The following is a 72,089-nucleotide window of genomic DNA, read 5'->3' as shown; positions in this document are numbered from 1 at the left end:
TTGTGTGTGTTGCTCTGTCCATAGCCACTGTCTGACCTGCTGAGCTCCTCCGGCATTTAGTGTGTGTTACTCTGACCATAGACACTGTCTGACCTGCTGAGTTCCTCCAGCATTTTGTGTGTGTTACTCTGACCATAGACGCTGTCTGACCTGCTGAGTTCCTGCAGCATTTTGTACGTGTTACTCTGTCCATAGACACTGTCTGACCTGCTGAGTTCATCCAGCATTTTGTGTGTGTTACTCTGATCATAGACACTGTCTGACCTGCTGAGTTCCTCCAGCACTGTGTGTGTTTTTCTCTGACCATAGACACTGTCTGCCCTGCTGAGTTCCTTCAGCATTTTGTGTGTGTTACTCTGACCATAGACTCTGTCTGACCTGCTGAGTTCCTGCAGCATTTTGTGCGTGTTGCTCTGACTATAGACACTGTCTGACCTGCTGAGTTCATCCAGCATTTTGTGTGTGTTACTCTGATCATAGACACTGTCTGACCTGCTGAGTTCCTGTAGCATTTTGTGCCTGTTACTCTTACTATAGACACTGTCTGACCTGCTGAGTTCATCCAGCATTTTGTGTGTGTTACTCTGTCCATAGACACTGTCTGACCTGCTGAGTTCCTCCTGTATTTTGTGTGTGTTACTCTGTCCACAGACACTGTCTGACCTGCTGAGTTCCTGCAGCATTTTGTGTGTGTTGCTCTGTCCATAGACACTGTCTGACCTGCTGAGTTCCTGCAGCATTTTGTCTGTGTTGCTCTGTCCATAGACACTGTCTGACCTGCTGAGTTCCTCCAGCATTGTGTGTGTTACTCTGTCCATAGACACTATCTGTCCTGCTGAGTTCCTCCAGCATTGTGTGTGTTACTCTGTCCATAGACACTGTCTGACCTGCTGAGTTCCTGCAGAATTTTGTGTGTGTTGCTCTGTCCATAGACACTGTCTGACCTGCTGAGTTCCTCCAGCATTGTGTGTGTTACTCTGTCCATAGACACTGTCCGATCTGCTGAGTTCCTTCAGCATTTTGTGTGTGTTACTCTGACCATAGACACTGTCTGACCTGCTGAGTTCCTGCAGCATTTTGTGCCTGTTACTCTGACTATAGACACTGTCTGACCTGCTGAGTTCATCCAGCATTTTGTGTGTGTTATTCTGATCATAGACACTGTCTGACCTGCTGAGTTCCTCCAGAATTTTGTGTGTTTTACTCTGTCCATAGACACTGTCTGACCTGCTGAGTTCCTCCAGCATTTTGTGTGTGTTGCCCTGTCCATAGCCACTGTCTGACCTGCTGAGCTCCTCCGGCATTTAGTGTGTGTTACTCTGACCATAGACACTGTCTGACCTGCTGAGTTCCTCCAGCATTTTGTGTGTGTTACTCTGACCATAGACACTGTCTGACCTGCTGAGTTCCTGCAGCATTTTGTACGTGTTACTCTGTCCATAGACACTGTCTGACCTGCTGAGTTCATCCAGCATTTTGTGTGTGTTACTCTGATCATAGACACTGTCTGACCTGCTGAGTTCCTCCAGCACTGTGTGTGTTTTTCTCTGACCATAGACACTGTCTGACCTGCTGAGTTCCTTCAGCATTTTGTGTGTGTTACTCTGACTATAGACTCTGTCTGACCTGCTGAGTTCCTGCAGCATTTTGTGCGTGTTACTCTGACTATAGACACTCTCTGACCTGCTGAGTTCATCCAGCATTTTGTGTGTGTTACTCTGATCATAGACACTGTCTGACCTGCTGAGTTCCTGTAGCATTTTGTGCCTGTTACTCTTACTATAGACACTGTCTGACCTGCTGAGTTCATCCAGCATTTTGTGTGTGTTACTCTGTCCATAGACTCTGTCTGACCTGCTGATTTCCTCCAGCATTTTGTGTGTGTTGCTCTGTCCATAGCCACTGTCTGACCTGCTGAGCTCCTCCGGCATTTAGTGTGTGTTACTCTGACCATAGACACTGTCTGACCTGCTGAGTTCCTCCAGCATTTTGTGTGTGTTACTCTGACCATAGACACTGTCTGACCTGCTGAGTTCCTGCAGCATTTTGTACGTGTTACTCTGTCCATAGACACTGTCTGACCTGCTGAGTTCATCCAGCATTTTGTGTGTGTTACTCTGATCATAGACACTGTCTGACCTGCTGAGTTCCTCCAGCACTGTGTGTGTTTTTCTCTGACCATAGACACTGTCTGCCCTGCTGAGTTCCTTCAGCATTTTGTGTGTGTTACTCTGACCATAGACTCTGTCTGACCTGCTGAGTTCCTGCAGCATTTTGTGCGTGTTGCTCTGACTATAGACACTGTCTGACCTGCTGAGTTCATCCAGCATTTTGTGTGTGTTACTCTGATCATAGACACTGTCTGACCTGCTGAGTTCCTGTAGCATTTTGTGCCTGTTACTCTTACTATAGACACTGTCTGACCTGCTGAGTTCATCCAGCATTTTGTGTGTGTTACTCTGTCCATAGACACTGTCTGACCTGCTGAGTTCCTCCTGTATTTTGTGTGTGTTACTCTGTCCACAGACACTGTCTGACCTGCTGAGTTCCTGCAGCATTTTGTGTGTGTTGCTCTGTCCATAGACACTGTCTGACCTGCTGAGTTCCTGCAGCATTTTGTCTGTGTTGCTCTGTCCATAGACACTGTCTGACCTGCTGAGTTCCTCCAGCATTGTGTGTGTTACTCTGTCCATAGACACTGTCTGTCCTGCTGAGTTCCTCCAGCATTGTGTGTGTTACTCTGTCCATAGACACTGTCTGACCTGCTGAGTTCCTGCAGAATTTTGTGTGTGTTGCTCTGTCCATAGACACTGTCCGATCTGCTGAGTTCCTTCAGCATTTTGTGTGTGTTACTCTGACCATAGACACTGTCTGACCTGCTGAGTTCCTGCAGCATTTTGTGCCTGTTACTCTGACTATAGACACTGTCTGACCTGCTGAGTTCATCCAGCATTTTGTGTGTGTTACTCTGACCATAGACACTGTCTGACCTGCTGAGTTCCTCCAGTATTTTGTGTGTGTTACTCTGTCCATAGACTCTGTCTCACCTGCTGAGTTCCTCCAGCATTTTGTGTGTTACTCTGTCCTTAGACACTGTCTGACCTGCTGAGTTCCTCCAGCATTTTGTGTGTGTTGCTCTGTCCATAGACACTGTCTGACCTGCTGAGTTCCTCCAGCATGTTGTGTGTGTTACTCTGTCCATAGACACTGTCTGACCTGCTGAGTTCCTGCAGCATTTTGTGCGTGTTACTCTCACTATAGACACTGTCTTACCTGCTGAGTTCATCCAGCATTTTGTGTGTGTTACTCTGATCATAGACACTGTCTGACCTGCTGAGTTCCTCCAGTATTTTGTGTGTGTTACTCTGTCCATAGACTCTGTCTGACCTGCTGAGTTCCTCCAGCATTTTGTGTGTGTTGCCCTGTACATAGCCACTGTCTGACCTGCTGAGCTCCTCCGGCATTTAGTGTGTGTTACTCTGACCATAGACACTGTCTGACCTGCTGAGTTCCTCCAGCATTTTGTGTGTGTTACTCTGACAATAGACACTGTCTGACCTGCTGAGTTCCTGCAGCATTTTGTACGTGTTACTCTGTCCATAGACACTGTCTGACCTGCTGAGTTCATCCAGCATTTTGTGTGTGTTACTCTGATCATAGACACTGTCTGACCTGCTGAGTTCCTCCAGCACTGTGTGTGTTTTTCTCTGACCATAGACACTGTCTGACCTGCTGAGTTCCTTCAGCATTTTGTGTGTATTACTCTGACTATAGACTCTGTCTGACCTGCTGAGTTCCTGCAGCATTTTGTGCGTGTTACTCTGACTATAGACACTCTCTGACCTGCTGAGTTCATCCAGCATTTTGTGTGTGTTACTCTGATCATAGACACTGTCTGACCTGCTGAGTTCCTGTAGCATTTTGTGCCTGTTACTCTTACTATAGACACTGTCTGACCTGCTGAGTTCATCCAGCATTTTGTGTGTGTTACTCTGTCCATAGACTCTGTCTGACCTGCTGAGTTCCTCCAGCATTTTGTGTGTGTTGCTCTGTCCATAGCCACTGTCTGACCTGCTGAGCTCCTCCGGCATTTAGTGTGTGTTACTCTGACCATAGACACTGTCTGACCTGCTGAGTTCCTCCAGCATTTTGTGTGTGTTACTCTGACCATAGACGCTGTCTGACCTGCTGAGTTCCTGCAGCATTTTGTACGTGTTACTCTGTCCATAGACACTGTCTGACCTGCTGAGTTCATCCAGCATTTTGTGTGTGTTACTCTGATCATAGACACTGTCTGACCTGCTGAGTTCCTCCAGCACTGTGTGTGTTTTTCTCTGACCATAGACACTGTCTGCCCTGCTGAGTTCCTTCAGCATTTTGTGTGTGTTAATCTGACCATAGACTCTGTCTGACCTGCTGAGTTCCTGCAGCATTTTGTGCGTGTTGCTCTGACTATAGACACTGTCTGACCTGCTGAGTTCATCCAGCATTTTGTGTGTGTTACTCTGATCATAGACACTGTCTGACCTGCTGAGTTCCTGTAGCATTTTGTGCCTGTTACTCTTACTATAGACACTGTCTGACCTGCTGAGTTCATCCAGCATTTTGTGTGTGTTACTCTGTCCATAGACACTGTCTGACCTGCTGAGTTCCTCCTGTATTTTGTGTGTGTTACTCTGTCCACAGACACTGTCTGACCTGCTGAGTTCCTGCAGCATTTTGTGTGTGTTGCTCTGTCCATAGACACTGTCTGACCTGCTGAGTTCCTGCAGCATTTTGTCTGTGTTGCTCTGTCCATAGACACTGTCTGACCTGCTGAGTTCCTCCAGCATTGTGTGTGTTACTCTGTCCATAGACACTGTCTGTCCTGCTGAGTTCCTCCAGCATTGTGTGTGTTACTCTGTCCATAGACACTGTCTGACCTGCTGAGTTCCTGCAGAATTTTGTGTGTGTTGCTCTGTCCATAGACACTGTCTGACCTGCTGAGTTCCTCCAGCATTGTGTGTGTTACTCTGTCCATAGACACTGTCCGATCTGCTGAGTTCCTTCAGCATTTTGTGTGTGTTACTCTGACCATAGACACTGTCTGACCTGCTGAGTTCCTGCAGCATTTTGTGCCTGTTACTCTGACTATAGACACTGTCTGACCTGCTGAGTTCATCCAGCATTTTGTGTGTGTTATTCTGATCATAGACACTGTCTGACCTGCTGAGTTCCTCCAGAATTTTGTGTGTTTTACTCTGTCCATAGACACTGTCTGACCTGCTGAGTTCCTCCAGCATTTTGTGTGTGTTGCCCTGTCCATAGCCACTGTCTGACCTGCTGAGCTCCTCCGGCATTTAGTGTGTGTTACTCTGACCATAGACACTGTCTGACCTGCTGAGTTCCTCCAGCATTTTGTGTGTGTTACTCTGACCATAGACACTGTCTGACCTGCTGAGTTCCTGCAGCATTTTGTACGTGTTACTCTGTCCATAGACACTGTCTGACCTGCTGAGTTCATCCAGCATTTTGTGTGTGTTACTCTGATCATAGACACTGTCTGACCTGCTGAGTTCCTCCAGCACTGTGTGTGTTTTTCTCTGACCATAGACACTGTCTGACCTGCTGAGTTCCTTCAGCATTTTGTGTGTGTTACTCTGACTATAGACTCTGTCTGACCTGCTGAGTTCCTGCAGCATTTTGTGCGTGTTACTCTGACTATAGACACTCTCTGACCTGCTGAGTTCATCCAGCATTTTGTGTGTGTTACTCTGATCATAGACACTGTCTGACCTGCTGAGTTCCTGTAGCATTTTGTGCCTGTTACTCTTACTATAGACACTGTCTGACCTGCTGAGTTCATCCAGCATTTTGTGTGTGTTACTCTGTCCATAGACACTGTCTGACCTGCTGAGTTCCTCCTGTATTTTGTGTGTGTTACTCTGTCCACAGACACTGTCTGACCTGCTGAGTTCCTCCAGCATTGTGTGTGTTACTCTGTCCATAGACACTGTCTGACCTGCTGAGTTCCTGCAGCATTTTGTGTGTGTTACTCTGTCCATAGACTCTGTCTGACCTGCTGAGTTCCTCCAGCATTTTGTGCCTGTTACTCTTACTATAGACACTGTCTGACCTGCTGAGTTCATCCAGCATTTTGTGTGTGTTACTCTGTCCATAGACTCTGTCTGACCTGCTGAGTTCCTCCAGCATTTTGTGTGTGTTACTCTGACCGTGCACTGTCTGACCTGCTGAGTTCCTCCAGCATTTTGTGTGTGTTACTCTGTCCATAGACACTGTCTGACCTGCTGAGTTCCTCCAGCATTTTGTGTGTGTTACTCTGACCATAGACACTGTCTGACCTGCTGAGTTCCTCCAGCATTTTGTGAGTGTTACTCTGCCCATAGACTCTGTCTGACCTGCTGAGTTCCTCCAGCATTTTGTGTGTGTTACTCTGACCAAAGACACTGTCTGACCTGCTGAGTTCCTCCAGCATTTTGTGTGTGTTACTCTGTCCATAGACACTGTCTGACCTGCTGAGTTCCTCCAGCATTTTGTGTGTGTTACTCTGTCCATGGACACAGTCTGACCTGCTGAGTTCCTCCAGCATTTTGTGTGTGTTACTCTGTCCACAGACACTGTCTGACCTGCTGAGTTATTCCAGCATTTTGTGTGTTTTACTCTGTCCATAGACACTGTCTGACCTGCTGAGTTCCTCCAGCATTTTGTGTGTGTTACTCTGTCCATGGACACTGTCTGACCTTCTGAGTTCCTCCAGCATTTTGTGTGTGTTACTCTGTCCATAGACACTGTCTGACCTGCTGAGTTCCTCCAGCATTTTGTGTGTGTTGCCCTGTCCATAGCCACTGTCTGACCTGCTGAGCTCCTCCGGCATTTAGTGTGTGTTACTCTGACCATAGACACTGTCTGACCTGCTGAGTTCCTCCAGCATTTTGTGTGTGTTACTCTGACCATAGACACTGTCTGACCTGCTGAGTTCCTGCAGCATTTTGTACGTGTTACTCTGTCCATAGACACTGTCTGACCTGCTGAGTTCATCCAGCATTTTGTGTGTGTTACTCTGATCATAGACACTGTCTGACCTGCTGAGTTCCTCCAGCACTGTGTGTGTTTTTCTCTGACCATAGACACTGTCTGACCTGCTGAGTTCCTTCAGCATTTTGTGTGTGTTACTCTGACTATAGACTCTGTCTGACCTGCTGAGTTCCTGCAGCATTTTGTGCGTGTTACTCTGACTATAGACACTCTCTGACCTGCTGAGTTCATCCAGCATTTTGTGTGTGTTACTCTGATCATAGACACTGTCTGACCTGCTGAGTTCCTGTAGCATTTTGTGCCTGTTACTCTTACTATAGACACTGTCTGACCTGCTGAGTTCATCCAGCATTTTGTGTGTGTTACTCTGTCCATAGACACTGTCTGACCTGCTGAGTTCCTCCTGTATTTTGTGTGTGTTACTCTGTCCACAGACACTGTCTGACCTGCTGAGTTCCTCCAGCATTGTGTGTGTTACTCTGTCCATAGACACTGTCTGACCTGCTGAGTTCCTGCAGCATTTTGTGTGTGTTACTCTGTCCATAGACTCTGTCTGACCTGCTGAGTTCCTCCAGCATTTTGTGCCTGTTACTCTTACTATAGACACTGTCTGACCTGCTGAGTTCATCCAGCATTTTGTGTGTGTTACTCTGTCCATAGACTCTGTCTGACCTGCTGAGTTCCTCCAGCATTTTGTGTGTGTTACTCTGACCAAAGACACTGTCTGACCTGCTGAGTTCCTCCAGCATTTTGTGTGTGTTACTCTGACCATAGACACTGTCTGACCTGCTGAGTTCCTCCTGTATTTTGTGTGTGTTACTCTGTCCACAGACACTGTCTGACCTGCTGAGTTCATCCAGCATTTTGTGTGTGTTACTCTGTCCATAGACTCTGTCTGACCTGCTGAGTTCCTCCAGCATTTTGTGTGTGTTACTCTGACCGTGCACTGTCTGACCTGCTGAGTTCCTCCAGCATTTTGTGTGTGTTACTCTGTCCATAGACACTGTCTGACCTGCTGAGTTCCTCCAGCATTTTGTGTGTGTTACTCTGACCATAGACACTGTCTGACCTGCTGAGTTCCTCCAGCATTTTGTGAGTGTTACTCTGCCCATAGACTCTGTCTGACCGGCTGAGTTCCTCCAGCATTTTGTGTGTGTTACTCTGACCATAGACACTGTCTGACCTGCTGAGTTCCTCCAGCATTTTGTGAGTGTTACTCTGCCCATAGACTCTGTCTGACCTGCTGAGTTCCTCCAGCATTTTGTGTGTGTTACTCTGACCAAAGACACTGTCTGACCTGCTGAGTTCCTCCAGCATTTTGTGTGTGTTACTCTGTCCATAGACACTGTCTGACCTGCTGAGTTCCTCCAGCATTTTGTGTGTGTTACTCTGTCCATGGACACAGTCTGACCTGCTGAGTTCCTCCAGCATTTTGTGTGTGTTACTCTGTCCACAGACACTGTCTGACCTGCTGAGTTATTCCAGCATTTTGTGTGTTTTACTCTGTCCATAGACACTGTCTGACCTGCTGAGTTCCTCCAGCATTTTGTGTGTGTTACTCTGTCCATGGACACTGTCTGACCTTCTGAGTTCCTCCAGCATTTTGTGTGTGTTACTCTGTCCATAGACACTGTCTGACCTGCTGAGTTCCTCCAGCATTTTGTGTGTGTTACTCTGTCCATGGACACTGTCTGACCTGCTGAGTTCCTCCAGCATTTTGTGTGTGTTACTCTGTCCACAGACACTGTCTGACCTGCTGAGTTATTCCAGCATTTTGTGTGTTTTACTCTGTCCATAGACACTGTCTGACCTGCTGAGTTCCTCCAGTATTTTGTGTGTGTTACTCTGTCCATAGACTCTGTCTCACCTGCTGAGTTCCTCCAGCATTTTGTGTGTTACTCTGTCCTTAGACACTGTCTGACCTGCTGAGTTCCTCCAGCATTTTGTGTGTGTTGCTCTGTCCATAGACACTGTCTGACCTGCTGAGTTCCTCCAGCATGTTGTGTGTGTTACTCTGTCCATAGACACTGTCTGACCTGCTGAGTTCCTGCAGCATTTTGTGCGTGATACTCTCACTATAGACACTGTCTGACCTGCTGAGTTCATCCAGCATTTTGTGTGTGTTACTCTGATCATAGACACTGTCTGACCTGCTGAGTTCCTCCAGTATTTTGTGTGTGTTACTCTGTCCATAAACTCTGTCTGACCTGCTGAGTTCCTCCAGCATTTTGTGTGTGTTGCTCTGTCCATAGCCACTGTCTGACCTGCTGAGCTCCTCCGGCATTTAGTGTGTGTTACTCTGACCATAGACACTGTCTGACCTGCTGAGTTCCTCCAGCATTTTGTGTGTGTTACTCTGACCATAGACACTGTCTGACCTGCTGAGTTCCTGCAGCATTTTGTACGTGTTACTCTGTCCATAGACACTGTCTGACCTGCTGAGTTCATCCAGCATTTTGTGTGTGTTACTCTGATCATAGACACTGTCTGACCTGCTGAGTTCCTCCAGCACTGTGTGTGTTTTTCTCTGACCATAGACACTCTCTGACCTGCTGAGTTCCTTCAGCATTTTGTGTGTGTTACTCTGTCCATAGACTCTGTCTGACCTGCTGAGTTCCTCCAGCATTTTGTGCCTGTTACTCTTACTATAGACACTGTCTGACCTGCTGAGTTCATCCAGCATTTTGTGTGTGTTACTCTGTCCATAGACTCTGTCTGACCTGCTGAGTTCCTCCAGCATTTTGTGTGTGTTACTCTGACCGTGCACTGTCTGACCTGCTGAGTTCCTCCAGCATTTTGTGTGTGTTACTCTGTCCATAGACACTGTCTGACCTGCTGAGTTCCTCCAGCATTTTGTGTGTGTTACTCTGACCATAGACACTGTCTGACCTGCTGAGTTCCTCCAGCATTTTGTGAGTGTTACTCTGCCCATAGACTCTGTCTGACCTGCTGAGTTCCTCCAGCATTTTGTGTGTGTTACTCTGACCAAAGACACTGTCTGACCTGCTGAGTTCCTCCAGCATTTTGTGTGTGTTACTCTGTCCATAGACACTGTCTGACCTGCTGAGTTCCTCCAGCATTTTGTGTGTGTTACTCTGTCCATGGACACTGTCTGACCTGCGGAGTTCCTCCAGCATTTTGTGTGTGTTACTCTGTCCACAGACACTGTCTGACCTGCTGAGTTATTCCAGCATTTTGTGTGTTTTACTCTGTCCATAGACACTGTCTGACCTGCTGAGTTCCTCCAGCATTTTGTGTGTGTTACTCTGTCCATGGACACTGTCTGACCTTCTGAGTTCCTCCAGCATTTTGTGTGTGTTACTCTGTCCATAGACACTGTCTGACCTGCTGAGTTCCTCCAGCATTTTGTGTGTGTTACTCTGTCCATGGACACTGTCTGACCTGCTGAGTTCCTCCAGCATTTTGTGTGTGTTACTCTGTCCACAGACACTGTCTGACCTGCTGAGTTATTCCAGCATTTTGTGTGTTTTACTCTGTCCATAGACACTGTCTGACCTGCTGAGTTCCTCCAGTATTTTGTGTGTGTTACTCTGTCCATAGACTCTGTCTCACCTGCTGAGTTCCTCCAGCATTTTGTGTGTTACTCTGTCCTTAGACACTGTCTGACCTGCTGAGTTCCTCCAGCATTTTGTGTGTGTTGCTCTGTCCATAGACACTGTCTGACCTGCTGAGTTCCTCCAGCATGTTGTGTGCGTTACTCTGTCCATAGACACTGTCTGACCTGCTGAGTTCCTGCAGCATTTTGTGCGTGATACTCTCACTATAGACACTGTCTGACCTGCTGAGTTCATCCAGCATTTTGTGTGTGTTACTCTGATCATAGACACTGTCTGACCTGCTGAGTTCCTCCAGTATTTTGTGTGTGTTACTCTGTCCATAAACTCTGTCTGACCTGCTGAGTTCCTCCAGCATTTTGTGTGTGTTGCTCTGTCCATAGCCACTGTCTGACCTGCTGAGCTCCTCCGGCATTTAGTGTGTGTTACTCTGACCATAGACACTGTCTGACCTGCTGAGTTCCTCCAGCATTTTGTGTGTGTTACTCTGACCATAGACACTGTCTGACCTGCTGAGTTCCTGCAGCATTTTGTACGTGTTACTCTGTCCATAGACACTGTCTGACCTGCTGAGTTCATCCAGCATTTTGTGTGTGTTACTCTGATCATAGACACTGTCTGACCTGCTGAGTTCCTCCAGCACTGTGTGTGTTTTTCTCTGACCATAGACACTGTCTGACCTGCTGAGTTCCTTCAGCATTTTGTGTGTGTTACTCTGACCATAGACTCTGTCTGACCTGCTGAGTTCCTGCAGCATTTTGTGCGTGTTACTCTGACTATAGACACTGTCTGACCTGCTGAGTTCATCCAGCATTTTGTGTGTGTTACTCTGATCATAGACACTGTCTGACCTGCTGAGTTCCTGTAGCATTTTGTGCCTGTTACTCTTACTATAGACACTGTCTGACCTGCTGAGTTCATCCAGCATTTTGTGTGTGTTACTCTGTCCATAGACACTGTCTGACCTGCTGAGTTCCTCCTGTATTTTGTGTGTGTTACTCTGTCCACAGACACTGTCTGACCTGCTGAGTTCCTGCAGCATTTTGTGTGTGTTGCTCTGTCCATAGACACTGTCTGACCTGCTGAGTTCCTGCAGCATTTTGTGCGTGTTACTCTGACTATAGACACTGTCTGACCTGCTGAGTTCATCCAGCATTTTGTGTGTGTTACTCTGATCATAGACACTGTCTGACCTGCTGAGTTCCTGTAGCATTTTGTGCCTGTTACTCTTACTATAGACACTGTCTGACCTGCTGAGTTCATCCAGCATTTTGTGTGTGTTACTCTGTCCATAGACACTGTCTGACCTGCTGAGTTCCTCCTGTATTTTGTGTGTGTTACTCTGTCCACAGACACTGTCTGACCTGCTGAGTTCCTGCAGCATTTTGTGTGTGTTGCTCTGTCCATAGACACTGTCTGACCTGCTGAGTTCCTGCAGCATTTTGTGTGTGTTGCTCTGTCCATAGACACTGTCTGACCTGCTGAGTTCCTCCAGCATTGTGTGTGTTACTCTGTCCATAGACACTGTCTGACCTGCTGAGTTCCTGCAGCATTTTGTGTGTGTTGCTCTGTCCATAGACACTGTCTGACCTGCTGAGTTCCTCCAGCATTGTGTGTGTTACTCTGTCCATAGACACTGTCTGACCTGCTGAGTTCCTGCAGCATTTTGTGTGTGTTGCTCTGTCCATAGACACTGTCTAACCTGCTGAGTTCCTCCAGCATTTTGTGTGTGTTGCTCTGTCCATAGACACTGTCTGACCTGCTGAGTTCCTCCAGCATTGTGTGTGTTACTCTGTCCATAGACACTGTCTGACCTGCTGAGTTCCTGCAGCATTTTGTGTGTGTTACTCTGTCCATAGACTCTGTCTGACCTGCTGAGTTCCTCCAGCATTTTGTGTGTGTTACTCTGTCCATAGACTCTGTCTGACCTGCTGAGTTCCTCCAGCATTTTGTGTGTGTTACTCTGACCGTGCACTGTCTGACCTGTTGAGTTCCTCCAGCATTTTGTGTGTGTTACTCTGTCCATAGACACTGTCTGACCTGCTGAGTTCCTCCAGCATTTTGTGTCTGTTACTCTGTCCATAGACTCTGTCTGACCTGCTGAGTTCCTCCAGCATTTTGTGTGTGTTACTCTGACCATAGACACTGTCTGACCTGCTGAGTTCCTCCAGCATTTTGTGTGTGTTACTCTGTCCATAGACACTGTCAGACCTGCTGAGTTCCTCCTGTATTTTGTGTGTGTTACTCTGTCCACAGACACTGTCTGACCTGCTGAGTTCCTGCAGCATTTTGTGTGTGTTACTCTGTCCATAGACTCTGTCTGACCTGCTGAGTTCCTCCAGCATTTTGTGTGTGTTACTCTGACCGTGCACTGTCTGACCTGCTGAGTTCCTCCAGCATTTTGTGTGTGTTACTCTGTCCATAGACACTGTCAGACCTGCTGAGTTCCTCCTGTATTTTGTGTGTGTTACTCTGTCCACAGACACTGTCTGACCTGCTGAGTTCCTGCAGCATTTTGTGTGTGTTGCTCTGTCCATAGACACTGTCTGACCTGCTGAGTTCCTGCAGCATTTTGTGTGTGTTGCTCTGTCCATAGACACTGTCTGACCTGCTGAGTTCCTCCAGCATTGTGTGTGTTACTCTGTCCATAGACACTGTCTGACCTGCTGAGTTCCTGCAGCATTTTGTGTGTGTTGCTCTGTCCATAGACACTGTCTGACCTGCTGAGTTCCTCCAGCATTGTGTGTGTTACTCTGTCCATAGACACTGTCTGACCTGCTGAGTTCCTGCAGCATTTTGTGTGTGTTGCTCTGTCCATAGACACTGTCTAACCTGCTGAGTTCCTCCAGCATTTTGTGTGTGTTGCTCTGTCCATAGACACTGTCTGACCTGCTGAGTTCCTCCAGCATTGTGTGTGTTACTCTGTCCATAGACACTGTCTGACCTGCTGAGTTCCTGCAGCATTTTGTGTGTGTTACTCTGTCCATAGACTCTGTCTGACCTGCTGAGTTCCTCCAGCATTTTGTGTGTGTTACTCTGTCCATAGACTCTGTCTGACCTGCTGAGTTCCTCCAGCATTTTGTGTGTGTTACTCTGACCGTGCACTGTCTGACCTGTTGAGTTCCTCCAGCATTTTGTGTGTGTTACTCTGTCCATAGACACTGTCTGACCTGCTGAGTTCCTCCAGCATTTTGTGTCTGTTACTCTGTCCATAGACTCTGTCTGACCTGCTGAGTTCCTCCAGCATTTTGTGTGTGTTACTCTGACCATAGACACTGTCTGACCTGCTGAGTTCCTCCAGCATTTTGTGTGTGTTACTCTGACCATAGACACTGTCTGACCTGCTGAGTTCCTCCAGCATTTTGTGTGTGTTACTCTGTCCATAGACACTGTCAGACCTGCTGAGTTCCTCCTGTATTTTGTGTGTGTTACTCTGTCCACAGACACTGTCTGACCTGCTGAGTTCCTGCAGCATTTTGTGTGTGTTGCTCTGTCCATAGACACTGTCTGACCTGCTGAGTTCCTGCAGCATTTTGTGTGTGTTGCTCTGTCCATAGACACTGTCTGACCTGCTGAGTTCCTCCAGCATTGTGTGTGTTACTCTGTCCATAGACACTGTCTGACCTGCTGAGTTCCTCCAGCATTGTGTGTGTTACTCTGTCCATAGACACTGTCTGACCTGCTGAGTTCCTGCAGCATTTTGTGTGTGTTGCTCTGTCCATAGACACTGTCTGACCTGCTGAGTTCCTCCAGCATTGTGTGTGTTACTCTGTCCATAGACACTGTCTGACCTGCTGAGTTCCTGCAGCATTTTGTGTGTGTTGCTCTGTCCATAGACACTGTCTAACCTGCTGAGTTCCTCCAGCATTTTGTGTGTGTTGCTCTGTCCATAGACACTGTCTGACCTGCTGAGTTCCTCCAGCATTGTGTGTGTTACTCTGTCCATAGACACTGTCTGACCTGCTGAGTTCCTGCAGCATTTTGTGTGTGTTACTCTGTCCATAGACTCTGTTTGACCTGCTGAGTTCCTCCAGCATTTTGTGTGTGTTACTCTGTCCATAGACTCTGTCTGACCTGCTGAGTTCCTCCAGCATTTTGTGTGTGTTACTCTGACCGTGCACTGTCTGACCTGCTGAGTTCCTCCAGCATTTTGTGTGTGTTACTCTGTCCATAGACACTGTCTGACCTGCTGAGTTCCTCCAGCATTTTGTGTGTGTTACTCTGTCCATAGACTCTGTCTGACCTGCTGAGTTCGTCCAGCATTTTGTGAGTGTTACTCTGTCCATAGACTCTGTCTGACCTGCTGAGTTCCTCCAGCATTTTGTGTGTGTTACTCAGTCCATAGACACTGTCGGACCTGCTGAGTTCCTCCAGCATTTTGTGTGTGTTACTCTGACCATAGACACTGTCTGACCTGCTGAGTTCCTCCAGCATTTTGTGTGTGTTACTCTGTCCATAGACACTGTCTGACCTGCTGAGTTTCTCCAGCATTTTGTGTGTGTTACTCTGTCCATGGACACTGTCTGACCTGCTGAGTTCCTCCAGCATTTTGTGTGTGTTACTCTGTCCACAGACACTGTCTGACCTGCTGAGTTATTCCAGCATTTTGTGTGTGTTACTCTGTCCATAGACTCTGTCTGACCTGCTGAGTTCCTCCAGCATTTTGTGTGTGTTACTCTGTCCATAGACACTGTCTGACCTGCTGAGTTCCTCCAGCATTTTGTGTGTGTTACTCTGTCCATAGACTCTGTCTGACCTGCTGAGTTCCTCCAGCATTTTGTGTGTGTTACTCTGTCCATAGACTCTGTCTGACCTGCTGAGTTCCTCCAGCATTTTGTGTGTGTTACTCTGTCCATAGACACTGTCTGACCTGCTGAGTTCCTCCAGCATTTTGTGTGTGTTACTCTGTCCATAGACACTGTCTGACCTGCTGAGTTCCTCCAGCGTGTTGAGAAGATGTTACTTTGTAGTTCAACTGCAAGAAACCTGGACTGAGGTTTAGATACACTAGAGACGGTTGTTATCGAGGGATTACTATTCCAATAGAACAGACATGGAAATGATACTTAGAACATAAACCCAAAAGGCAAAGGAGCAGAATTAGGCCGTTTTTGTCCTTCAAGTCGCTCCGCCATTTCATCTTGACTGATCCATTTCTCTCTCAGCCCCAATCTCCCGCCTTCTCCCCATATCTTTTCATGCCCTGACTATTCAAGAATCTATCCACCTTAAATATCCCCAATGAACTCCACAGCTGGCAACAAATTCCACAGATTCAACACCCTCTGGCTAAAGAAATTCCTCCTCAACTTGGTTCTAAAAGAACGTCCCTCTATTCTGAGTCTGCATCCTCTGGTCTTAGACTCTCCCTCCTGCTCTTCCCATTGAAAGGTTTTCACCGTTCTATATGAGGCCACCTCTCATTCTGAATTCCAGTGAGTAGAGGCCCAGAGCCTTCAGACCCTCTTCATCTCACAAGCCATTCAGTTAATTTTTGTGAACGTCCTTTGAACCCACTCCAGTTTCAGCACATCCTAACCTGCTCACAATACTCTAAGCATCCGTGCCTTATAAAGTTCCAGCATTACATTCTAAAATTTCTCTAATTTCATTGTAGTTTGAGAATTTGCAGAGTTTTTCTCCAGGTTTTAATACGTTTTTATGCAAGTGGAATGGCCCAGTTGGGAATCGAACTCAGATCACTGAGTTGAACCTCCAGCACTCTACCACCGAGGATGGAGAGTGAACCCCTTTGCAGGAACCGTGGTGCAGACAGTAGTTGATAAGCAGCAGATTCAAAAACATTCTTCACTTTTTTTAGCCAAGGTGGTAGAGGATTTGACTCAGTACATCACCTGTGAAGCCCTCCCAACCATTGAACTCATCGACATGAACCACATCCCCGCTGCTGCCATCAGGTAGAGGGGACAAGAGCCTCAGGTCCCACACCACCAGGTTCAGGAAGAGTTATTACCCCACAACCATCAGGCTCCTGAACCGGTGTGGATAACTTCATGCACCAAAATGAGCCTCAGGTCCCACACCACCAGGTTCAGGAACAGTTATTACCCCTCAACCATCAGGCTCCTGAACCAGTGTGGATAACTTCACTCACCACAATGTGCCTCAGATCCCACACCACCAGGTTCAGGAACAGTTATTACCCCTCAACCATCAGGCTCCTGAACCAGTGTGGATAACTTCACTCACCACAATGTGCCTCAGATCCCACACCACCAGGTTCAGGAACAGTTATTACCCCACAACCATCAGGCTCTTAAACAAAAGGGGATAACTTCACTCACCTCCCCATCAATGAGATATTGCCACAACCAATGATCTCACTTTAAGGACTCTTTATCTCATATTCTCATTATTTATTGCTATTTATTTGTATTTGCATTGGCATGGTTTGTTGTCTTCCGCACTCTGGTTGATCTTTCATTGATCCTGTTAGAGTTACTATTCTGAGTATGCCTGCAAGAAAATGACTCTCAGGGTTGTATATGGTGACACGTACGTACTTTGATAATAAGCTTTGCTTTGAACCTTGTGTTGGGCAAAAACAGGCAACTAGTCCAACTCAAAGATGCAGAAATGCAAACACGAATTCAGAAATCCAACTCCTTGATCCAGGAATAACGGGCGGCAAGCAGACAGACAGAGAATCTCAGAAACAGAGAAATAAACAGAAACAAATCTCAGTAGTAAGGAGGATCTCACTTTAAGACTGAACAAAGTAAGACACAGGAAGCAGGATTTAAATACACAGATGTTAACTAGGAACAAGTTCAGTCAATGATAATAACGAGAGTCCTGTCAGTTCTGGGAAAAAAATCCTTTGGGGGGTGGGGGGGGGGGGGGGGGGTAACTATGTCTGCCCCCTGCTGGCCAAACCCAGAATAGACCAGAGTCCTCACAATTCACTGAATCTCATTAACTTTCTTGGGATACCTTTGAGATGAGTTGGTCTGCGTTGCCTATGATCGTGTTTGTCAATTGGTGGACGTAATACAGACGAAACAGCTTTTTAAAAGTGACAAGGTGTGACCAGCATTTCCTGCTTTCAGTGTGATTGGGAGTGATGAATCAAGATTTTCAAGAGTCTACCATTACTTAACCCACCTCTAAAGCAGACACTCCCTCCTCTCAGTGGGATAAGAATGAGCTCCAAAGCACATAAAATTTATATCAATGCACATACATATTATCATGTAGAACCCTGAGATTCATTTCTTGTGGGCATCCTCAACAAATGCAACAACTATAGTAGAATCAGTAAAAGATCACACCCAACAGGGCAGACAACCAGGGTGCAGAAGGCCAACAAACTGCAAATACAAAAACAAACAATAATACCCAGAACGTGAGATGAAGGGTCCTTGAAAGTGAGTTCATAGGTTGTGGGAATATCTCAATGATGGGGCAAGTGAAATTGAACGTAGTTGTCCCCTTTGGTTCAGGAGTCTGATGGTTGAGAGGCGATAACTGCTCTTGAACCTGTTGGTGTGGGACCCGAGGCTCCTGCACCATCTTCCTGATGGCAGCAGCGAGAAGAGAGCATGTCCTGGGTGGTGGGGATCTCTGACAGCACCACGGCCTGGGTGGTGAGGATCTCTGTTGATGGATGCTGCTTTCCTACGACAGTGTTTCATGTAGATGTGATCAATGGCGGGGAGGGACTTTACCTGTGATGGTCTGGGCCATCATTGTGGGATTTTCTGTTCAAGGGCATTGGTGTTTCCATACCAGGCTGTGATGCAGCCAGTCAATGTACTCTCCACCACACATCTGTGGAAGTTTTAGATATCATGCTGAATTCGCAAATTTCTAAGGAAGTAGAGGCACTGCTGTGCTCTCTTTGTAATTTCGCCATGTTCTGGGTGCAGGACAGGTACATTTCTTGTCAAAGCATGTATGTTATCGAAGTATATTTCCTGTCAAAGTACATATACAAACCTGAGATTCACCCTCCTGCAGGAAGCCACGGAATTGAGAAGAGGAATGGGATCAGTCATGCTGAGCCCCACCAGCTATCGGTCTACAACACAGCTAGCTCTCACTGTATATTGCTACTTTGGAGATTTCTCACAAGTCTTAAGGCAACAAATTACCGACTCAAAAGAAATACTTTGCAAAGATAAACATGTATTGTGTTTCCTCGAAATATTTATGCATGCATCACTGTTTTTCAAATTTCATTTCCTACTGCCCGGCAGTCGCAGCCTTGGAGGTGTGATTCGGACGTGAGGAGGTGCGGAGAACCTTTGACGGGTTTATCACCAAATGTATACCTTGTCTCGGACTGAAATAACACCCTACTCAGTTCCTCCTGTCTGTCTTCTTGCAGTGACGATCAGACTGGGGTAGGATAGAGACTCGTCTGCCTGGGCCATTCAGTAGAGAGAGAGAGAGAGACCTTTCACCTGAGTCCACCTCGAGCATGATGTCCTACATTAAACAACCCCATTATGCAGTCAACGGGCTGACCCTAACTGGCTCGGGTATGGACCTCCTGCACTCGGCCGTCGGATATCAAAGTGAGTAGTTAATAATTTGTTCAGACTCCCTTTCCTTCACCACTCCCTCTAAGGTACACAGCCGCACAGTAACTGAAACGCTTCCTTAAATTTTACTATTGGGCGAATAATATCCGTAACCTAACGTATTGGAAATTAGATTTGAACTCACCATTGTGTCCACAGTGGGTAAATTTGGAATGCAATGAGGTAAAGGGATATTCTTTATTCTCCGTTCTTGGTTCTTTTCTTCCTGCTGATTTAGTTAAATTCAATAGACAGATATCTAATCCTGTTATCAAACATACATTACGAATTTGGTTTCAATTTCGTAAATTTTTTACTCTGAAAAACTTTGTTCTTGATAGCCCTATTTTACTTAATTTTTTTTCAAACCTTCCTTGACAGATCAAGCTTTTAGCATATGGAAAAGGAAAGGTATAAAATGTTTTCGTGATCTTTTTTTTGAAGGTACTTTGATGTCTTTTGACCAACTTTCCAACAAATTTAAATTACCTAAGTCTAATTTTTTCAGATATTTACAAATCAGAAATTTTTTACATAAAGTTCTACCATCTTTTCCCAATTCAACTTCAATGGATTTCTCAGATTTGATTTTTACCTTAAATCCTTGTCAGAAGGGATTAGTAGCTTTTATTTATAATATGATTATGAAGATACAACCAGAAATATCTGATAGAATTAAACAACAATGGGAAAAAGAACTTCGATACAATATATCAACAGATAAATGGGAAAAATTTTTACAAATGGTTAATTCTTCTTCTATATGTGCTAAACATGCTTTAATACAATTTAAAATTGTACATAGAGCTTATATGTCTAAAGATAAGCTTGCTCGATTCTATTCTCATATTAACCCTCAATGTGACAGATGTCATTCAGATGTGGCTTCATTGACCCACATGTTTTGGTCATGTCCCACTTTACATAACTATTGGAAGGACATATTTGTTACCATTTCCTCAATTTGGAATATCGATTTACAACCTCATTTTATTACTGCAATTTTTGGTATACCAAATGAGGATGGTAATCAGTTTTCCCCTTCAATCAGACGAATGATTGCTTTTGTAACATTAATGGCCAGAAGGTCTATATTACAAAATTGGAAAGAAGTAAATCCTCCTACCACGTTTCAGTGGTTCTCTCAAACTATTTCTTATCTGAGTTTGGAAAAAATTAGAAGCACTATTTTTGACTCATCAATTAAATTTGAAGAAACTTGGAGACCGTTTATTCGACATTTTCATATGAATTAATTTGGCCCTTTCCAGACCTTTTCTCTGCTTATTCTTGTTCAGGTATGGAGTTCTGGAGTTCTTTGACACTATCATATACTTGTAAACTGTTATTATTGCCCATGTTAGTTTAGTTTAGTGTTTTTTTTCAATATATATTCTCTTTTATATATTTTCAATTTTTGTTTTCTTTTTCTTTTGACGATTATTTTTGTTTTTTTTCATATATAATTATATAGACTTGATTGATTAATGTATTTTTTTTTGTTGATGTTTAATAGGATATTATTATCCTATTATCAATGTAATTTCAAGTCTATTGTATTCATAACCTATTCATTATTATGTTATGTTTTTTTAATATATATATATGAAACTCAATAAAAAGATTGAAAAAGAAAGAAGTGCTTCCGAGCTGGTAGCCTTTGTCGCCATACAGCTGAGATTCCCCGTATCTAACATTGATTTAAAGTGCTGCGCAGTTTTTAGGCCGTGTAAAAAATAAAATAAAATAAAAAATGATTCCTGCTCTGTTCCACACACGCAGACAGCAGCTGAGCCTAGGATTGAAAACGAGAGAGAATCTACGGAAGCTGGAAATCCCAGCAACACACACAAGATGCTGGAGGGACTCAGCAGGCCGGGCAGCATCTATGTGCAGGCGATGTTTTGAGCCGAGACCCTTCTCCCGTCCTGCCGAAGGGTCTCGGCCTGAAACGTCGACCGTACGTTTTTCCTGGCCTGCTGAGTCCCTCCAGCATCTTGTGTGTGTGACGCTGGGATTGAGAGCCGCTGGCTGTGCCTCGCACTCTGCGGTGCAGGGTGGAGAGCCGAGGTCTGTGTGACCCTTACAGCTGCTTTTCTGACGTCTGCTTGCCAACAGACCGTATCGGGTCCAAGACCCTCCCTGACACTGGGGCATTGATTCAAAGTGAAAGAAGGTGCTAAGTTATGTGAAGAATAGATAACGATTAAAGATTAGATTTACTTGTCACACGTACAGTGAAATGCGTCGTTTGTCCGAGAATGCGCTGAGGGAAGCCTGGCTCTGTCATGAACGTAGCATGGCCACGACCCACCAACGCTAACCCCGACGTCTTTGGACTGTGGGAGGAAACCCATGTGGTCGTGGAGGGATCGAACCTAGATCGCTAGTGCTGTGAAGCGTTACACTAGGGAAAGATGGGGTAGATCATCATAGAGGGCAGAGGAATCTACCCTGGCCAAAGGTTTAAGATGAGAGGGGATCAAAAAAGCCAGCTTTCCCACACAGAGGGTAGCCCTGTATTGAAAGGGCTGCCACATGCAATTCTATGTCCAGAAACATTTGTAAGGAACGTGTGTAGGAGAATTTCAGAGAGATGTTACCAAACATAGATCAATGGGAAGCGAAGCGCGCAAAACGCTGGAGGAAGTCAGCGCGTCAGTGTAGCCGAACGGATCTGTGACACTCCCAATGCAGCACTGCTGGGAGATTTGTCTTTGGATCTGACATTCAAATGAGAGCCTCTCAACTCACAACCGGATGGACACCGGCATCAGGGCTGTTTCCTGGCTGATACCCAGTGGAGAGGGGGTGAGGGAGAGAGGGGGGGAGAGAGAGAGGGGAATGGGGGAGAGAGAGAGAGAGGGAAAAGAGAGAGGGGAATGGGGGGGAGAGAGAGAGGGAGGGGGAGAGAGAGAGGGGAATGGGGGAGAGAGAGAGAGAGGGAGGAGAGAGAGAGAGGGGGAGTGAGAGAAAGGGGGAGTGAGAGAGAGGGGGAGAGAGAGAGGGGGAGAGAGAGGGGGTGGGAGAGAGAGAGAGGAGAGGGGGAGAGAGGGGGCAGAGAGAGAGAGAGAGGGAGAGAAAGAGGAGGGAGAGGGGGACAGAGAGAGAGAGGGAGAGAGGGGGAGAGAGATAGAGAGAAAGGGAGAGAGAGGAGAGGGGGACAGAGAGAGAGAAAAAAGAGAGGGGGAGCGAGAGGGAGGGAGAGAGAGAAGGGAGCGAGAGAAGAAGAAGGAAAGAGGGAGTGAAAAGGAGAGAGAGGGCAGGGAGATTGAAAGGGAGAGGGAGAGAAGGGGAAGGGAGGGAAAGGGGAGAAAAAGAGAAAGGGATAGAGGGATGGGGAGAGAGAGACAGAAGGCAGGAGAGGGAGTGAGAGAGAAAGGAGGAGTGAAAGGGAGACAGAAATAGGGAGAGAGAAAAAGGAGAGAGGAGAGAGAGAATGGGACAGAAAAAGGAAGAGGGAGAGAGGGAAAGAGAAAGGGGAGAGGGAGGACAGGGAGAGTGAAAGTGAGAGAGGGAGAAAGAGAGAGGACAAGAAGAGACAAATGGAGATAGAAAGGAAGCTAGGGGAAGAGAGAGAGGGGAGAAAATGAGGGAGTGAGATGGGGTAGAGAGAAAGGAGGAACAAAAGGGGGAGGAAGGAGAGGGAAAGGGGAGGGGAAAGGGAGAAGGGGAGAGGGAGGGATTTGAAAGAGGGAGAGGGGGATTGAAAGGGGGAGAGGGGGGATTGGAAGGGGGAGAGGGAGAGAGGTGGGCTGGAACTTCTCAGCCAGGAGTTTGCACGTTCTAACCATGACCACGTGGGTTTACAGCACCCCACCACCTAGGGTGCTAAGATTTCCTCTCACGTGAATGGGTGGGTTAATTTGCCCCTTGATTAGAATCTCAGGATGAGGCATTAGTGGCAGTAGAATAAAAATGAGATACGGGTTGGGTCTAACGGGTTAGCATGGATTCAATGGCCCAAAGGCCTACTTCTTCAGCCCACGGCAGCTCAACAGAGTCCTCTGTCCTGGGTCAGGCTCTCAAGCTGGCGCTGACTGAAGATCCCTCCTGTCCTGGGATGTGGTCTTTGGACCTTCTGTTGGTCTGGGTTTTCACAGGAAGGGCTTGCCCAACCCCTCCTCCCTTCACAGATGGGCTTGGGAAAGTTGTGCACCTTTCGGTACTTTACGAGATTCTATCAGCGATGAGTAACAGATATATAAAAGGGAGGTTTAAAATCCAAGTGGAATGTTGGCCTTTGATGCGAGAAGACTAGAGGAAGTTTAGTGATATAAAGCTTGCTTAAGACTCCTTCAGGGGATCTGTGTTCAGCTTTCAGTACCTGTGTCAGGAGAAGAACAATGTGCGTTGGTGGAATAGTGGACTGTACTGGGGACAAAGTGGTTAATTGAGGACAGGTTGTTTGTGCTCCTGAGTTTAGAAATTAGTAAATGTTGGTTCTCGAGAAACCTTGGGTCCCAGCACTCTAGATTCTGTCCACGCGATATCCATATCCCTCCAGCCTCCTTATGTTCATGTGCCAGTCTAAACATGTCTTAAACCCCCCCTCACCTTCAGGTGTTAGACGTTACTCCCCTGGGAAGCAGCAACTTGGAAGTGTGGCCATTGTCTTCAGTGGGTACCGTACCAGCCAAGATGTGAACTGCACTGGAGCGGAGAGCGAGTTTGTCAGCAAATGGTGTTGGGAACGGCGAGGGTAGAGCGTCGCAGGAGGGGAGTGGGACGGGGGGGCAGCACGGGGGCAGACACACCCAGCCCTGAGACACCAGGCAAGGTCTGTTGGTTTATTGATCATTACAGAATGTCTCTCTGCCACTTCCCGCTCCCTCCCCTCTCCCTTCTGCTGCTTCCAATCATGATTCCCATCTCCCTGTCCCTTCCCACTCTCAGTCCTCAATAGAGACTCATATCAGAATCAGGTTTATCATCACTCATGTGTGTCATGAAAGTAGTCTTTTTGCAGCAGCAGTAGGGTGCAATACATGAAATCACTACAGTACTGCACATCATGGAAACAGGTTCTTCAGCCTCTAGAACAGAGATGAGGAGGAATTTCTTTAGTCAGAGGGTGTTGTTGGATGTCTGATCCTCAGGGCTCTTTCAGGAGTCAGGAGTGAAGAGCTACCTTAATTCCAAGATCTCAGTTTGTTTTAGAATACAAATAAAACTAAATAAAGATCTGAGAAATAGTGCTAAGACAAAAGAATAAAGATGGCACTTGAAAAATCTATCACCTTTATAGATAAAATCAGGGAAACTCCTTAGATAGGAATAAACTAGTTAATAGGCTACATATTTAAACAATAACATCACATGGGTAATGTGCTAATACTTAGCCAATGAGAAAGGTGTTAAACTGTTAGTTCAGCTGCCAGTGAATGTGAAAAATTCACGAGTCTGTTAAAAAGTACAAATCTTATAAAAAGTATTATTAAAGAAAAGTGGTTTCCAACAGTGATAAATCTGTGCAATTATTTGCCACAGACGGCTGTGGAGGCTGAGTGTATTTAAAGTAGAGATTGATAATTTCTTGATTAATCAGGGCATCCAAGATTACGGGGAGAAGGCAGAGAGGGATAATAAATTAGCTATGACGGAATGATGCAGTAGACTTGATGGGCTGAATGGCCTAATTCTGCTCCTATGGCTGACTTATTCATTCTTTGATAATAAACGTACTTTGAATCTTTGAATTCTGTGACCTTCAGAAGGTGTCAGAGTCAGACTGTACTGAATAAGACCCTTCAGCCCAGCTTGTCCAGGCTGACCCAGACGCCTACCAATCTAGGCCTGTTTGACTGTCTTTGGCCCGCATCCCTATAGAACAGAAATTCCAGCCTGGGGTCCATGGAGTTTGGGAAGCCTTGCGTTAAACCTTTCTAATCCAGTCACAACAGCAGTTTGTAACTGGGGAGGGATCGGCGAGATACACTCTGTGGCTGCATTATTAGGTACCTGTTGAACCCAATGGAGTGGCCACTGAGTGTGTGTTCATGGTCTTCTGCCGCATGGTTCAATGTGTTGTGCGTACAGAGATGCTCTTTTTGCACACCACTGAGTTACTGTCACCCTGAGCCGGTCTGAGCATTCTCCGCCGTACCAAGCACTCTCATCACAGAGCAGCTGCTCACTGCATGTCTTTCTTGTGTCATTCTCTGTAAACTCCAGAGACTGTTGTGCATGAAGATCAGTTTCTGAGGTAATGAAACCATCCATCTGTCACCAACAATCACTTCAAAAGTCACCTAGATCAGATTTATAATGCTTGGTCTGAACTGCAACGGAGCCTCTTGACCACATCTGCATGCTTTTATGCATTGAGTTGCTGCCACATGATTGGCTGATTAGATATTTGCATTGACAAGTAGGTGTACCTAATAGAGTGGCCACTGAGAGACAAAGTCAAGACAAATTCATCTTAGAATCCATTTAATGATAGTTAAGATACTTAAACTTCACACTTAGATGATCAGTGAAGTTTCTTTGTTGCCGTCTAGTCACTGTTGTAATGTAAAAAAAACAGCAGGCATTTGGTGCACAATAATGATTGCATAAGCTTCCTCAAGGTGTCTCGACAATATGTTTAAGTTAAGGAGACAGTGCAAGCAAGTTCAATGGTTCAATTTTATATCAGAGAATGTATACAGTATACAACCTGAAATTCATACTCTTCACTGACATCCTCGAAACAGATGAAAACCACAAAGAATGAGTGACTGGGAAACAATATAAGAACTCCTGCTCCCCTCCCACACAAAAGCTGCAACAAAAGCCCCATCAACTCTGCCCCCCAGCAACCTCCACACCAGTAACAGCAAAGCCCCAAAGAGTGACCATGGTCTAAAGTCCGTCAAAAGCCTCTGTTGATCCCAGCAGTTCAACATCCCGCAGGCTCTGTGCACAGCTACGTATATATTAGATAAAAGCACACACGCAGGAGACGGATTCACAGTGCAATGAAAGAGGGAGAGAGAGAACGATGATGTATGCGTAGACAACAGCGCGTGCACAGCAACAGATCAATATGCAGTGCTAAGGAGGAGTGTCATTGCTCTAAAATAAATAGATCCATACATTGCACTTCCTCCTCCTTTACATTAATGCAACATAAAACTGCAAATGTACAAAACATTCAATTTCCCTTTCATAAACCATATACCAAATAAACATGCTTTCACAATAATAGTCCATAACTAACTTCGCAGTTCTGAAGACTCAATCTTCTGGGTGGTGCTCTGTTTCCTTCATGATAGCGCCTCTGGACCTGTGCAGTGGCATCAGATCTGGCAGGTGTCTTGTCTAAGTCAACATTCTAGGTTTCCAGTGTTATGTTGCTGTCAGTGACATCATCACAGAGAGATAAGTCCAGTGGCTGTAATGTGTCCATCTTGTTGGATGCAATGGACTCAGTGCTCTTTGACTGAGCATCCGGTTTCTGGTCCACATGACGACTCTGTCTGATTTCCGAAATCCACTGTATACATTAGTGGCCCAGTTCTTGTAGCTACTCCACTTGTCTTCTTGGTAATCACACGCTAGGACTTCCTGTCCAATCTTGAAGCTCCTTGCTGCTTCACGTGGCTACTGGCTGAACTGTTTATTTTGTACCTCCTTCAACAGGTCTGGTTTCAAGAGGTCTCTGCGATTCCTGCTCATAAACAGCATTGCAGGTGTTTGATTTGTTGTCATATGAACAGAGTTCTGATACACAAAAAGGAAGTTGTCCACCTTGTGCTGTAGAGAAAAGTTCTCCTTGTCCATCACTTTAATGGACTTCTTGAAGGTTTGGATAAACCTTTCAGTTAACCCATTCATTGCTGGGTGGTGAGGAGCTGACTGGAAATGTCTGATACGATTTTTCTTCATGAACCGTCGGAATTCTTCTGACATGTGCTGCGGTCCAGTGCCGCTCTGGTGAGCCATTTCTGGTGAAGATAGTCCTCAGAGCAGAGACCATCTTTGCTGACGTGATTGACTTCATTGGTATAACCTCCGGCCACTTCAAATGAGCATGCATAGCCATCAGGAACACGTAATCCATGAATGGCCCAGCAAAGTCAATAAGCACCCTTTGCCATGGTGAATGTGATCACTCCCACGGGCATTACTTTTTGGCATCCTGAACAATTTCTGGCCACGTCTTCCATCTGTTTATCTATTCCCTTCTCAAACACCTGATTGGCATTAGCAGCTGTGACAGCCTCTGGTTAGTGCTACCATTTGGGCTGCAGGTGCCTTTTAATGCCACACTGAGAGTTTGGATTCAGTGCCAGCCTAGTTGGGTTTTTCCCAAACATTTACACCTGAGAAGCGCTGGCCCTCCGCTTTTCAATACATAAAGTTCTAACTATTGTGTTTGGCTTCCATACTTCACATTTACTTTCAGTTTGCCTTTGAGAGACACTTTGTGTAGGTCATCACCATCACTGAGTTCTTCTCCAATGGTATCTTAGAAAGCAGTCCGTTGTAGTCAGCCTCTGGAATTATGGATAAAGCTGACCCTGTGTCCAGCTCCATTTTCAGTTTTACACCTGACACATCTATTGTGATCCACTTCAGTATTACGATGCAGTTCCAGGCATGACAGTTCACCTTTATCTGACTCTGTTGTCTGATTCTATTTTACATTTGGTAACTTTATATATTTTCTTAGATTTTTCACTCAGTTTTTGTCTGCATTGCACATTCTTTCTGTGTGATCTTGTGACGCTTTCTGCAGTCTTTTCCTTTGAAACATCGGTCATTTTCACCACGGGGGGGATTTGCCACATCAGTAACATTTTTGCCTTTTTGCACCATTCGGGGACACTTAGTGCCAATTGCTTTATTTGAGTGCTTTGACCATGTACAAGCCTGTCCCTTAATGCACCAGAAAATCCATCTGTAAGGTCACATTACGGGGAAAGTTAGCGCAGTTCTGCGATGTATTTAGAAATGCTTTCATCCTTTGACTGGTTCTTTTGTGAAATCTAAATCTCTCAGCTATTGTCAACGGCTCAGGGTGCCAGTGATTTTGTAAAATTGTAACAATTTCATTGAAGCTCCTGCTTGGTGGCTTTTCAGGGGTTACTAAGTTGCCCAAGAGACTGTATGTCTTTCCACCATTAAGCAAAGAAACATAAGGGCTTTCTTGTTGTTTCTGTTACAAGACAGTTCAACTCTCTCGACAGACAACTCCCAACCTTCATTAGTGCTTTCAAATTTGTCAGCCTTCCTGACTGTAGCCATGGCCACGTCTTTTTCACTGTATATTCAGTGCATCTTTCACAGTTGCTCATGTATCATTCGGCTTTCTCGTGCTGTTTAACTCTTGCTGGTTTGTCCCGTCACTATCGGTGCAGTTCGTGGTATTCTCAGACATTCAGGTTCGTACTCATAGCCAATTTGTTGTGTCTGTGCATAACTACATATCAATTAAATAAAAACTCGTACGCGAGAGATGTCTGGTGTTTTCACATTGCAGAGAGAGAGAGAGAAAATAATGCACATGGGTAGACAACAACGCATGCACAGGCGACAGATCAATACTGGTGGGGGTGGGGGGGGGGTTCATTGCTCTAAAAGAAATAGAGCCATACATTACATCTCTCTCTCATCACTCCTTTCACAGCGGGAAGGGGCCAAACTGCTCACTGTGGGTGGAAAAGAACCATTAGGAAAAAAGAATTTAAGTTGTTCCGCTGACGGGCTGGGAGAAGTTGCCCCCCGACACCATCTGTAGCTCCTCCCACATTCGCCAAAACTTGTGATTAATTGGGATGCAAAATATTTTAACCAGAACAGATTTTCAAAAGTACTTTAGTCATAAGAGCAAGGCAGAGCCGGTGTTTTTCTTTGGTAAGTTTACAAGGATATTGTGGGGACTGGAGGAGGAGCTGAGTTATAAAGCAACTTTACTCCTTGGGACAGAGAAGATTGAGAGGAGATTCGATAGAGGTATACAAAATTATGAGGGGTATAGATAGGGTAAATGTAAGCAGGCTTTTTCCATTGGTTGGTCGGAATTACAACCAGAGGTCATGGGTTAAGGGTGAACAGTTTAAGAAGAAATTGAGAGGAAATTTCTTCACTCAGAGAGTGGTGAGAGTGTGGAATGAGCTGCCAGCACAAGTGATGCATGGGAGCTTGATTTCAACGTTTAAGAGGTTTGATAGGTGTGTGAATGGTAGGGGTATGGCGTGCTGTGGTCCTGGTGCAGGTCAATGGGAGAAGGCAGTTTAAATGGCTCATCATGGACTAGATAGGCAGAAGGGCCTTTTGTACTGTACTTTTCTATAATTCCATCTCATATGAGACCGTAAGAAATAGGAGAATTAGGCCATTCAGCCCATTGATTCTGCTCTGCCATTCATTCATGGTTGATTTTCTATCCCTCTCAACCTCATTCTCCTCATAACCTTTGACACCCTTCCTAATCAGGAACCTATAAACCTGCCTTAAATATACCCAATGTCCTGCATCCACAGCTGTCTGCGGCGATGAATTCCACAGATTCACCACACTCTGGTTAAAGAAATTCCTCCTCATCTCCATTCTAAATGGATGTCCCTCTCTTCTGTGTCCTCTGGTCCTAGACTCCCCCACCATAGGAAACATCCTCTCCACATCCACTCTATCTGTGTCCTCTCGTGCTAGACTCCCCCACTATAGGAAACATCCTCTCCACATCCACTCTATCTGTGTCCTCTGGTCCTAGACTCCCCCACTATAGGAAACATCCTCTCCACATCCACTCTATCTGTGTCCTCTGGTCCTAGACTCCCCCAGTATAGGAAACATCCTCTCCACATCCACTCTATTGTGTCCTCTGGTCCTAGACTCCCCCTCTACAGGAAACATCCTCTCCACATCCACTCTATCTGTGTCCTCTGGTCCTAGACTCCCCCACTATAGGAAACATCCTCTCCACATCCACTCTATCTGTGTCCTCTGGTCCTAGACTCCCCCACTATAGGAAACATCCTCTCCACATCAATCTATCTGTGTCCTCTGGTCCTAGACTCTCCCACTACAGGAAACATCCTCTCCACATCCACTCTATCTGTGTCCTCTGGTCCTAGACTCCCCCACTATAGGAAACGTCCTCTCCACATCCACTCTATCTGTGTCCTCTGGTCCTAGACTCCCCCACTGTAGGAAACATCCTCTCCACATCCACTCTATCTGTGTCCTCTGGTCCTAGACTCCACCACTATAGGAAACGTCCTCTCCACATCCACTCTATCTGTGTCCTCTGGTCCTAGACTCCCCCACTGTAGGAAACATCCTCTCCACATCCACTCTCTCTGTGTCCTCTGGTCCTAGACTCCCCCACCATAGGAAACATCCTCTCCACATCCACTCTATCTGTGTCCTCTGGTCCTAGACTCTCCCACTACAGGAAACATCCTCTCCACATCCACTATCTGTGTCCTCTGGTCCTAGACACCCCCACTATAGGAAACATCCTCTCCACATCCACTCTATCTGTGTCCTCTGGTCCTAGACTCCTCCACTATAGGAAACATCCTCTCCACATCCACTCTATCTGTGTCCTCTGGTCCTCGACTCCCCCACTATAGGAAACATCCTCTCCACATCCACTCTATCTGTGTCCTCTGGTCCTAGACTCCCCACTATAGGAAACATCCTCTCCACATCCACTCTATCTGTGTCCTCTGGTCCTAGACTCCACCACTATAGGAAACGTCCTCTCCACATCCACTCTATCTGTGTCCTCTGGTCCTAGACTCCTCCACTATAGGAAACATCCTCTCCACATCCACTCTATCTGTGTCCTCTGGTCCTCGACTCCCCCACTAAAGGAAACATCCTCTCCACATCCACTCTATCTGTGTCCTCTGGTCCTAGACTCCCCACTATAGGAAACATCCTCTCCACATCCACTCTATCTGTGTCCTCTGGACCTAGACTCCCCCACTATAGGAAACATCCTCTCCACATCCACTCTATCTGTGTCCTCTGGACCTAGACTCCCCCACTATAGGAAACATCCTCTCCACATCCACTCTATATGTCCCCTCTGGTCCTAGACTCCCCCACCTTAGGAAACATCCTCTCCACATCCACTCTATCTGTGTCCTCTGGTCCTAGATTCCCCCACTATAGGAAACATCCTCTCCACATCCACTCTATCTGTGTCCTCTGGTCCTAGACTCCCCCACTATAGGAAACATCCTCTCCACATCCACTCTATCTGTGTCCTCTGGTCCTAGACTCCCCCACTACAGGAAACATCCTCTCCACATCCACTCTATCTGTCCCCTCTGGTCCTAGACTCCCCCACCATAGGAAACATCCTCTCCACATCCACTCTATCTGTGTCCTCTGGTCCTAGACTCCCCCACTATAGGAAACATCCTCTCCACATCCACTCTGTGTCCTCTGGTCCTAGATTCCCCCACTATAGGAAACATCCTCTCCACATCCACTCTGTGTCCTCTGGTCCTAGATTCCCCCACTATAGGAAACATCCTCTCCACATCCACTCTATCTGTGTCCTCTGGTCCTAGACTCCCCCACTATAGGAAACATCCTCTCCACATCCACTCTATCTGTGTCCTCTGGTCCTAGACTCCCCCACTACAGGAAACATCCTCTCCACATCCACTCTATCTGTCCCCTCTGGTCCTAGACTCCCCCACCATAGGAAACATCCTCTCCACATCCACTCTATCTGTGTCCTCTGGTCCTAGACTCCCCCACTATAGGAAACATCCTCAGCACATCAACTCTATCTGTGTCCTCTGGTCCTAGACTCCCCCACCATAGGAAACATCCTCTCCACATCCACTCTATCTGTGTCCTCTGGTCCTAGACTGCCCCCGCTATAGGAAACATCCTCTCCACATCCACTCTGTCTGTGTCCTCTGGTCCTAGACCCCCCCCCCACCATAGGAAACATCCACTCCACATCCACTCTATCTGTGTCCTCTGGTCCTAGACTCCCCCACTATAGGAAACATCCTCTCCACATCCACTCTATCTGTGTCCTCTGGTCCTCGACTCCCCCACTATTGGAAACATCCTCTCCACATCCACTCTAACTGTCCCCTCTGGTCCTAGACCCCCCACCCCCCACCATAGGAAACATCCACTCCACATCCACTCTATCTGTGTCCTCTGGTCCTAGACTCCCCCACTATAGGAAACATCCTCTCCACATCCACTCTATTGTGTCCTCTGGTCCTAGACTTCCCCACTATAGGAAACATCCTCTCCATATCCACTCTATCTGTATCCTCTGGTCCTAGACTCCCCCACTATAGGAAACATCCTCTCCAGATCCACTCTGTCTGTGTCCTCTGGTCCTAGACTCCCCCACTATAGGAAACATCCTCTCCAAATCCATTCTATCTGTGTCCTCTGGTCCTAGACTGCCCCCGCTATAGGAAACATCCTCTCCACATCCACTCTGTCTGTGTCCTCTGGTCCTAGACTCCCCCACTATAGGAAACATCCTCTCCACATCCACTCTATCTGTGTCCTCTGGTCCTAGACTACCCCACTATAGGAAACATCCTCTCCACATCCACTCTGTCTGTGTCCTCTGGTCCTAGACTCCCCCACTGTAAGAAACATCCTCTCCACATCCACTCTATCTGTGTCCTCTGGTCCTAGACTCCCCCACTATAGGAAACATCCTCTGCACATCCACTCTATCTGTGTCCTCTCGTCCTAGACTCCCCCACTATAGGAAACATCCTCTCCACATCCACTCTATCTGTGTCCTCTGGTCCTAGACTCCCCCCTCTACAGGAAACATCCTCTGCACATCCACTCTATCTGTGTCCTCTGGTCCTAGACTCCCCCCTCTACAGGAAACATCCTCTGCACATCCACTCTATCTGTGTCCTCTGGTCCTAGACTCCCCCACTATAGGAAACATCCTCTCCACATCCACTCTATCTGTGTCCTCCGGTCCTAGACTCTCCCACTATAGGAAACATCCTCTCCGCATCCACTCTATCTGTGTCCTCTGGTCCTAGACTCCCCCACTATAGGAAACATCCTCAGCACATCCACTCTATCTGTGTCCTCTGGTCCTAGACTCCCCCACTATAGGAAACATCCTCTCCACATCCACTCTAACTGTCCCCTCTGGTTCTAGACCCCCCCCCCCACCATAGGAAACATCCACTCCACATCCACTCTATCTGTGTCCTCTGGTCCTAGACTTCCCCACTATAGGAAACATCCTCTCCATATCCACTCTATCTGTGTCCTCTGGTCCTAGACTCCCCCACTATAGGAAACATCCTCTCCACATGCACTCTATCTGTGTCCTCTGGTCCTGGACTCCCCCACCATAGGAAACATCCTCTCCACATCCACTCTATCTGTGTCCTCTGGTCCTAGACTCCCCCACTATAGGAAACATCCTCTCCAATCCACTCTATCTGTGTCCTCTGATCCTAGACTTCCCCACTATAGGAAACATCCTCTCCACATCCACTCTATCTGTGTCCTCTGGTCCTAGACTCCCCCACTACTGGAAACATCCTCTCCACATCCACTCTATCTGTGTCCTCTGGTCCTAGACTCCCCCCACTATAGGAAACATCCTCTCCACATCCACTCTATCTGTGTCCTCTGGTCCTAGACTCCCCCCACTACAGGAAACATCCTCTCCACATCCACTCTATCTGTGTCCTGTGGTCCTGGACGCCCCCCACTACAGGAAACATCCTCTCCACATCCACTCTATCTGTGTCCTCTGGTCCTAGACTCCCCCACTATAGGAAACATCCTCTCCACATCCACTTTATCTGTGTCCTCTGGTCCTAGACTCCCCCACTAGAGGAAACATCCTCTCCACATCCACTCTATCTGTGTCCTCTGGTCCTAGACTCCCCCACCATAGGAAGCATCCTCTCCACATCCACTCTATCTGTCCGCTCTGGTCCTAGACTCCCCCACCATAGGAAACATCCTCTCCACATCCACTCTATCTGTGTCCTCTGGTCCTAGACTCCCCCACTATAGGAAACATCCTCTCCACATCCACTCTATCTGTGTCTTCTGGTCCTAGACTCCCCCACTATAGGAAACATCCTCTCCACATCAATCTATCTGTGTCCTCTGGTCCTAGACTCTCCCACTACAGGAAACATCCTTTCCACATCCACTCTATCTGTGTCCTCTGGTCCTAGACTCCCCCACTATAGGAAACATCCTCTCCACATCCACTCTATCTGTGTCCTCTGGTCCTAGACTCTCCCACTACAGGAAACATCCTCTCCACATCCACTCTATCTGTGTCCTCTGGTCCTAGACTCCCCCACTATAGGAAACATCCTCTCCACATCCACTCTATCTGTGTCCTCTGGTCCTAGACTCCCCCACCGTAATGAAACTTCCTCTCCACATCCACTCTATCTGTGTCCTCTGGTCCTAGACTCCCCCACTATAGGAAACATCCTCTCCACATCCACTCTATCTGTGTCCTCTGGTCCTAGACTCCCCCCTCTACAGGAAACATCCTCTCCACATCCACTCTATCTGTGTCCTCTGGTCCTAGACTCCCCCCTCTACAGGAAACATCCTCTCCACATCCACTCTATCTGTGTCCTCTGGTCCTAGACTCCCCCACTAGAGGAAACATCCTCTCCACATCCACTCTATCTGTGTCCTCTGGTCCTAGACTCTCCCACTACAGGAAACATCCTCTCCACATCCACTCTATCTGTGTCTCAGGTCCTAGACTCCCCCACATTATGAAACATCCTCTCCACATCCACTCTATCTGTGTCCTCTGGTCCTAGACTCTCCCACTACAGGAAACATCCTCTCCACATCCACTCTATCTGTGTCCTCTGGTCCTAGACTCCCCCACTATAAGAAACATCCTCTCCACATCCACTCTATCTGTGTCCTCTGGTCCTAGACTCCCCCACTACAGGAAACATCCTCTGCACATCCACTCTATCTGTGTCCTCTCGTCCTAGACTCCCCCACTATAGGAAACATCCTCTGCACATCCACTCTATCTGTGTCCTCTCGTCCTAGACTCCCCCACTATAGGAAACATCCTCTCCACATCCACTCTATCTGTGTCCTCTGGTCCTAGACTCCCCCCTCTACAGGAAACATCCTCTGCACATCCACTCTATCTGTGTCCTCTGGTCCTAGACTCCCCCCTCTATAGGAAACATCCTCTCCACATCCACTCTATCTGTGGTCCTAGACTCCCCCCTCTACAGGAAACATCCTCTCCACATCCACTCTATCTGTGTCCTCTGGTCCTAGACTCCCCCCTCTACAGGAAACATCCTCTCCACATCCACTCTATCTGTGTCCTCTGGTCCTAGACTCCCCCCTCTACAGGAAACATCCTCTGCACATCCACTCTATCTGTGTCCTCTGGTCCTAGACTCCCCCCTCTATAGGAAACATCCTCTCCACATCCACTCTATCTGTGTCCTCTGGTCCTAGACTCCCCCCTCTACAGGAAACATCCTCTCCACATCCACTCTGTGTCCTCTGGTCCTAGACTCCCCCCTCTACAGGAAACATCCTCTCCACATCCACTCTATCTGTGTCCTCTGGTCCTAGACTCCCCCCTCTACAGGAAACATCCTCTCCACATCCACTCTATCTGTGTCCTCTGGTCCTAGACTCCCCCCTCTACAGGAAACATCCTCTCCACATCCACTCTATCTGTGTCCTCTGGTCCTAGACTCCCCCACTAGAGGAAACATCCTCTCCACATCCACTCTATCTGTGTCCTCTGGTCCTAGACTCTCCCACTACAGGAAACATCCTCTCCACATCCACTCTATCTGTGTCTCAGGTCCTAGACTCCCCCACATTATGAAACATCCTCTCCACATCCACTCTATCTGTGTCCTCTGGTCCTAGACTCTCCCACTACAGGAAACATCCTCTCCACATCCACTCTATCTGTGTCCTCTGGTCCTAGACTCCCCCACTATAAGAAACATCCTCTCCACATCCACTCTATCTGTGTCCTCTGGTCCTAGACTCCCCCACTACAGGAAACATCCTCTGCACATCCACTCTATCTGTGTCCTCTCGTCCTAGACTCCCCCACTATAGGAAACATCCTCTCCACATCCACTCTATCTAGGCTAGGGGTTTCCAACCTGGTATCCATGAACCTCTTGCTTAATGGTATTGATCCACGGCATAAAAAAAGGCCAGAAGCCCCTGATCTTAGCCTCTCAATATTCAGTAGGTTTCAATGAGATCCCCTTGTCATTCTTTGAAACTCTGGTGAGTATGACCAACACAGTCAGAGGAAATGCTGGGGGTAGCTCCCACATCTGACTAACGCTGAAATGAGTATTTTTGGACTGTGGGAGGAAACAAAGCACCAGGAGCAAACCCATGCAAGGTATAATTGAACCGTGATCGTACAGCTGGCGCTGAAATCGTTACACTAACCGCTACGGTTCCATGAATGGTATTGTTTGACTACTGTTACTTGTCACGTTCTATTGTCTTGTGTTCTTTGCCCAGCATTGTGGGCATGCTGTAATGGCACCAGAATTTCCATTTGGTGTCTCCATCATTGAGAGTCAGCACTGGTCACACCTGGGAGGGGTGTGGTGACGGGTAAATGAGGCTTGATAGGGCACAGCCATCAGCCAATTTGCAGATGACACCTAGACTGGGGGAGCCGTGAACAGCGAGGAAGGCTATCAAAGGATGGGAGGGCATCAAGGAGTGTGGCAGGACAAAGGGATCTGGGAATACAGGTCCATCATTTGTTGAAAGTGACGTCAAAGGTAGGTAGGGTTGTAAAAAAGCTTTTGGCACAGAAATCAAGTTATGGAGTACAGAAGATGGACTGTTACATTAAAGATGATTAAGACATTGGTCGGGCCTAATTTGGAGGATTGTGTGCAGTTTTGGTCACCTGACCACAGGAAAGATGTAAATAAGGTTGAAAGAGTATGGAGAAAATTTACAAAGTTGCTGCTAAAACTTGAGGAGCTGAGTTATAGGGAAAAATTGAATGGGTTAGGACTTTATTCCCTGGAGCGAAGGAAAAAGGGGGGGGGGCTTTGATGGAGGTGTACAAAATTATGAGGGTTATAGACAGGGTAAATGCAAGCAGGCTTTTTCCACTGAGGTTGGGTGGAACTAGAACCAGAAGTCATAGATTAAGGGTGAACCTGAGGGAGGGGGTTCTTCAGTCAGAGGGAGGGGAGAAAGTTGAATGAGCTAACAACAGAGGGGTGGATGTGGGTCCAATTGCAAGGTTTGAGAGAAGTTGTACATCTGTACATGATGGGATGGAGATGAGGGCTATGATCCTGTTGTGGGTCAATGGGAATAGGCAGAACAGGTTGACATGGACTAGATGGGCTGAAGGGCTCTTTGACTCCGTTAAGAGACATGAGGGGAATATTTGATCGCCCAATTTACCTTGCCATGGCCCTTGCACTCTGCTGACTACCAACCAGGGGTTCCCTTGCTCAGTGCCGTTGGCCCATGGCATAAAAAGGCTGGGGGTCCCTGCATCGTACTCTTCGAGTTGCTGCATAACATGGATGAGAGAAAGACAGAGGCCTATGGGGGAATCAATGCACACAAAACGCTGGAGGAACTCAGCAGGCCAGGAAAAGAGTACAGTTGACGCTTCAGGCTGAAACCCAATGGCGGGGCTGGAGAAGAAAAGCTGGGGAGTAGATTGAAAATGTGGGGGGTGGGGGGAGAGAAACACAAGGTGACACCTGAAGAGGGAGGGGATGAAATAAAGAACTGGAAAGTTGATTGGTGAAGGAGACAGAAGGGCACGGAGGAAAGAAAAGGGGGGAGGAGCACCAGAGGGAGGTGATAGGTAGGCAAGGAGATAAGGAGAAAGAGGGAAAAGGGGACAGGGAATGGTGAAGGAGGGGTGGTGGAGGCATTACCGGGAGTTTGAGAAATCGATGTTCATGCCGTCAGGTTGGAGGCTACCCAAATGGAATCCAAACTAAAGGTAGCCTCATCACAACAGCGGAGGAGGCCAGGGATAGACATATGGAAATGGGCAGTGGAACTAAAATGGCAATGTGGGATGGAACGATCAGATTGATCTTAAAGGTCAGAACTGTTATGTTTTGTGACTTCAAGAGATTAAACTAGTTCAAAGGAAGACACAGGAGTCCGAAGTGCAGGTCTAACTTTGTGTTTCCTTTGGCCAGGCACTCACGCATCACATGGTTGCGTGATGACATATACATTTCAAGTATTTTTACATGTCAGAATCAGCTTTAATACCATCAGCGTATGTCATGAATTTTGTTAACTTTATGACAGCAGTACAATGAAATACATGATAAATAAATATAGAGAAAAAACTGAGTACATTAAGTATATGTATGTCTATTAAATAGTTTAGTTAAAATAAGCAGTACAAAAAAAAACAGAAATAAAAAAGTAGTGAGGTAGTGTTCGTGGGTTCAGTGTCCATTCAGAAATCAGATGGCAGAGGGGAAGAAGCTGTTCCTGAATCATTGAGTGTGTGGCCATACAATTTGAGAGCTATTAGTAGATGAATGGACTCCTAATTAAATAAATAGTTAAGAGCAGAACAACTTCTACATTAAAATATTAAATGTTTTGAATATTTCCAAAATACCACAATATGGTAAATGGTGAAGCTGAAACAAGAAGATGACTAACTTCTAATTTCCATCTTCATAACGAGCAGTGGAAGTTATCAAGTAGGATAGATAAAAGGGATATAGTGGACGTTGTATATTTGGACTTTCAGAAGGCTTTTGACAAGGTGCCACACATGAGGCTGCTTACCAAGTTAAAAGCCCTTGGTATTACAGGAAAGTTACTAACATAGTTAGAGCATTGGCTGATTGGTAGGAGGCAACGAGTGGGAATCTGAACCCAACGATCTGGGCCGTACCTTCCAATTATCTGGACCTGACTTGCACTACCTTACTTTCCCTTTTCTATTTTCTAATTATGATTTATAATTTGAATTTTTATTATATTTATTTCAATTTGTTCTTCTGGGAGCGCAAAGCGCAGAAACAAATATCACTGTGATGATTGTACGCTCTGGTATCAATTGTTTGGTGACAATAAAGTATAATGGTAATGGGAATAAAAGGATCCTTTTTTGGTTGGTTGCCAGTGACTAGTGGTGTTCTGCAGGGGTCGGTGTTGGGACCACTTCTTATTATGCTTTATATAAGTGATTTAGATGATAGAATAGACAGGGGAAAGGCCAGAAACTGGTGTTGAGGCGGAGTAAAGAAAAGATCAGCCATGGTGGAGCAGAATCGATGGGCCAAATGGCCTAATTTTGCATCTATGTCTTATGGTCTGTGGTCTAATTGTCCTGTGATTAGGCTGCAGTTAAATCGGGGATTGCTGTTTGGCACAGCTTGAAGGACCAATAGAGCCTGTAGTGTATTCTAATAAATAGATAAAGGAGATGAAATGATTGTTATTCTGTATCCGACACAGCACAAAAAACACAAAAAAGATAAAGAACATAAGAATTAAAAAAACACAATAAATACAAATGCTTAAGACATAAGATAGCTTATATATGAACAGATTGTTCACGACGATACATGTGTCTCCCTGACAGGAAATGATAAAGTAGTGGTGATTGGGGGTGTGGAGGGGTGGGTTAGTGGGTGGTTGGGGGTGTGGAGGGGTGGGTTAGTGGGTGGTTGGGGGTGTGGAGGGGTGGGTTAGTGGGTAATTGGGGGTGTGGAGGCATGGGTTAGTGTGTGGTTGGGGGTGTGGAGGGGTGGGATAGTGGGTGATTGGGGGTGTGGAGGGGTGGGTTAGTGGGTGATTGGGGGTGTGGAGGGGTGGGTTAGTGGGTGATTGGGGTGTAGAGGGGTGGGAAAGTGGGTGATTGGGGGTGTGGAGGGGTGGGTTAGTGGGTGATTGGGGTGTAGAGGGGTGGGAAAGTGGGTAATTGGGGGTGTGGAGGCATGGGTTAGTGTGTGGTTGGGGGTGTGGAGGGGTGGGATAGTGGGTGATTGGGGGTGTGGAGGGGTGGGTTAGTGGGTGATTGGGGGTGTGGAGGGGTGGGTTAGTGGGTGATTGGGGTGTAGAGGGGTGGGAAAGTGGGTGATTGGGGGTGTGGAGGGGTGGGTTAGTGGGTGATTGGGGGTGTGGAGGGGTGGGTAAGTGGGTGATTGGGGATGTGGAAGGGTGGGTTAGTGGGTGATTGGGGGTGTGGAGGGGTGGGATAGTAGGGGATTGGGGGTGTGGGGGTGTGGGGGTGTGGGTTAGTGGGTGATTGGGGGTGTGGAGGGGTGGGTTACTGGGTGATTGGGGGTGTGGAGGGGTGGGATAGTGGGTGATTGGGGGTGTGGAGGGGTGGGATAGTAGGGGATTGGGGGTGTGGGTTAGTGGGTGATTGGGGGTGTGGAGGGGTGGGTTAGTGGGTGGGGGTGTCGATCAGCCTCGCTGCTTGGGGAAAGTCACTGTTTTTGAGTCTGGTGGTCCTGCCATGGATACTATTGAGCATCCTCTCTGATGGGTGTGGGACAGACAGTCCACGAGCAGGGTGGGTGATGTTCATGATGTTACTGGCCCGTTCCAGTATCCTTTCTGTGCATCACCTTGACGTTGGGTAGGCTGTTGTCGGTAATGCGCGGGCAGTTTTGACTCCCCGTTGTGGAGCTTTCCTGCGCCCCACAGTGCAGTTTCTGTACCCTGAGGGGATGCAGCTTGTGAGGGTGCTCTCTACTGCGCATCAGTACGTAGACGAGTACGTAGATATCCATAGGTCAGCTCTTTTGGAAAGCTGAGGTGCAAAACCAGGTCGGCACAGTAGTGTAGCAGTTAGCACAACACTTTACGGTACAGGGGACCCGGGTTCAATTCCTGCCGCTGCCTGTAAGGAGTTTGCAAGTGACCGTGTGGGTTTCCTCCGGGTGCTCTGGTTTCCTCCCACTTCCCAAAGACGTACCGGTTATACAACTAGTCATTGTAAATTGACCTGTGATTAGGCTGGGCGGCGAGGCCTGCAAGGCAGGAAGGGCCTATTCTGTGCTGAATCAGTAAAATGAAAATGAAAGTGGGGAACGTTTTATGAATGTAATTGACTGGCCTGATTTCTGCCTCAGCAACTCCGCGAAAACAGCGTAGGGAGAGAACAACCTTCACCCGCGCGCAGCTGGACATCCTGGAGTCTCTCTTCGCCAAGACTCGCTACCCTGACATCTTCATGCGGGAAGAGGTGGCGCTAAAGATCAATCTCCCCGAGTCCAGAGTGCAGGTAAGACGTGGCTTTGGTGCATGCCTCAGAGCCATAGGCTTGGATTGGCGACATCGCCAAAATGGATGGTGTGGAAGGTTATATGACGGGATCTGGGGAAGAGGGCCTGGAATGGCAGGTGGAATTTAACTGGGGTAAGAGAGATGTGTTGTATTCTAGCTTTTTTATTTAGAGATACAGCATGGTAACAGACCCTTTTGGCTGAATGAATCTGCATCCATAAGATATAGGAGTAGCATTAGGCCATTCAGCCCATCAAGTCTGCTTCACTATTTCATTATGGCCGATACATTTTCCATCTCAGCCCCAGTCTCCTGCCTTCTCCCCGTTCGTGCCCTGACTAATCAAGAATCTATCAACCTCTGCCTTAAACATACACAATGACCTGGCCTCCGCAGCTGCCCGTGGTAACAAATTCCATGGATTCACCACCTTCTGGCTAAAGAAATGCCTCCTCATCTCCGTTCTAAATGGATGTTCCTCTATTCTGAGGCATAGGTGTTTTGCTGCAATAGGAGACATCCTGTCACATCCACTTTATCGATGCCTTTCAACATTCGATAGTTTTCAATGAGATCCCGCATCATTCTTCTAAATTCCAGTGAGTACAGGCCCAGAGTCATCAAATGCTCCTTCTGCAATAACCCTTTCATTCCTGGAATATTGTCGTCCATTGTCGGGAGTGGGCCAGCAGTGAGAGTAGGAGTGTCAGGCTTTGACGAGAAGAGGCTGAGGTCAAAGAAACAAGTTAGAAGGGTAGTTTTCCCTTTCATCATTGCCGATTTGCCCATAGGACAGTGCAGGCAGGATGGCAGATATGGCAGTGGAGTGCTCCTCCTGTAGGACGTGGGAATTCATGGAACCTCAGGGTCTGCGCCTGCGGGAACTGCAGCCAACTCCAGCTCCTGGAAGACCGCATTATGGAGCTGGAGTTGGACGAACTAAGGATCATCCGGGAGGCAAAGCGATTGATACGATTCTTGAGCAGGTGGTTACACCCAGAGTGCAGAACGCCGAGATTGGTGAACGGAGAAAGAAGTTAGTGCAGGGTCAAAGAACCCTGTGGCCATTCCCCTCAACAACAGGTTTACCCCTTTGGATACTGCTGAGGGGGGTTGACCTATCTGGGCAAGGCAGCGGCAGCCTGACCAGTAGCACTGTGGTCGGTTCGGAGCCTCAGAAGAGTGGGGTGAGGTCTGGTGGAGCAGTGGGGGGACAGGCAGGAGAGTCTGCAGCAGTAAAATAGACACCAGGGTAGTGTGTTGTCTCCTGGGTGCTAGGCTTGAGGATGTCTCTGACCGGTTGCTGAATATTCTTGAAGGGGAGGGTGAGCAGCCGGAGGTCGTGGTACAAGTTGGTACCAATGACATGGGGGGCAGGAGAGGGGTAGAGGTCCTGCGCAGCGAGTTTAGGGAGTTAGGAAGTAGGTTGAAGAGTAGGACCTCCAAGGCGGTAATCTCTGGATTACCCCCAGTGCCACAGGCTAGTGAGAGTCAGAGCGGGAGGATAGTGCAGGTGAATGAGTGGCTGAGGAGATGGTGCAGGGGGCAGGGTTTAAAGTCTTTGGATCATTGGAACTTTTTCTTTTCTTTCCCAATATTTTTATTAATTTACATATAAGAATACAGAGTACAAGACAAAAAAATCGATACATTATACTAAATCATATATAGACTCCTTACCCAATATTCATACAGATTGATTAATTCGTAACATTGAAATATAGTAATTTTATTATATAAAAAAATCTAACCCACTACCAAGACCGAAGCTGATTAGTGAAGAAAAAAAGGGAAAAAAATTATTAGTCATCAGCTGTGCTTTAACAGCAAATTAAAGGTTTTGAAAATAATTCAGAAAAGGTCCCCACAATGTATGAAAGTCTTGACCAGATTCAGAGATTGAACGTCGAATCTTCTCTAAATTCAAACATGACATCACATCACATAACCATTGGGTATGATTGGGGGGTGGGCGCATATTTCCATTTAAGCAAGAGCGTCCTTCTGGCCATAAGAGAAATAAAAGCCAAAACGTGCAAAGTCAGATAACTCCAAAATAATATCCTTCCCTCCAACAAAACCAAATAAAGTGGTCAAAGGATTAGGCTTAAAGTTTACTTTGAAAAGTATCGAGAAAGTTTGAAATACTTCTTTCCAGTATTTTCCAAGACTCGGGCGTGATCAAAATATATGAATGAATGAAGCTTCTCCATTATTACATTTATCACAATACAGAGATATATCTAAATAAAAACGAGACAACTTATCCTTGGTCTTATGGGCCCCGTGGACCAGTTTAAGTTGTAGGAGAGAGTGGCGGGCACATAACGGTGAAGTGTTATCCTTTCTGGGGAAGGGGTGACCTGTACAATTGGGACGGGTTGCACTTGAACTGGAGGGGAACCAATATCCTGGGAGGGAGGTTTGCTAATGCTACTGGGGAGGGTTTAAACTAGATTTGCAGGGAGGGTGGGAACTTAAGTGAAGAATCAGATGGTGGGGAGGTTGGAGCACAAGCCTGTAGGGAGTTTGTGAGGATAGGCAGATGTTAGAACAAAGATGCACTCAGCCAGACGATTTGAAATGTGTCTGCCTCAATGCTAGGAGTATCATAAACAAGGCAGATGTGGATCAATACGTGGAACTATGATTTTGTGGCTATTACAAAGAGGGATGTCAGGGGCAGGAATGGCTGCTGAGTGTGCCGGGCTTTAGATGTTTCAGAGAGGACAGGGAGGGAGGCAAGAGAGATGGGGCATGGCACTGCTGATCAGAGATTGTGTCACGGCTGCAGAAAAGGAGGAAGTCATGGAGGAATTGTCTACCGAGTCAGTAACAGGAAGGGGGCAATAACTCGACTAGGTATTTTTTATGGAGCCCCCCACAATACTAACAGAGACATCGAGGAGCAAATAGGGAGGCAGATTTTGGAATGATGCAATAATAATAGGGTTGTTGTGATGGGTGATTTTAATTTTCCTAATATTGACTGGCATCTCCTAGAGCAAGGGGTTTAGATGGGGTGGAGTTTGTTAGGTGTTCAGGAAGGTTTCCTGATACAATATGTAGATAAGCCTACAGGAGGGGAGGCTGTACTTGATCTGGTATTGGGAAATGAACCTGGTCAGGTGTCAGATCTCTCAGTGGGAGAGCATTTTGGAGATAATGATCACAATTCTATCTCCTTTACAATTTGCATTGGATAGGAATAGACAAGTTAGGAAAGCACTTAATTGGAGTAAGGGGAAATATGAGGCTATCAGGCAGGAACTTGGAAGCATAAATTGGGAACAGATGTTCTCAGGGAAATCTACGGCAGAAATGTGGCAAATGCTCAGGGGATATTTGTGTGGCGTTCTGCATAGGTACATTCCAATGAGACAGGGCAAGGATGGTAGGGTACAGGAACCATGGTGTGCAAAGGCTGTTGAAAATTTAGTCAAGAAGAAAAGAAAAGCTTACGAAAGGTTCAAAAAAACTAGGTAATGATGGAGGTCTAGAGGGTTATAAGGCTAGCAGGAAGGAGTTTAAGAATGAAATTAGAAGAGCCAAAAGGGGCCATGAGAAGGCCTTGGCGGGCAGGATTAAGGAAAACCCCAGGGCATTCTACAAGTATTGTGAAGAACAAGAGGACGAGCCCTGTGAGAATAGGACCGAGCAGGTGCAATAGTGGAAATGTGTGCATAGAGTCAGAGGAGGTAGCGGAGTACTTAATGAATACTTTGCTTCAGTATTCACCGGGGAAAAGGACCTCGGCAATTGTGGGGATGACTTACAGCGGACTGAAACGCTTCAGCATATAGACATTAAGAAAGAGGATGTGCTGGAGCTTTTGAAAAGCATTAAATTAGCTAAGTCGCTGGGACCAGATGAGATGTACCCAGACTGCTGTGGGAGGTGAGGGAGGAGATTGCTGAGCCTCTGGTGATGATCTTTGCATCATCAATGGGGATGAGAGAGGTACCAGAGGATTGGAAAGTTGCAAATGTTGTTCCCTTGTTCAAGAAAGGGAGTAGAGGTAGCCCAGGAAATTATAGATCAGTGAGTCTGACTTTAGTGGTGGGAAAGTTGTTGGAGAAGATCCTGAGAGGCTGGATTTATGAGCATTTGGAGAGACATAATCTGATTAGGAATAGTCAGCATGGCTTTGTCAAGGGCAGATCAGGCCTTACAAGCCCGGTTGAATTCTTTGGGGATGTAAGAAAACACATTGAAGGTAGAGCAGTGGATATAGTGTATATGGATTTCAGCAAGGCATTTGATCAGGTGCCCCAAGTAAGGCTCATTCAGAAAGTAAGGAGGTATGGGATACAATGAGTCTTGCTTTGTGGATCCAGAATTGGCTTGCCACAGACGCAAAGGGTGTTTGTAGATGGTTCATATTCTGCATGGAGGTTGGTGACCAGTGGTGTTTTGCAGGGACCCTTCCTCTTTGTGATTTTTATAAATGACCTGGATGAAGAAGTAGAAGGGTGGGTTAGTAAGTTTGCTGATGACACAAAGGTTGGGGGTGTTGTGGATAGTCTGGAGGGTTGTCAGAGGTTACAGCGGGACATCGATAGGATGCAGAACTGGCAGATGGAGTTCAACCCAGATAAGTGTGAAGTTGTTCATTTCGGTAGGTCAAATTTGAAGACAGAATATCGTGGTAAGACTCTTGGCAGTGAGGAATATCAGGAAGATCTTGGGGTCCGTGTCCATAAGATACTCAAAGCTGCTGCACAGGTTGACGGTGTCGTTAAGAAGGTGTACGGTGTGCTGGCCTTCATCAGCTGTGGGTTTGAGCTCAAGAGCCGTCAGGAAATGTTAAAGCTATATAGACCTTGCTCAGACCCCACTTGGAGTACCAACTTTAGTTCTGGTCGCCTCGCTAGAGGAAGAATGTAAGTACTATAGACAGAGTGCAGAGGATGTTGCCTGGGTTGGGGAGCATGCCTTACGAGAATAGGTTGAATGGACTCGGCCTTTTCTCCTTGGAGCGATGGAAGATGAGAGGTGACCTGATAGAGGTGTATAAGATGATGAGAGGCATTGATCGTGTGGATAGTCAGAGACTATCAAAATACTAATGCATTACAACAGAGGTGGGCAGAAGAGCATCTCTGAAGGCACAACATACTGAACCTTGAAGTGGATGGGCTACGGCAACAGAAAAACCGTGAACATACACTCAGTGGCCACTTTTTTTTTTGGTACAGGAGATGTCCAATAAAGTGGCCACTGAATGTACGTTCAACATTGGTTGTCATAGTGCAGGGCCATAGGATATACATCACAGCAAAAGGACATTCAGCTCCTGCTTACCAGTCCATAAGACCACAAGGTATAGAAGCAGAATTCGGCTGTTGGGTCCACCAAGTCTACCAGACCATTCAATCATGGCTGAATATTTTCCACCCCATTCTCCTCTATTTCCATGTTATCTTTCACCCACTTACCAATCAAGAGTCTGTCAAAATTTGCCTCGAATACATCCTGTCACTTGGCCTCTGTAGCAATGGATTCTAAAGATTTACTACACTGAAGCTGACTAATTTCCTCATCTCAGTCCCTTTATTCTGAGGTTGTGCCCTCTGGTCCTAGGCTCCCCAAATGGTGGAAACATCCACTCCATGTCCACTCTGTCAGAGCCTTTTGGTATCCAGTAGATTTCAATGAGATCTTGGGGTCCAACTCAATCATGCCAACCAAGATGGCCACCTTGTGAACATCCTCAGACCCTCTCTCCTGAGACCTTGGCCCCAAATAGCTCACGATACTCCAAGTACTTTCAGTTTCCTCTGTCCACAGTTTTACAGTTTAGCACACCACCCCTGCCTTTCAGATCTCGAGTTGCTCATAGGATTGTAAGACACAGGAGCAGAATTAGGCCATTCAGCCCATCGAGTCTGCTCTGTCATTCCATCATGGCTAATTTATTATCCCTCTCAACCCCACATGTGAGAGCTGAGTGTCCTGTGGGGATCAAAGGTGAGTGAGCTGCCCCAGATTGGACATGACAAACCCCTTCACAAATCCAGTCATTTAATAGTTCCATTTATTATTGGAGAAGGTATACAATATACAATCTGAAATTCTTGCCCTTCACAGACGTCCATGAAAAACCAGAAGAGTACTCCAAAGAATGAGTGACAGTGGAAATACTAGAATCCCCAAGCCGCCTTCTCCACAAACTTTAGCAAAGCATCAGCCTACCCCCCGCCCGCAGTTCAGCAGGAAGCACCAGTGCCCGCTACCCACCAGCAAAGCTCTCCAAAGAGAGACCGTGATCTGCAGTCCGACATAAACCGTTGCTCACCCAGCAATTTGACACGGCACAGACTCCCTAATAGAGGGGCAGAGAGCTGTCACACAGCGAGAGGGCAGACCTACAAAAACAAGCCACTCAACGATTTACAGTGTTCAAGTCTGCGGCACCACTTTTTCTGGGTTCTCCAACTCGAGAATCGGCAACAAACTCTCCCCCGCCAATGAGAGAGAGAGACAAAGAATTACAAAGCCCCTTCCCAATATTCTGTTTTCTCCCGTGACGCTTCAGTCAGCGGCACCAGCACAGAATCAGCTGTTCCACAGGACCGTGCCCTTGGTATATCGAGAAATGGCCCCACACTGAGCCCCAGGTGCCGGTCCCTCCACCGCAAAGAACCACAGTTTGAATGCAGCTGCGGGCCAGGGGCACTGAGAGAGCCCGTTCACCCTGAAAAGAGAAAAAACAGGGACACATTGATCTCTATTCACTAAAAATTTCCCCAATTTTACCAATAACATCTGTTGTCTGATGCCATCCTGTCACCCCCAATCTCCACACCATTTTCAAACTGCAGAAATCGTACTGCTAACTCTAAGGTGAAGAGTACGAATTTCAGGCTGTATACTCTACACAGTCTCTGATATTAAATTGTCTGTGAGGAGTATGAATCTCAGGCTGTATACTGTATACATTCTCTGATATTAAATTGTCTGTGAGGAGTACGAATTTCAGGCTATATACTGTATACAGTCTCTGATATTAAATTCTCTGTGAGGAGTATGAATTTCAGGCTGTATACTGTATACAGTCTCTGATATTAAATTCTCTGTGAGGAGTATGAATTTCAGGCTGTACACTGTACACAGTCTCTGATATTAAATTGTCTGTGAGGGGTATGAATTTCAGGCTGTATACTGTACACAGTCTCTGATATTAAATTGTCTGTGAGGAGTAAGGATTTCAGGCTGTATACTGTATACAGTCTCTGATATTAAATTGTCTGTGAGGGGTATGAATTTCAGGCTGTATACTGTACACAGTCTCTGATATTAAATTGTCTGTGAGGAGTACGAATTTCAGGCTGTGTACTGTATACAGTCTCTGATATTAAATTGTCTGTGAGGAGTACGAATTTCAGGCTGTATACAGTCTCTGATATTAAATTGTCTGTGAGGAGTAAGAATTTCAGGCTGTATACTGTATACAGTCTCTGATATTAAATTGTCTGTGAGGAGTACGAATTTCAGGCTGTATACTGTATACAGTCTCTGATATTAAATTGTCTGTGAGGAGTACGAATTTCAGGCTGTATACTGTATACAGTCTCTGATATTAAATTGTCTGTGAGGAGTACGAATTTCAGGCTGTATACTGTATACAGTCTCTGATATTAAATTGTCTGTGAGGAGTATGAATTTCAGGCTGTATACTGTCTCTGATATTAAATTGTCTGTGAGGAGTATGAATTTCAGGCTGTATACTGTATACAGTCTCTGATATTAAATTGTCTGTGAAGAATAAGAATTGCAGGTTGTATACCATAGAGACTAAGTTAGCAAATTTCACGCCACATGCCAGTGATAATAAACCTGATTCTGACGCTCCCTGATACTAAATGGAACAGTTGAAGTTGGAAATGGCAGTCAGGGGTCACATGCACAAAATGCTGGAGGAACTCAGCAGGTCAGGCAGCATCTTTGGAGAGGAATAAACAGTTTTTGGGTCAAAACCCTTCATAACCCTTTGAGTTTCTGCAGAATTTTGTGTGTATTGCTCTGGATTTCCAGCATCTGCAGACTTTCTACTGTTTGGTTACAGTGTCATGCAATGTAGAAAATGGCACCGATATACAACAAATTCCATTTTATTATAAACACATTTCCATTATCTTTGCATATTCTCTACCACTCGTGAACACCTCGACCGACAAGAAAGATGTAAATAAGGCTGAAAGAGTGCGGATAAAATTTATCAAGATGTTGCTGGGACTAGAGGACCTGACTTATAAGGAAAGACTGAATAGGGTGGGATTTTATTCCTTGGAATGTAGAAGATTGAGGAGATTTGATAGAGGTATACAAAATTAAGAGGGGTATATATAGGGTAAATGCAAGCAGGCCTTTTCCACTGACATTGGGTGGGACTACAACCAGGGGTCATGGGTTAAGAGTGAAAGGTGAAAAGTTGAAGGGAAATATGAGGGGAAACTTCTTCACTCAGAAGGAGGTGAGAGTATGGAACGAACTGCAGTGGAAGTGGTGCATGTGAGCTCGATTTCTATGATTATGAGATGTTTGGATAGGTACCTGGATGGTAGGTGTACTGAGGGCTATGGTTGATCAGAGAAGGCAGCTTAAGTGGTTTTGGAATGGACAAGAAGGGCCTATTTCTCTTTGACTCTAGAATTACTTTACCTCTCTCTCTGTCTATGCCATTCTCTCCGTGACTTTGACAGATTCTCTGAGATGGGAGGTGAGGTGGTTTCTCTGCATGTCTCCCTGTCTGTGTCCCCTCCCTTTCGTCATCACTTTAATGTCTCATTAGGTCCCGCTCCTTTGAACAGCGTGATTCCCTCCCCCCCCCCACCCCCCAAGTCCAGACCTCAGATCCAGGGCAGCAGTTCAAGCCCACTAACACATCAGAGCCCGAGGGTCAGAGGGGCAATTACCGTACAGGCAGACCTCCGCGAGGTTAACCTGTCACTCCTCTTTCTGATGGGCCAGGGTATTAGACGGTGGTGTATTAGGATCTGAGCAGTCACATATTGCCTTGAGAGTGCTTGCCCAGACAGGTCTTCGCAGTAACAGGTTTAAATTACAAACATTAATAAACAGGAGGTGTGGAACTGCTGTTTGCAAACAACCACAGGCCGTTCACTTAAATGCAAAGCGTGAATGATGTGGAGACATTATCATTTCATAAACTGATTTAATAATAGGGCTGCTAGAAACGTGGAAAATTTACAAAGCTTTGGGGGGCGGGGGGACATTCAGCCCATGGTGTATGTGGTGGTAAAAGGGCGGCCTAATCAAATCAGAATCACTTACTTATATAGCAGAGTACAGCACAGGAACAGGCCATTCGGCCCTCAATGTTGTGCTGAACCAGTTAAAAGACAAATCAAAAACACCCAAACACTAACCCCTCCTCCCTACACCATGTCCACATCCCTCCATCTTCCTCACATCCAGGTGTCTATCCAAACGTCTCTGAAAAGCCTCTAATGTATTTGCCTCTACCACGTACCAGGCAGCACATTCCAGGCATCCACCACTCTCTGAGTAAAAAACTTACCCCTCACATCCCCCTTGAACCTACCCCCTCTCACCCTCAATGCATGTCCTCTGGTATTGGACATCTCAACCCTGGGAAACAGATACTCCCTGTCCACTCTATCTATGCCTCTCATAATCTTATAAACCTCTAAGAGATCTGCCCTCAGCCTCCGACACTCCAGAGAAAACAACCCGAGTTTATCCAGCCTCTCGTGATAGCACGTGCCCTCTGAGCCAGGCAGCATCCTGGTGAACCTCTTCTGCTCCCTCTCCAAAGCTTCAGGAGTTTAAAGCCACTGCTGAGGTGGTCCCTGTGACAAAGGTCAAACCCAGGAGAACCAGAGAAGACCTAAAGTAAATTCATTATCTAAGTATGCATGCACTCAGTAGCCTGAGTTGTATGAAGAGATTGAATAGGTTAGCACTTTATCCCTTGGAAGGCAGAAGATTGAGAGAGGTTTTGACAGAGACATACAAAATTATGAGGGGTATAGATAGGGTAAATGCAAGCAGACTTTTTCCACTGAGATTGAGTGGGATGACAACCAGAGGTCATGGGTTAAGGGTGAAAGGTGAGAAGTTTAAGGGGAGCATGGGGGGGAAACTTCTTCACTCACAGGGTGGTGGGAGTGTGGAACGAGCTGCCAGCACAAGTGGTGAATGCGAGTTCGATTTCAATGTTGAAGAGATTAGAACATGGTACAGCACAAGAGTATATCTGAGGAACAGGCCATTCAGCCCACAATATTGTGCTGGACAAGCTAAATAGCAGATCAGACCCAAACACTAATCCCTCCTCCCTACACCATGTCCATATCCCTCCATCCTCCTCACATCCACGTGTCTATCCAAACGTCTCTGAAAAGCCTCTAATGTGTTTGCCTCTACCACCGTCCCAGGCAGCACATTCCAGACATCCACCACTCTCTGAGTAAAAAACTTACCCCTCACATCCCCCTTGAACCTACCCCCTCTCACCCTCAATGCATGCCCTCTGGTGTTAGACATTTCAATCACCTTGCTCACTGCCTGTTACATCTTCGGTGGCATTCAGGGCTTCCTTCATCATGTCAGCAGCTTCCTCTCGGTTTTCACTCCCGTCAGGCATGCAAGTCCCGGGTGGAGACTCGGGAATACAGATGCAAGATTCTCCATTGCTGTTCCCGTAACAGTTTAGTTTTACCAGTCAGGGTTGTTAGCCCTCAGCTGAACCCCCAAGCCTGGAGGGCCGGTGGACCACTCTCAGACTGGCCTCTACCCTTTGACCTGTTTGACACAGGTGACCCTACCAGGAACCAAAGCATAAAGCCCCGACTCCAGCCAGCGTAGGTCTCCGGGTCACTGAGGCTCGCGAGCCTCCAAACCCACAGTAAGGTCGTGGTCCTCCTGGAGGGAATGAGAATCAGGTTTAATATCATCAGCCTGCCTATGTCATGAAATTCGTTGTGTTTGTGGCAGCAGTACAATATTTAATTATGTACTAATAAATTGTGAATAACAGGAGTGTGTGTGTGTGTGTGTGTGTGTATAAAAAGTTGTTAAATAAGTAGTGCAAAAATAGTAATATAAAAGTAGTGAGGTAGTGTTCACGGGTTCAGTGTCAATTCAGAAATCGGATGGCAGAGGGGAAGAAAGCTGTTCCTGAATCATTGAGTGGTTTCTATACCTCCACCCTGATGGTAACAATGAGAAGAGGACATGTCCTGGGTGATGCAGTCCTTAATGACGGACACTGCCTTTCTGAGACACTGCTCCTTGAGGTTGTCTTGGATTTTATGGAGGCTAGTGCCCATGATGGAGCTGAGGTTACAACTCTCTGCAGCTTATTTTGATCCTGTGCAGTAGCCCCAGCACCCCACCCGTACCAGACGGTGATGCAGCCAGTTAGAGTGCTCACCATGATACGTCTGGAGAAACTTACAAGTGTCTTTGGTGACAAACCAAATCCCAAACTCCTAATGAAATATAGCCACTGTCATGTAACTGCATCGACATGTTGGGCACAGAATTGACCCTCAGAGATGTTGACACACAGGGGCTTGAAATTGCTCAGTCTTTCCATTTCTGATCCCCCCGAGGGCTGGTGTGTGTTCCTTCGTCTTACCCTTTCTGAAGACCACAGTCAGTTCCTTGGTCTTACTGATGTTGAATGCAAGGTTGTTGCTATGACACCACTGGTATATCTCGCTCCTGTACACCCTCCTGTCACCAGCTGAAATTCGAGCTGCGACTAGGCACACAGTCAGAGGTGTAGAGAAAGTGGAGCAGTGGACTAAGCACACACCCCTGACATGCGCCAGTGCTGATCATCAGCGAGGTGGAGATATTGTTTCCGTTCCTGATTTGTATCACTGCCACAGCTTTTCTGCTCCACACCCACGTACTATTTCGAAGTGGGGAGGACGGGCAGTGATTTCTAAACACTCCCCAGAACGATGGTGAATCTGTGGAATTCACTGTCGTGGACGGCTGCGGAGGCCGAGTCAAAGGGTTCCTGCTCGCTGTTAGGTTTCGTGGCTTTTCCATCCGCCCTTTTAAGGGCCCAAATGATTGATCGAGAAGGTGAAGGAAATCAATCGGGCCCTTAAAAGGGCTGAGAGAAAAACCAGGAAAGCTAACGATGAGGAGGAACCCATCGCTACCGCCTGTCCCCCCGCCCCTAATTTCCACGGTTTCTGGAAGGATCGCCAGCTTCAGATTAATACCATCTATAGACTCGTAAGGAAGCTCCAGTCAACACTGCAGCAGGTCAAAGATGAGCTGGGACCCGGACTGCTGACATTTACAGGACTCCCCGTGAATGCAGAACAGCGTTTATCGGCCATACGGGGCACACGGGGAAAACTCGTCACAGGAGCTGTTACCCGGAGAAATCGGTGGTAGCATTCGCAATGGCCATGGGACTGACTTTGATGGCTGTTCCGTGCCAATGGTTTTTGGGACCACCTGGTAGAGGAAGCTATTGCAATAACACTTGAGGAAAAGAATTATAACAAAGACGAAGGTCTCACTCGAAGTGAGAACTGGAATTCAATTGCAAACAAGGCGGGAGAGCAGAAACCTGATTGGATAAGGACTAACCAATTGGGAGGGACGGACTATGGGGGTATAAATACCACTGGACTAGACATCCCCAGGCATCATCCCTGATGAACATGGCAGAGTTTGTCATCGAGACGTTGGTAATAATTGACTGGAAGCCTGAGAAGAGTTTATTCATCACTAGATCCTATTTCAGACTCGATGGGCTGAATGGCCAAACTTGGCTCCTATGTCTTATGGTCTGTCCACCTTCACCTCTTTATGTGACTAAGTCACATAGCACAGAAAGAGGAGGCTCTTTATGTGACTAAGTCACATAGCACAGAAAGAGGAGGCTCTTTATGTGACTAAGTCACATAGCACAGAAAGAGGAGGGCTGGAAACATGTGTAGTCCAAATCTCGTCAGTTCCAGCCCCACGGGTTCCTGGTGATTATCAAGTCTCCGACTCTTACACTTATTCTTCCCTCAAACATGTGTTGAGGCATCTGTTGGTCTGGGTTGACCACGGACATTGCATCCTAGCCGTCTAGATAAACGAGCCAGGGCAGTACGACATGGAGAGGAAGCTCCCTCCTCTCTCCAGGCATCTGGTGAACCCAAAGGTTCGGCACCAGGAGTTGCCACTCAGTGTTGAACTCAACTAGGACTGCCTCAGGGATTCGAGCTCCAGATTTTTCCCTCAAATCCACCCCCATGGGTGGGTATAGCCATTAGACAAGGGAAGTTTGGGATCAGAGTTTTCCTTCTCCGAGATGAGATGCCAACCACGGCTGACGAGCCAGTAACCTTCCTTTATCCCTCCTCCTGTCAGTAGAAATGATTACACCGGCTTAGTGGCAAAGCCACACGTGAAGATTTGAGACGCACGCCATTGGGAGGGAGAATTTAGCGACCAGAGAGCCTGTCCCTAGTAGCTACCCCCCCCACTTTAACAACCTTAATGAACCAAAAATACCTTAATGAGATGTTTAACAGGACAGGGAGAAGATTGTGAGGAGGTTGCACATGTCAGCGAAGACTAGCAAATCTCTTCGATGTACCACGGAGAGCATTCTAACTGGTTACATCACCGTCCTGTATGGGTGCCCCAATGCACAGGATCAGGATCAGAGGAAGTACAGGAGCTTGAAGACACACACTCAAAGTTTTAGGAACAGCTTCTTCCCCACCACCATCATTTATGAATGGACAATCATAAACTGAACTCACACAAGAGAGTCTGCAGATGTTGGAGATCTTGAACAACACACACAATGCTGGAGGAACTCAGCAGGTCAGACAGAGTCTATGGACAGAGTAACACACACAAAATGCTGGAGGAACTCAGCAGGTCAGACAGAGTCTATGGACAGAGTAACACACACAAAATGCTGGAGGAACTCAGCAGGTCAGACAGTGTGTGTGGACAGAGTAACACACACAATGCTGGAGGAACTCGGCAGGTCAGACAGTGTCTATGGACAGAGTAACACACACAAAATGCTGGAGGAACTCAGCAGGTCAGACAGAGTCTATGGACAGAGTAACACACACAAAATGCTGGAGGAACTCAGCAGGTCAGACAGAGTCTATGGACAGAGTAACACACACAAAATGCTGGAGGAACTCAGCAGGTCAGACAGTGTGTGTGGACAGAGTAACACACACAATGCTGGAGGAACTCGGCAGGTCAGACAGTGTCTATGGACAGAGTAACACACACAAAATGCTGGAGGATCTCGGCAGGTCAGACAGTGTCTATGGACAGAGTAACACACACAAAATGCTGGAGGATCTCGGCAGGTCAGACAGTGTCTATGGTCAGAGTAACACACACAAAGTGCTGGAGGAACTCAGCAGGTCAGACAGTGTCTGTGGACAGAGTAACTCACACAAAATGCTGGAGGAACTCAGCAGGTCAGACAGTGTCTATAGTAAGAGTAACACACACAAAATGCTACAGGAACTCAGCAGGTCAGACAGTGTCTATGATCAGAGTAACACACACAAAATCCTGGATGAACTCAGCAGGTCAGACAGTGTCTATAGTCAGAGTAACACGCACAAAATGCTGGAGGAACTCAGCAGGTCAGACAGTGTCTATGATCAGAGTAACTCACACAAAATGCTGGAGGAACTCAGCAGGTCAGACAGTGTCTATGGTCAGAGTAACTCACACAAAATGCTGGAGGAACTTAGCAGGTCAGACAGTGTCTACAGATAGAGTAACACACACAAAATGCTGGAGGAACTCAGCAGGTCAGACAGTGTCTATGGTCAGAGTAACACACACAGTGCTGGAGGAACTCAGCAGGTCCGACAGTGTCTATGGTCAGAGTAACTCATACAAAATGCTGGAGGAACTCAGCAGGTCAGACAGTGTCTATGGACAGAGTAACACACACAAAATGTTGGAGGAACTCAGCAGGTCAGACAGTGTCTATGGACAGAGTAACACACACAAAATGCTGGAGGAACTGAGACCTGCTGAGTTCCACTTCTGCTGCCAGCTCATTCCAAACTCTCACCATTCTCCGAGTGAAGAGGTCGCCCCTCATGTTTCCTTAAACCTTTCGCTATCAGCCCCACGACCTCTCGTTCTAGTCTCACCCACCCTCAGAGGGAAAGGCCTGCTTGTATTTGCCCTATCTATACCCCTCACAGTTTCACATCTCCCTTCATTCTCCAACATTCAACCTTTCCCGATAACTCAGGTACTCACGTGTTTGTAAATGTTCTTTGTCCTCTGTCGACCCTATTGGCACTGTGACGCTTTGATGATGGGGTCTCGCTGAGACTGGGGGGTGGCGGCGCGGTCCGGATCGCTCTAATCTAATCTCTGCTTTGTCCATCCCCGTGCAGGTCTGGTTCAAGAACCGCCGGGCCAAGTGCCGGCAGCAGCAACAGCAGAGCAGCGGGCAGGCCAAGGCCCGGCCGGCCAAGAAGAAGAGTTCGCCGGCCCGCGACACCAGCTCGGAGACCAACGCCAGCGGCCACTACAGCCCGACGGCCGCCTGCACGGGGGCGACGGCCAGCTCCACCTCCAACGCCAGCGTGTCCATCTGGAGCCCGGCCTCCATCTCGCCCATCCCGGACCCGCTGTCCTCCACTGCCTCCTGCATGCAGCGCTCCGCCGCCTACCCCATCACCTACAGCCAGGCGCCGGCCTACAGCCAGGGCTACAGCGGCTCCTCCGCCTACTTCAGCGGCCTCGACTGCGGCTCCTACCTCTCCCCGATGCCCCCTCAGCTCTCTGCCCCCGGGGCCGCCCTCAGCCCCCTGGGCAGTCACCTCAGCCAGTCCCCAGCTCCTCTGTCTGCTCAGGGTTACGGCTCCGCGGGACTGGGGTTCAACACTGTCGACTGCCTGGATTACAAAGAGCAGAGCGCGTCCTGGAAGCTGAACTTCAGTGCTGCCGACTGCCTGGATTACAAAGAGCAGAGCTCCTGGAAGTTCCAAGTCTTGTAAACTCGCCGATCGAGCGATCAAAACCCGACCGCCCTGCCCTGTTTCTCTCCATTATTCCCTCTGGAACCCGGATCAATAACAATTATAGAATTACACACACAGAACTCAGCAGGTCGGGCAGCACGGATGGAAAGGAATAAACAGTCGATGTCTCAGGCCGAGGCCCTTTCACCAGGACGTCTGGATTACGCTGCTCTGGACTTCCAAAATCTCTTGTGTTGCAAATTGTAGAAGCTGTGAAGCCCGTCAACTCCAAAACAAATGCTAACAAATTCTCAAAAGGAGTTTCCCGTCTGGTCACCAGGGAAGAGTTGAATTGGCGGAAGGAAAAGATCTCCCTGGCTAGGTGACCTGTAGCCAGCTGGAACTTTGCAAAGAACACTAACAGTCTCATCAAATGTCACACTTGTTCGGTCCAGTCTTTCACCCGACCTCAATGGACTACCGCTTTGTAGGGAGGAGGTTTTCAGAGTCACTGAACACCGACCGGATCCAATTACTTGACTCTATGTGTCAGAGGGTGATCGAAAGAGTCTCTACAGATTAGTAAATAACCCTAAGGAACTGCTTGGATGGAGAGGAGGGTTAACGGGAACTTTTAGTTTGGTTATTCCGATCAAATTCTCTCCCTCTCGTGTGTGTGTGTGTGAATTTTTGTTTCAACCTCTTTTGGGACTCTCTACAAAGGAAATTATTAAAAATGATGGACAGTGAGCTACGGATTTCGGCTTGTAGGCTGTCTGTGTCAGGGAAGTGACGAAGCTTGGCGAATCTTCTGAAACACTGAGGTGCCGCGGTAGCCGAGCAGCTCAGTTTGTCAGCACGTCGGGGGCGGGGGGTGGTTTCCTCCCGCAGTCCAAAGGCGTACGGATTAGTAGGTTAATTGGTGATTGTAAATTGCCCTGTGATCAGGCTAGGGTTAAGTTGCTAGTTGGGCTGGAATCTGTGCCGTATCTCTGAACAATAAAACATTAAAAATACCAATAAACACGGTTTTCACTCAGGGGACATTTAAAGCTCTTTGTTATTTTTACCGAGAGGACGGGGCAGGCTCCACATGAGAATAATATGAAACAAATCCCTTCAGTTGTGCTTTGTAATGACGCTGGTAAGGGTTTTGGCTTCATGAGGCAGACCAGGTCCAGGGAATCTTTCTGTGTTTGGTTCCACTTCTGAACATTTCCAGCTGTGGAGGGGTACACAGCTCTCTCCCAGTGCTGTTCCCTTTTCCTGTTGTCCGTTTGGGAATTCTCTCCTATCCTTCCCAGAACAACTAAATTCAAGTGGTGGATACACACTGAGAGTCATAGAAACAGGACCTTTGGCCCATCTAGTCCTGTGCTGGACTATTATTCTGCCTAGTCCCATCGACCTGCACCCGGACCGTACCCTCCCATCCAAACTTCTCTTAAACATCCACCACTTCCGCGGGAAACTCGTCCCACGCTCCCAGTGAAGAAGTTCCTCATCATGATCCCCTTAAATATTTCACCTTTCACCCTTAGCCCATGACCCAACCTCCATGGAAAAAAGCCTGCTTATCTTTGTATTCCTCTGACAAATCTCCCTCCTTTCTCCTACGCTCCAGGGAATAGAGACCTAACCTATTCAACCTCTCCCTAGAACTCAGGCCCTTACAACATCTTTGTAAATTTTCCCTGTACTTCTTCAACCCCTGCTGACACCTGTCACAACACTGCGAATTGGGCCTCTCTACTGTCTTGTACAACATCAACATAACGTCCCATCTCCTGTAATCAGTACTTTGATTTACAAAGGCCAATATGCCGAAAGTTTTCTTTACGACCCTATCTACCTGTGACGCCACTTTCAAGGAATTATGGACCTGTATTCCCACATCACTCTGTTCCACTACATTCCTCCATGGCCTACTATTCATCCTGTAAGTCCCACTCTGATTTGGCTTCTGGGAAGGCCAGCCTCTCTTGAATGAAGGTTGGGGGCAGAGTTGACCATGTAGTCCTAGTCATGATGGTGCTCCCTCAGTGCTGTTGGGGATGGAGTGCCAGGGTTTAAAGCCAGTGACGGTGAGAGAGCATTGACCCATTTCTGAGTCGGGATAAACTGGAGGAACTCAGTAGGTCAGGCAGCATCTATGGAGGGGTTGACACTTTGGGCTGAGACCCTTCGTCAGGACTGGTTCATTCATCTCCTTCTATTGACGCGGCCTGACCTACTGAGGACCTCCAGCGTTTCACGTGTGTTCTTGCACGTGCATAATCTTTCCCTTCTGAGTCAGGATGTTGGATTTCGGAGGAGTACAAACTCCTTACAGTCAGCAGTGGGAATAGAACCCAAATCGTTGTTTATTTTACTAACCGCTGTGCTACTGTGCCATTCCATTCTGTACAGGAGGCAAGTGTCCTACCGACCTGCACATCTTTTAGAAGCCAGGGCACCCAGGGGGAAAGCCAGGGAGAACCTGCAGACTCCACTCAGACAGAACCCGGGACTCCAGACTGGTGAGACAGCCCGCAGTGCTGTGGTGACTCTTCCACAAGTCCGCCAGGCTCCGGAGTCTATTCCAAGGTCACCTCATTCAATCACGTTACCTCAACGTGACTGAGACACAAGCCAGGTCTCATCTCTGTGTTGTGTTCTTAATCAGTCTGGTCCCTCATATTGCCTCTCAATGTCAAGCTGGATGTTGAAGGGTTTGGTTGAAGAAGTAATTAGTCTCTTAAGAGTTTATTCGCCACAGACGGAGAACTTTAGTCCCAGCAGTGGATGATGCACTGCCTGGTCCAATTTCGATCTGGTGACCTTCTGTTTCAAATACTTGTGAACCTCAGTGTTACACGTTCCCATTCTCTGAGGTAAAGGATTCTGGAGATGCCAGACCTTCTGAGTGTCAGGTTTCCTTTTTCTTTCAGTCCCAAGAGGCTCAAAGGTCCTCTCCCTCGAAAACTTGACATCACCCCTCACTCCGCAGCACTCCAGTGCATCTCAGACAACCCAGCTCCAGCTCCAGGAGAAGCATTTACTCAGTTGGGGCTGGTTCATCCATGAACTAGGCTGGGATTGGTGACCCGGCCCCTAAACCCCAGGGTGGTTATGATGACCCTGGAACTCCAGGATTGATATAATGGCTCTAAGCCCCAGGGCTGATAACATGACCTATGAACTTCAGGGTTGATTAAGTGACCCTGGAGTTCCTATCCTATCTTAGCCATGTCTTCTCATCATCACCCTGTAAAATGCAACATCAGTCCTCTCACTCGTCTCCATCGTCCCCTCATCATCATCTATCCTCTCCTACCTTGTAACTTTAACCCATTTCTCCCAAAGTCCACTATTGACTGACTTTTTTCTGTGGGAGAGAGAGAGAGAGTTTCTATATTTCCATTGGTTTCCAGCAATGGGAGATTCTCCCAGATTCCCAGCTGGGTTTGCCCAAACCTGCCTTTGATTTTCAACCCCTTATTGTTGGTCTCACTTGCCAGCGTCCTCTCCATCCACAGCCATTCTTGAAGACCCATTTCATGGCCATCGAAGCCCATTTGGTCCTTTCTGGATTGGTCCTCCAGTGGCTTGTCTGCGCTGGCGACTTTAGAACCACTCACCACATCCGGATACCCCACTCAGACGAGCTGCTCCTGCGAAACTTGTTGCTGGGCTCGTGCACCTCGCCGCAGGCTGATGGGTGGCAAGACAGAAAATATCAAGAGGAGTTCCCTCCTCCTGCACGGAGAAACAAAAGGAAGGGATAGAAGATACGCATTGGGCTTGTGCAAAACGAGACCTCAGCGCTTCTTGGGATCCACCAAAGAAAAGATTGGGATTTTGTGCAATACAATTCCAGAAATGATTAACTCAGCTCGGTTTTTGGACGGATGATTTTGAGATCCGTCACCCAGAGCAGGAAAGGATATCTGAGACGGATTATGCTCACCCCCCACCCCCCCCCCCCCATTCTTCTGGTCATTTTTCAAGACTTAATATATTAAAAGGAAACTCCCACTCAGAACTTGGAATTCATAGTTTAAAAAAAAAATTGGGTCTCGAGCACCTTAAAGAGCAAAGCAAAAGCAGAGAGAATCTCAAAGCTTAGACGGAGTGTTGAAAATGGAGGCCAGCACTCAGAAGGCTGGAGGTCTGGATGATGGGGGCGGGCTTTGAGCGCAGCGATAGGGGTTGTAAAACGGAAGTGCTCCCAGTGTGTGTCGACGTACACACGGGTGCTGGGCACAGGGTCTGGAGTGGATTAGAATGTGCAAGATCTGGTTCTCTATCTTCACTCTTTTTTAGTGGTAGGAGGGAGAGTACTTCAAATAATCTTAATTGCCAGCAGTTTGCATGAGGGGTAGGTATGAGACACAGTAAGCACTGCACCCCCAAGCCTTACTGGCTATTCGCTACGTTCTGGGTGATCCACCCCGGGCACCCTTGGTGGCAGCTTCCACTACCCGCAATTCTCTAATCCCTTAAGGCTGTTCCCGATAAACGTCACTGTCATCGTCATTATGCGCTGAGTCGAATGACATCATCTCTATGTCATATGAAGCAGGTGATCACGATCTTACCCATGACCATGATTGTTCTTGGTTAATTTTTCTACAGAACTGGTTTGCCATTCCCTTCTTGTAAAGACTGCCCAGTGTCTTTACAAGACGGGTGTCTCCAGCCATTATCAACATTCTTCAGAGATTGTCTGCCTGGTGTCAGTGGTCACATAACCAGGATTGTGATCTGCACCGGCTGCTCGTACGACCATCCACCACCTGCTCCCATGGCTTCTCGTGACCCCGATCGGTGGGGGGTTAAGCAGGCCGCAGCTAAGCAGGTTCTACACGGTGCCCAAGGGTGACCTGCAGGTTAGCTGAGGGCAGGAGCACCTCATACCTCCACCCGGCCACCCAGTAATGATCCAGCCTCCATATTGCTCCGGGATACAGGAATTCCTGGTCTGTACCACTCTCTACAAGAAGGAATTCCTCACGTGTCAGTTCTCACTGAGAGGTCACGGATCCTGTAACTCAGTTCCCCTCTTTCGAGACTCTGCCACTGACCTGCCCTGCCCTGCCCTGCCCTTTAAGCAACGCATATATAAAGGAAATGAGGGAGGGGTTTCAGATTCTATTTTAACTTTACAACACCGTACCTCTTTTCTAACTACGATCAATCTAATCCTTCTGCCCTACATAGCCCTCCATTATTTTCCTATTCTCATGTAACTATCTAAAAGCCTCTTAAATGCCCCTAATGTATCTGCCTCTGCCGCCACCCCGGCAGGATATTCCACGCACACACTACTCACGGTGTAAAAACCTTACCTTTGACGTCCCCTCCTCCCCCTCCCCGGACCTTCCGTCAATCACCTTAAACAGCACACGCAAGAGGCTAGAGGAAGTCGGCAGGTCAGGCTGCTGCATTCCTGCATTTGTCCTGAAGCAGGGTCTCGGCCAAAACATCGACTGTTCACTCATTTCCAAAGATGCTGCCCGGCCTGCTGAGTTCCTCCAGCATTTTGTGTGTGTTACTCTGTCCATAGACACTGTCTGACCTGCTGAGTTCCTCCAGCATTTTGTGTGTGTTACTCTGTCCATAGACGCTGTTTGACCTGCTGAGCTCCTCCAGCATTTTGTGTGTGTTACCCTGTCCATAGACACTGTCTGACCTGCTGAGTTCCTCCAGCATTTTGTGTGTGTTACCCTGTCCATAGACACTGTCTGACTTGCTGAGTTCCTCCAGCATTTTGTGTGTGTTACTCTGACCATAGACACTGTCTGACCTGCTGAGTTCCTCCAGCATTTTGTGTGTGTTACTCTGTCCATAGACACTGTCTGACCTGCTGAGTTCCTCCAGCATTTTGTGTGTGTTACTCTGTCCATAGACACTGTCTGACCTGCCATGTTCCTCCAGCATTTTGTGTGTGTTACTCTGTCCTTAGACACTGTCTGACCTGCTGAGTTCCTCCAGCATTTTGTGTGTGTTACTCTGACCATAGACACTGTCTGACCTGCATTTTGTGTGTGTGTGTGTGTGTGTTTGTGTGTGTGTGTGTCTGTGTCTGTGTGTGTTGCTTTAGATTTCCAGCATCTGAAGATTTTCTCGTGTTTAATTGTGCGTCTTATTTCCATGTTAGGAAAAAAGTTTCTGGCCGTCCACATACCTCTTGTAATCTTGTAGACTTCAACCAAATCACCTCTCGTCCTCCCTCACTCCAGAGAGAAAAGCCCAAGTTAGCTCAAACTTTCCTCGTAGTTGTGGCTATTTTGGAGAAGGAAGGTAGAAATAATGATTATACAGTGTTACAATTACCTCGGCACATAAATATTTCTGGATTTGGTCATTCTTGCAAGCTGAATTCACAATCCTCGGATCTTATTTTTTAAGGTTTGCAGGGAAAACAATTTTTTAAGAGGGGAAATGCAATGCCGTCCTCCCCCTCATTAGAATAAAGTTGGTAAAGGCTTTTGAAGAGTGCTCAGAATCGCACACACTCTCAATTCTGACCATCCTGGGGAGCTAGGGAAAGGCGGTGTATTGTGCTGGCAAACATTGTTGAGTTTGAAAATCAGGTCACGTCCAATCAAGTCACTGGCCTTGAGTATAGGTTTGTCTTGCACCTGTATCCAGCGTTCCAGTGTAAACGCACACCACAAAATGCCCCTTTCTCCCAATCTCACTTTCACATGAAGCTCTATCTTGCTCACACTTCTGTTCAAGTGTCTTCGGCACAGTTATATAGCTAGGGTGCCTCAGACTTGTGCACAGTTCTGTATTTGTCAATGTGGAACGGAGAGCGAGTTTGTAAATCTGGCAGGAGCAAAGGGTGTTGGGAATGGTGAGGGTGGGGGTGCCACAGGAGGGAGGGGTGTGGGACAGGTGGCAGAGAAGAGTGCCGGGGTGGGGTTGCTGCAGGAGCAGGTAGCCCGGAGACAGCAGGCAAGGTCACTTGATTCCCAAACGATCAGTTTATTGATCATTACTGAATGTCTCTCTGGTGTTTCCCACTCCCACCCCCCTGTCTTCCCCTTTTCCCAACCATGATTCCCCTACCCCTGCCCCCTTCCCAGTCTCAGTCCTTGAATGAGACCCAGTTCAGAATCAGGCTTATCAGCACTCACACACGTCATGATGTTTGTGTTTTTGAGGCAGCATTACAGTGCAATACATAAAATTACTACAGTACTGTGCAAAGGTCTTGGGCACTGTCGGTATACATATGTGTTCAATGGTTCCATTTAATATCAGAGGATGTATACATTGTACAACTCTCACTGTTCACAGACTGTGCCTCGACTCTTGCACAGTGCTGTATGTGCTTAACAAAAGGCTAATTAGTAGGACAGCAATAATTCGTCATGAAATAGAACAGCTCATCCAGTTATTAAGATATAACTTTTACGCTGGGGATTACGTCAGCCAGTTAAAATGTTTTTAGTGTTCCTTTATTAAAATATCAATTCCTCATAGAGGTACAATGTTTTGCTTTGGAAATATGTGGTAATTAAGTAGCATAAAATAGTCTGTAGAGATATTTTTCAGAATATATTTATTGATTTAGCTGTGGTCAAACTGCTGTACATATCTCACAAATTGATGTGATGGATTCTTAAATTGTTAATTAATGACAATACAAAGAAGGCTGGAATGAAATGTCAGAAAAATAAAGCAAAGATATTGCACAGTGATGGAGTGACTCTGCTGTTTCTTGTGGTGGGGACAGAGGAGCAGTTCAAAGCGCGGGGATGTCCCACAGCAAGAAGCTCACTACCCGACTTCCCAAATGCATTCCACAGTTGCAACTGTAGATGATATTGTCCAGGAGGTTCGTTCATTATTAAAGTACATGCATGTCTCCGAGGCCAGAATCAGGTTTCATATCACCAGCACCTGTCGTGAAATTTGTTGTTTTATGACAGTAGTACAATGCAATACATAATAATGGAGAAAAAAGCAGAATAACAGTAAATATAAATGTATATTAAATAGTTAAATAAGTGGTACAAAACAGAATTAAAAAATTAATGACATAGTGTTCATGGGTTCAATGTCCATTCAGAAATTGGATGGCAGAGGGGAAAAAGCTGTTCCTGAATGACCTTCAGGCTCCTGTACCTCCTCCCTGATGATAGCAATGAGAAGAGGGCATTTCCTGGGTGATGGGGGTCCTTAATGATGTACGGTGCCTTTCTGAGGAACAGCTCTTTGAAGATGTCCTGGATTCTACAGAGGCTAGTACCTCTGATGGAGTTTTCAACTCTCTACAGCCTACTTCAGTCCTGTGCTCAGCTCCCTGACTCCCTACCCCGTACCAGGCAGCGGTGCAGCCAGCTAAAATGCTGACCAAATAATAAAGTGTAGCTGCTGTCCTGCCTTCGTTCCAGCTGTACTGATGAACATCATTTTCTTGTGCACATGCTCAATTAGTCCATAAAAAAATAATAACCTTAACGGAATCAATGACAGACTTCAGCAACTTGGGTATTGAGTCAGAGTACAAAAGACAAGAAACTGTGCAAATACAAAAAGACAGAAAGAAAAATAATTAGCAAATAAAAAAGCAATACATATCAAGAGCATGAGATGAAGAGACTTTGAAAGAGACATTGGCTACAGGAACATTTCATTGATGGGCAAGTGAAGCTTATTTCAATCTATCTATTTAACTATTTATTATTTATTTGATCCTATTTATTTATTATAACATACAGTAATTTTTATATCACTACCTACCTTCCCAAATGCAGTCTGTTGTTGGAACTGACAAGATTCTGCCCACAAAGTTGAAAGTAAATTTATTATAAAGTACATATGTATCATCATATACAGCCCAGAGATTCATTTTCATGTGGGCATTTACAATACAAAGAAAAAAGAAATAACATGAAAAATAATGGAATCAATGAAAGGCCACATATAACAAGATGGAGAAACAAAAACAACTGTGAAAATACAAAAAGAAAGAAAAGGAAAATCATAATAATAAATAAATAAGCAATAAATATCAAGAACATCAGGTGAAAAGTCCCTTACTGTGAGTCCATAGGTTGTAGCAACATTTCAGTGATGGGGCAATTGAAGTTACCCCCTCTGGTTCAGGAGTCCCATGATTGAGGGGTAATAACTGTTCCTGAACCTGGTAGTGTGCGACCTGAGGCTCATTGTAGTGAGTGAAGTTATCCACACAGGTTCAGGAGCCTGATGGTTGAGGGGTAATAACTGCTCCTGAACCTGGTGGTGTGGGACCTGAGGGTCATTGTGGTGAGTGAAGTTATCCACACTGTTTCAGGAGCCTGATGGTTGAGGGGTAATAACTGTTCCTGAACCTGGTGGTGTGGGACTTGAGGCTCATTGTGGTGAGTGAAGTTATCCACACTGGTTCAGGAGCCTGATGGTTGTGGGGTAATAACTGTTCCTGAACCTGGTGGTGCGGGACCAGAGGCTCATTGTGGTGAGTGAAGTTATCCACACTGGTTCAGGAGCCTGATGGTTATGGGGTAATAACTGTTCCTGAACCTGGTGGTGTGGGACCTGAGGCTCATTGTGGTGAGTGAAGTTATCCACACTGGTTCAGGAGCCTGATGGTTGTGGGGTAATAACTGTTCCTGAACCTGGTGGTGTGGGACCTGAGGCTCATTGTGGTAAGTGAAGTTATCCACACTGTTTCAGGAGACTGATGGTTGAGGGGTAATAACTGTTCCTGAACCTGGTGGTGTGGGACGTGAGGCTCATTGTGGTGAGTGAAGTTATCCTCACTGGTTCAGGAGCCTGATGGTTGTGGGGTAATAACAGTTCCTGAACCTGGTGGTGTGGGACCTGAGGCTCATTGTCGTGAGTGAAGTTACCCACATTGGTTCAGGAGCCTGATGGTTGTGGGGTAATAACTGTTCCTGAACCTGGTGGTGTGGGACCTGAGGCTCATTGTGGTGAGTGAAGTTATCCACGCTGGTTCAGGAGCCTGATGGATGAGGGGTAATAACTGTTCCTGAACCTGGTGGTGTGGGGCCTGAGACTCATTGTGGTGAGTGAAGTTATCCACACTGGTTCAGGAGCCTGATGGTTGTAGGGTAATAACTGTTCCTGAACCTGGTGGTGTGGGACCTGAGGCTCATTGTGGTGAGTGAAGTTATCCACACTGGTTCAGGAGCCTGATGGTTGTGGGCTAATAACTGTTCCTGAACCTGGTGGTGTGGGACCTGAGGCTCATTATGGTGAGTGAAGTTATCCACACCGGTTCAGGAGCCTGATGGTTGTGGGGTAATAACTGTTCCTGAACCTGGTGGTGTGGGACCTGAGGCTCATTGTGGTGAGTGAAGTTATCCCCTCTGGTTCAGGAGTACCATGATTGAGGGGTAATAACTGTTCCTGAACCTGGTGGTGTGGGACCTGAGGCTCATTGTGGTGAGTGAAGTTATCCACACAGGTTCAGGAGCCTGATGGTTGAGGGGTAATAACTGCTCCTGAACCTGGTGGTGTGGGACCTGAGGGTCATTGTGGTGAGTGAAGTTATCCACACTGTTTCAGGAGCCTGATGGTTGAGGGGTAATAACTGTTCCTAAACCTGGTGGTGTGGGACTTGAGGCTCATTGTGGTGAGTGAAGTTATCCACACTAGTTCAGGAGCCTGATGGTTGTGGGGTAATAACTGTTCCTGAACCTGGTGGTGTGGGACCTGAGGCTCATTGTCGTGAGAGAAGTTACCCACACTGGTTCAGGAGCCTGATGGTTGTGGGGTAATAACTGTTCCTGAACCTGGTGGTGTGGGACCTGAGGCTCATTGTGGTGAGTGAAGTTATCCACACTGGTTCAGGAGTCTGATGGTTGTGGGGTAATAACTGTTCCTGAACCTGGTGGGGTGGGACCTGAGGCTCATTGTGGTGAGTGAAGTTATCCACGCTGGTTCAGGAGCCTGATGGATGAGGGGTAATAACTGTTCCTGAACCTGGTGGTGTGGGACTGGAGGCTCATTGTGGTGAGTGAAGTTATCCACACTGGTTCAGGAGCTTGATGGTTGTGGGGTAATAACTGTTCTTGAACCTGGTGGTGTGGGACCTGAGGCTCATTGTGGTGAGTGAAGTTATCCACACCGGTTCAGGAGCCTGATGGTTGTGGGGTAATAACTTCCTCAACCTGGTGGTGTGGGACCTGAGGCTCATTGTGGTGAGTGAAGTTATCCACACCGGTTCAGGAGCCTGATGGTTGTGGGGTAATAACTGTTCCTGAACCTGGTGGTGTGGGACCTGAGGCTCATTGTGGTGAGTGAAGTTATCCACACCGGTTCAGGAGCCTGATGGTTGTGGGGTAATAACTGTTCCTGAACCTGGTGGTGTGGGACCTGAGGCTCATTGTGGTGAGTGAAGTTATCCACACTGGTTCAGGAGTCTGATGGTTGTGGGGTAATAACTGTTCCTGAACCTGGTGGGGTGGGACCTGAGGCTCATTGTGGTGAGTGAAGTTATCCACGCTGGTTCAGGAGCCTGATGGATGAGGGGTAATAACTGTTCCTGAACCTGGTGGTGTGGGACTGGAGGCTCATTGTGGTGAGTGAAGTTATCCACACTGGTTCAGGAGCTTGATGGTTGTGGGGTAATAACTGTTCTTGAACCTGGTGGTGTGGGACCTGAGGCTCATTGTGGTGAGTGAAGTTATCCACACCGGTTCAGGAGCCTGATGGTTGTGGGGTAATAACTTCCTCAACCTGGTGGTGTGGGACCTGAGGCTCATTGTGGTGAGTGAAGTTATCCACACCGGTTCAGGAGCCTGATGGTTGTGGGGTAATAACTGTTCCTGAACCTGGTGGTGTGGGACCTGAGGCTCATTGTGGTGAGTGAAGTTATCCACACCGGTTCAGGAGCCTGATGGTTGTGGGGTAATAACTGTTCCTGAACCTGGTGGTGTGGGACCTGAGGCTCATTGTGGTGAGTGAAGTTATCCACACTGGTTCAGGAGCCTGATGGTTGTTGGGTAATAACGGTTCCTGAACCTGGTGGTGTGGGACCTGAGGCCCATTGTGGTGAGTGAAGTTATCCACACTGGTTCAGGAGCCTGATGGTTGTGGGCTAATAACTGTTCCTGAACCTGGTGGTGTGGGACCTGAGGCTCATTATGGTGAGTGAAATTATCCACACCGGTTCAGGAGCCTGATGGTTGTGGGGTAATAACTTCCACAACCTGGTGGTGTGGGACATGAGGCTCATTGTGGTGAGTGAAGTTATCCACACCGGTTCAGGAGCCTGATGGTTGTGGGCTAATAACTGTTCCTGAACCTGGTGGTGTGGGACCTGAGGCTCATTGTGGTGAGAGAAGTTATCCACACTGGTTCAGGAGCCTGATGGTTGTGGGGTAATAACTGTTCTTGAACCTGGTGGTGTGGGACCTGAGGCTCATTGTGGTGAGTGAAGTTATCCACACCGGTTCAGGAGCCTGATGGTTGTGGGGTAATAACTGTTCCTGAACCTAGTGGTGTGGGACCTGAGGCTCATTGTGGTGAGTGAAGTTATCCACACCGGTTCAGGAGCCTGATGGTTGTGGGGTAATAACTTCCTCAACCTGGTGGTGTGGGACCTGAGGCTCATTGTGGTGAGTGAAGTTATCCACACCGGTTCAGGAGCCTGATGGTTGTGGGGTAATAACTGTTCCTGAACCTGGTGGTGTGGGACCTGAGGCTCATTGTGGTGAGTGAAGTTATCCACACCGGTTCAGGAGCCTGATGGTTGTGGGGTAATAACTGTTCCTGAAACTGGTGGTGTGGGACTGGAGGCTCATTGTGGTGAGTGAAGTTATCCACACTGGTTCAGGAGCATGATGGTTGTGGGGTAATAACTGTTCCTGAACCTGGTGGTGTGGGACCTGAGGCTCATTGTGGTGAGTGAAGTTATCCCCTCTGGTTCAGGAGTACCATGATTGAGGGGTAATAACTGTTCCTGAACCTGGTGGTGTGGGACCTGAGGCTCATTGTGGTGAGTGAAGTTATCCACACAGGTTCAGGAGCCTGATGGTTGAGGGGTAATAACTGCTCCTGAACCTGGTGGTGTGGGACCTGAGGGTCATTGTGGTGAGTGAAGTTATCCACACTGTTTCAGGAGCCTGATGGTTGAGGGGTAATAACTGTTCCTGAACCTGGTGGTGTGGGACTTGAGGCTCATTGTGGTGAGTGAAGTTATCCACACTGGTTCAGGAGCCTGATGGTTGTGGGATAATAACTGCTCCTGAACCTGGTGGTGTGGGACCTGAGGCTCATTGTGGTGAGTGAAGTTATCCACACTGGTTCAGGAGCCTGATGGTTGTGGGGTAATAACTGCTCCTGAACCTGGTGGTGTGGGACCTGAGGCTCATTGTCGTGAGTGAAGTTATCCACGCTGGCTCAGGAGTTTGATGGATGAGGGGTAATAACTGTTCCTGAACCTGGTGGTGTGGGACCTGAGGCTCATTGTGGTGAGTGAAGTTATCCACGCTGGTTCAGGAGCCTGATGGATGAGGGGTAATAACTGTTCCTGAACCTGGTGGTGTGGGACTGGAGGCTCATTGTGGTGAGTGAAGTTATCCACACTGGTTCAGGAGCCTGATGGTTGTGGGGTAATAACTGTTCCTGAACCTGGTGGTGTGGGACCTGAGGCTCATTGTGGTGAGTGAAGTTATCCACACCGGTTCAGGAGCCTGATGGTTGTGGGGTAATAACTGTTCCTGAACCTGGTGGTGTGGGACCTGAGGCTCATTGTGGTGAGTGAAGTTATCCACACCGGTTCAGGAGCCTGATGGTTGTGGGGTAATAACTGTTCCTGAACCTGGTGGTGTGGGACCTGAGGCACTTTGTGGTGAGTGAAGTTATCCACACCGGTTCAGGAGCCTGATTTTGAGGGGTAATAACTGTTCCTGAACCTGGTGGTGTGGGACTTGAGGCTCATTGTGGTGAGTGAAGTTATCCACGCTGGTTCAGGAGCCTGATGGATGAGGGGTAATAACTGCTCCTGAACCTGGTGGTGTGGGACCTGAGGCTCATTGTCGTGAGTGAAGTTATCCACACTGGTTCAGGAGCCTGATGGTTGAGGGGTAATAACTGTTCCTGAACCTGGTGGTGTGGGACCTGAGGCTCATTGTGGTGAGTGAAGTTATCCACACCGGTTCAGGAGCCTGATGGTTGTGGGGTAATAACTGTTCCTGAACCTGGTGGTGTGGGACCTGAGGCTCATTGTGGTGAGTGAAGTTATCCACACTGGTTCAGGAGCCTGATGGTTGTGGGGTAATAACTGTTCCTGAACCTGGTGGAGTGGGACCTGAGGCTCATATACCTTCTGCCTGAATGCAGTGCAGAGAGTGCATGTCCTGCGTTGTGGGGGTCCCTGATGAAGGATGCTTTCATGCCACAATGCTCCATGTGAATGCGCTTTACAGTGGGAAGGAATTTACCAAAAATGGACAGGTCCACAATACGCAACATTTTGCAAAATCTGTTGTGTTCAACATGCAACCAATTCACTCTGAATACAGAACCTTCCTTGTAGTCCTCAAGAGATTCACACAAGGGAATCTTCTGAGAGGTTTACTCCGTAGAACACACACAAAATGCTGGAGGAACTCAGCAGGTCAGACAGTGTCTATGGTCAGAGTAACACACAAAATGCTGGAGGAACTCAGCAGGTCAGACAGTGTCAATGGACAGAGTAACACACACAAAATGCTGGAGGAACTCAGCAGGTCAGACAGTGTCTATGGTCAGAGTAACAC

The 72,089-nt window shown here is 47.1% G+C and overlaps 1 protein-coding gene and 1 long non-coding RNA gene across 3 annotated transcripts; one reads left to right on the top strand and one right to left on the bottom strand.

Moving 5' to 3' along the window:
* The first annotated feature begins 19,053 nt into the window (after positions 1–19,053).
* LOC132402282 (homeobox protein otx5-like) lies at positions 19,054–58,617 on the top strand. Of its 2 annotated transcripts, XM_059985130.1 has the most exons (5): positions 19,054–19,150; positions 25,000–25,014; positions 26,879–26,893; positions 41,227–41,378; positions 56,791–58,617. In XM_059985130.1, exons 1-5 carry the CDS (start codon positions 19,054–19,056, stop codon positions 57,394–57,396), a joined length of 885 nt encoding a protein of 294 aa, XP_059841113.1. In that variant the 3' UTR covers positions 57,397–58,617. The 2 variants fall into 2 exon arrangements, with proteins under 2 accessions (XP_059841113.1, XP_059841112.1); XM_059985129.1 differs by lacking the exons at positions 25,000–25,014; positions 26,879–26,893.
* On the bottom strand, positions 47,400–56,852 carry LOC132402284 (uncharacterized). Its single transcript, XR_009514873.1, has 3 exons — positions 56,651–56,852; positions 51,923–52,291; positions 47,400–48,077 (listed from the first exon to the last, which is right to left on the bottom strand). It is a non-coding gene; the product is annotated as an uncharacterized LOC132402284 (long non-coding RNA).
* Positions 58,618–72,089: the final 13,472 nt, after the last annotated feature.

Source organism: Hypanus sabinus, chromosome 11, assembly GCF_030144855.1.
Source record: "Hypanus sabinus isolate sHypSab1 chromosome 11, sHypSab1.hap1, whole genome shotgun sequence".
NCBI lineage: Eukaryota > Metazoa > Chordata > Chondrichthyes > Myliobatiformes > Dasyatidae > Hypanus > Hypanus sabinus.
The sequence above is the reverse complement of the archived record's forward strand: the minus strand, read 5'-3'. Positions and strand labels throughout refer to the sequence as shown.

Coding starts and splice junctions, on each gene's coding strand:
- LOC132402282 (XM_059985130.1), top strand. CDS start 19,054: ATGATGTCCTACATTAAACAACCCCATTATGCAGTCAACGGGCTGACC. Junction 41,379..56,790: donor TCCCCGAGTCCAGAGTGCAG/GTAAGACGTGGC, acceptor ATCCCCGTGCAG/GTCTGGTTCAAGAACCGCCG.